A 72,089-nucleotide genomic window follows, 5' to 3' on the forward strand; every position below is an offset into this window, starting at 1 on the left:
TTCTCATTGCAGTGGCTTCTCTTGTTGCGGAGCATGGGCTCTAGGCACGCAGGCTTCCGTAGTTGTGGCACGTGGGCTTGGTAGATGTGGCACGGGCTCTAGAGTGCAGGCTCAGTAGTTTTGGTGCGCGGGCTTAGTTACTCCGTGGCACGTGGGATCTTCCCAGAACAGGGCTCGAACCCATGACCCCTGCATTCGCAGGCATATTCTTAACCACTGCTCCACAAGGGAAGCCCGATAATTCAGTTTTTTACGAAGAGAAGATTCCTAATATTATTCCAAAATTTTAAAAATATGTAGTTGGATAACACTATGAAAAATTAAGTGATATATTCTTTTATTATTTCTCTTTGCTCCCTGGATCTTTTTCCCCATCCAGTCAGCTAGGCACTCTGAGTTCACTGCATTAGGAAGGTAAAGACTCAGCAGAAATGAGGGAGAAAAACAGAAAAGTCTCAGCTTTGGAATGTTCACAATGGAGGCCACAGTAGAACAGGTGAGAATTCTGTGAACCAAAAATAAATGTCGTCTCAAATGCAAAAAAGTATTCTCTGCACTGGGAGGCAGGAGAGGGAGGGAGGGAAGGACTGAAGGAGAGAGATCAGTGTGGCCAGGGACATGGAGACTGTGCTTGAGGACGATATGCCCAGGAAGAGAATCAGAATCTGGAGAAGATTCAGCCTGCACGTGATCATTGCCTCCAGCCAGCACCCTCATCTCAGACGTTGGGAAATTCAGAGAGAGAGTGGGAGTACGTCAGGAGGGCCACGCGCATAGTCTGTGTGGCAGGGGTTGTGGCCGTTCCCTATTTGTGAGGAGTCCCCAGCAATTTGCAGGCCTCTTCTGGAAAATGCTGGCGGACGTCTCTAGTGCTTATGTGAAAGCTTGTTCACAAACCTTGAAAGATACAGATGTAGATGACAGATAGATGCATAGATAGAAAAATGTCCTTAAATAAAAGCTCCAGGAAAGGTTTGGAAAATGCCCTTTATTGCATAGGACGCTTCTATTGTCATATGATGTTAGACTGAGTGCCGGTCCCTTCATCCTCCTTCAGACCACGGCATTCTGTCTGCTACTCTCCCGAGGGTCCTTTCTTCTCCCTGGAAGGGATAAAACAAATGAGGTAGGACAGGAAGAGACAAGAAGCACTCCAAGCTCTGCTGGTCAGGGTTACCCTCCAGCATTGCCTTAATGCTCAGAGCCACACACACCACAGTGAGCTTGGCTCCAGATCAACTACCACGCAACGAAGGTTCTGGAACATTTCCATATCTCGGGGGACCTCATTTCCACGTGACTCTCTTTCATATTCCCCTTTGTCACAGAAGGCTCGGTCCAGTGGTCAGGGTGAGATCTCGGCTCAGGCCCAAGGCTCTCAGACCTCAAAGTTCTGGTCCTGCAAGGGCCCCTGTCCTCTCTTGAGACCACTCCTGGCTCTCTCTGCTGAGAAGGAGCTGCTGGCAGTACGTCCTCTAAGAGTTGAGGTCCATCGTGCAGACCCTGAGAAAACTCCTAGGAAAAGGCTCCACCTTCTTGTTTACGTCAACAGAGGTCAATGCCTTTGTTAGTGCTGGGTGTGTCCCATTTGATGCAACTGCAGAGCCATTAGGTAAACCAGCACATGTGTGCGGCCCCTTCCCTTAGACTCCTCTGGGCCCTCGTGACATAGGCTCAGAAGACTGCCAGCCTCAAGCCTTACCTCTTCCAAGGGACGGCCACACCGTCTTCCAGGATCTTCTGTCCCATGAATCTCAGTTGCTGTTTGGAACTCAAAGGAGAGAAAAGACCCTGCCTGCGAGGTCTCTTTGGGCTGGGGCCTTCCCCCGTGGGCTGCTCTCCCTCATTCTCCTTTTCTTCTTGCTTCTCTACCTCCTTCTCCTCCTCCTCCTCCTCCTCCTCCTCGTCCTCTTCCTCAGGGGTGCTCTCGGATTCCACATTGCCCATCCTCTGGGCCATGGTGAGATGAAAGGCACGGCAGCTGAAGCCCTGCAGGACGCCGCCCTTCACGTGCTGCTGGAGGATCCCCAAGGTGGGGAAGACACGGAAGCAGGCCATGCACCTGAAGCCGGTCTCCATGGTCAGCATCCAGTCCGCTGTCTTGGCGCTGGGTCTCTCCTCGACGGCAGGTGGCCCTGATGGGCTGCCTGGCTCTGCCCTTTCCTCATACTCTTTCTCCTCCCCAGTGGGCTCACTGTCAGACAGGAGGCTTTCGGTGGACACATCAGAAGAGGGGTCAGTGGCTACTGCGCACACATCCTCAGGAAGGGTCACTTCTTCTATCCTCAGCTGCTTTTCAGACAACTCCAAGGGTTTCTTTGTCTTCCAGGAGACAGTGACACCCTTGTTCACTTGTACCTGCATGTAGTATATTTTCATGCCCCTTTCCTCTTTGACTGGGTGCAGATAGTTCTTACAGGGTGAAGAGGGTGAGGAGGAGACACAGTGTGATGGGGAAGCGGTCTCTCCTTCTTCCTGATCCTGGGCTAGGGGTGGTCTAGGCTGGGCAGTGTCTCGATGAAATCTCCGGATTCCTGAAAAAGGAAATTAAAATCATAATAACATGCATGGGCCATGCCGGCAGCTGAGGGAGCAGGTGTGGTAGACGAGAGAGGGACATTGGCACGACATAGCAATGTCGTGAGCTTGGTGTCCGTTGGCCGTAGGACGGAGTGGTGTATGTGGTGTCATCTGTGGGCTTTTCATGTGCGTGGGGGGGTATACTGGAGCGGTGTCTGTATACAGGGGTGTGGAGTATGGTGGTGAGGGCTGTAGTATGTGAGGGATGCGGCTGGATGCGTGTACGATGAGGAGTGTGAGTTTGGGAATATCGGTGGTGCATTCCTTGTGGAATGGGGCTGTGGTGCAGAAGAGTACTGTGGAGCACGTGCTTGGGGTTGATGTGCACTGAGAAGGGCTGTGCCTGGAGGGCACGTGTATGTGTGAGCTGTGTGCACCTGAGCTGGATGGTCCTGCTCTCAGGCTGGAGGTGTATGATGCAGAACTCTGTCCTTCTCTGGAAGCAAAGGCAAAGACAAAGCCTACATTTTCCTCTGAAGATGCTTAATCTGGTCCCTCTTCCCTCCACCTCAAGCCCAGACCTTTCCGGCCCCTGCTCCTTGACTTCCCCACCATGGTAGTAGCAGTATTCACACACACACCCCCAGACTCAGCTGGCATCCACGCCCTCGGAACAGCTCAGCCATCCTGCCCAGGCTCCTCCACAGAGCCCTCATCACCTCTGATGACCCTGGATTTCCTCTCAGCCTCCCTGGGATCTGTGTGCCTCCTGCTTCACAGCCAAGCACCCCGTCACCTGAGGAGCCCCACGCCCTTACCAGCGTAGCTGAGCTTGCGCAGAGTAGAAGTACAGAAGAAGTATTTAGAGGCAGAGGAGACCTCCACTGCCCCTGGGCTGCAGCCTTGGGCCACCACAGTGGATCCAAGCCAAGGGGGATCCTCTTGTGACTTCGAGATTCCTGAGGGAGGAATGAAAGGCTCAGGGTGGGTTCATCAGTCCTCTGTCCACAAATATTTACTGAGTGTGTGACACGTGTCAGGTGCAGTGAATACACACAGTTGAGAGTGTGGTTCCCAGTGGATCCTCCAGGATTTAATTCCAATCAATACTTATTCTCTCACTGTCTAGTTGGTAATGTAGGCCTCGGTGGTGACTGTGAGTGTGTGGGAAGAGTGAGTGATGTGTATCAGTTAAGTCTGTGGTAAGTGTGGGGTTGGCATGGGGAGCACAGTGCAGACGTGTCTATCTGTGTCTGTGGCCTTTGTGTGCATGGTTTCTGTTCACAAGTCAGGAATTCTGGGACATGTAACGTTTCCTCATTACATGGTGTGGCTTGTATTTATGGTGTGTGTTCATTCATTCATTCACCAAGATTCAGTAAGCAGCTACTCCTGTGTATCCGGCACTCTTCCATTGTTGTAGTCTTTGGTAACGCTGCACATTCTAGTAGGGGAAGACACACACTAAACAAAACTACAATAAATATATAATACATCAGCTGGTGGTAAGTATATAAGGGTTGCCAGACTTAGCGAACAAGAATACAAGGCACCCAGTTAAATTTCAGTTTCAGATAAACCCAGAATAATCTTTTAGTGTAAGTATTCCCATGCAGTATTTGGCCTGACTTAGTTTTAGTGTAAGTATAGCCCATACAATATGTGGGACATACGGATACTGAAAAATTACTTGTTGTTTATCTGGAATTCAAATTGAACTGGATAGCCCATATTTTCTCTGGCAATCCTGACATGGGTTACTGAGACTGTGGTTTACTGTGGTTTGTACAAAGCGGGTCTGGCATTACGCAAGAATGTGTTATAAGTGTGGTGTGTATGACACGTGACTGGTTCTTATAGAGGTATTTAGAGATGGCTGAAGTTAGTTGTGTTTGTGCAAGAGTTGAGGAGATTCATGTATATAGTGTGTGTGTGTGTGTGTGTGTGTCCTATATATATAGTGTGTGTGTCTATATACATATCTCATCTCCAGCGTTTGGTGTTGGAGGAGAGGATTGTGATACAGGTGGGTTGTATGAGAATGTAGTACAGGAGGGATGCGTGTATATACCTCCATGTGCTCTGTGTGGTTTACTAAAGAAGTTATATGTAGGGTGTGTGATATTTTTGCTGTATCAGAGTGTACATGGGTGTATGAGTTACTGTCTCATAAAACACCCCTAACAAGAATTCTGTATACACTCTTACGTACACCGAGTGTCAGCCAGGTCCAGGCAGGGTGACAAGAACTTTACCACGCAGACTTTATATCTGGTAAGCACTCTACCCCCATTCATCTCGCTCTTCTCTGCACTACCACACACACACACACACACACACACACACACTCACACACACACGCTCACAGGAACATAGGGCAAAATATTCTGAATGGTCAGGGGCAGTCATTGCCTTCCCCAGCCTGTCCCAGCCACTGCCTGGAAATCTGCCTGCTGTCTAGAGCTCCATTCCCAGGGCCCATCCTACAGTCTCCAGGGCCCTGAGCCTGGTAGGAGCTACTGGGCTCTAATCTGGGGCAGAGGCCTCTAGCTGGAGCTCTGGGGTGACCACCCCTCTCCCAGGGCAAGCTACTCGCCTACATTTAATGAACGCAGGCACCACGTGGCCCGTGGCTCTCAGAGCTCCCCGCAGGACCCTGAGGCCATTTCTCACCCCCGCTCACGCGGTCTCAGTCTCTGGAAAACCCCTCCCTTCCCTTGATCTCCTTTGGGAAATTCTTCCTGTTGAAGGAATAAAATCTCCTTGCTTTCAATATGACACCATCCCTAGACAAACAATCTTCTTTCAAAGTGCATTCCACTTGTCAAGATATTTTTCAACAGGGCCTTCAACTCATGGGGCTTCTCTTTCCACTTTGGTAAAAGAGGCCAAGCAACTCATGGGTCTCTCTCAGCATCCTTGCATCCTTCACATCCCCCACCTCATGACCCCTAGGAAAGATCCAAGAGCATAAGAGAGAAATCGGGGACTGAGAAAAGCTGCACCTCTAGGTCTGTGCAAGCAGGATGCAGCCTGCTGTGAGTCCGACAAAGCTCCAGGCCCGGCTGCCCCAGGAGAGAGTCCTCAGACCAGCGGAGCTGACCTCCCATCTCCCAGGGGGCATTTGGCCGTTCTGTGCCGTCTCACACCACAGGGACCCTCCGGATAGATACGGCAGCATCAGTGAGACAAGGTCTCTCGCTCCCTGCTTCACAGGTGACACGTTCTCAGTCCCCCGCTTCCTAGAGAAGCTTCAGTTTGGCAGAAACCCATGTGCCCCAGACAAGTTGCCCCCCACATACCTCCTCCGTTCTCGGCAGTTTCCTGGGACTCTTCATTTTCCAGATGTTTCCTCTTTTGTCGCCGTTCCATCGTACCAACTAGAAGTCTCCCTTAGAAGATGCCTCAAGAGATGTCCAACTCCTCCTCTTCCCTACAGGTTGGCCCTTCTTGGCTCTTGGGCAATCCGTTGAAATGATTCAATACAAACAAAAATAGTCAAGTCTCCTAAATGGCTGAAAAACTTGTACCACTTGGTGAACCAGCAGTAGTGCCTAGTGCTCACCAGGGCTGTTATGTTTGCAAGGTTGCCAGGCTCACAGTGGAATTCTGTGACCTCAGTGATGACATCAGAGCATTCGGTGGACCTAGGTTGAGCACAGTGTCTGCAATAGCACAGGCCCCATTTTCAAGAACAATTCCTTTTTCCCAGCTGAAGCTTTCCCGTGAAAGGGAAAGGTTCCTACCATATCTATTATAAATTGTATCATACCATGTCTATTATAAAATTCACATTTTGATTGGAGATCTTTTAATGTCTTTTCTAGAGAGATTTAATATGAATATTTTAAATGGTCTCCAGTTTCCCTGTCGATTATTGACATTTTAAACTCTGCACTTCATTAGGTCCCATGTGTTTATTTTTGTCTTTATTTCCATTTCTCTAGGAGGTGGATCAAAAAGGATCTTGCTGTGATTTATGTCATAGAGTGTTCTGCCTATGTGTTCCTCTAAGAGTTTGATAGTGTCTGGCCTTACATTTAGGTCTTTAATCCATTTTGAGCTTATTTTTGTGTATGGTGTTAGGGAGTGATCTAATCTCATACTTTTACATGTCCCTATCCAGTTTTCCCAGCACCACTTATTGAAGAGACTGTCCTTTCTCCACTGTACATTCCTGCCTCCTTTATCAAAGATAAGGTGACCATATGTCCGTGGGTTTAACTCTGGGCTTTCTATCCTGTTCCATTGATCTATCTTTCTGTTTTTGTGCCAGTACCATACTGTCTTGATTACTGTAGCTTTGTAGTATTGTCTGAAGTCAGGGAGCCTGATTCCTCCAGCTCCATTTTTCGTTCTCAAGATTGCTTTGGCTATTCGGGGTCTTCTGTGTTTCCATACAAATTGTGAAATTTTTTGTTCTAGTTCTGTGAAAAATGCCAGTGGTAGTTTGATAGGGATTGCATTGAATCTGTAGATTGCTTTGGGTAGTAGAGTCATTTTCACAATGTTGATTCTTCCAATCCAAGAACATGGTACATCTCTCCATCTATTTGTATCATCTTTAATTTCTTTCATCAGTGTCTTATAATTTTCTGCATACAGGTCTTTTGTCTCCTTAGGTAGGTTTATTCCTAGATATTTTATTCTTTTTGTTGCAATGGTAAATGGGAGTGTTTCCTTGATTTCACTTTCAGATTTTTCATCATTAGTATATAGGAATGCCAGAGATTTCTGTGCATTAATTTTGTATCCTGCAACTTGACCAAATTCATTGATTAACTCTAGTAGTTTTCTGGTAGCATCTTTAGGATTCTCTATGTATAGTATCATGTCATCTGCAAACAGTGACAGCTTTACTTCTTCTTTTCCGATTTGGATTCCTTTTATTTCCTTTTCTTCTCTGATTGCTGTGGCTAAAACTTCCAAAACTAGGTTGAATAAGAGTGGTGAGAGTGGGCAGCCTTGTCTTGTTCCTGATCTTAGTGGAAATGGTTTCAGTTTTTCACCATTGAGGACGATGCTGGCTGTGGGTTTGTCATATATGGCCTTTATTATGTTGAGGAAAGTTCCCTCTATGCCTACTTTCTGCAGGGTTTTTATCATAAATGGGTGTTGAATTTTGTCGAAAGCTTTCTCTGCATCTATTGAGATGATCATATGGTTTTTCTCCTTCAATTTGTTAATATGGTGTATCACGTTGATTGATTTGCGTATATTGAAGAATCCTTGCATTCCTGGAATAAACCCCACTTAATCATGGTGTATGATCCTTTTAATGTGCTGTTGGATTCTGTTTGCTAGTATTTTGTTGAGGATTTTTGCATCTATGTTCATCAGTGATATTAGCCTGTAGTTTTCTTTCTTTGTGACATCCTTGTCTGGTTTTGGTATCAAGGTGATGGTGGCCTCGTAGAATGAGTTTGGGAGTGTTCCTCCCTCTGCTATATTTTGGAAGAGTTTCAGAAGGATAGGTGTTAGCTCTTCTCTAAATGCTTGACAGAATTCGCCTGTGAAGCCATCTGGTCCTGGGCTTTTGTTTGTTGGAAGATTTTTTATCACAGTTTCAATTTCAGTACTTGTGATTGGTCTGTTCATATTTTCTATTTCTTCCTGATTCGGATGGATCAGGAACACTTGAAAACCTTTATCCCGCCACATTAAAAAAAATTGCACTTCCAGTGTATTCAGAGTCTCAGTGTAGAAACACAAATGATAGAGAAATTGAATTACACTCAAGTTTTTCTTTCCTCCTTTCCTGATTTATTCTAATCCTCAATGCTAACATGATGAACTATTTGTTAGGTAAAGTTTCAGACATTTTCTACCCATGCACACTTTTCTTTTTTTCACATAAGAGTGTGAACTAGGTCACTTTCAACATGCTGTGATTCTGTGATTCACTGTCTCCCACCGAGTCATCCACTGATAAAGTCATCTGTTTCATGGAGAAAGATTTCCAATAGCTAATAGCCAATGTCTGTGGAGTGCTTACTCTGTGTCAGTTTCTTGTAACTACTTTTCAGATCTTTTGTACAACGTACCCATGGACCAGGTACAATTATAACCCCCAAGTGACAGATAAGTGTAGATAAGTACAAATAAATACAGTGGCCAAGTGACTTTCCCAAGACACTGGGAAGGGCTTCATGTGGAGCCTGAACCTCGACATGCATCGGAAGGTCCCCACAGGAGAGAAACCATATAAGTGTGGGGAGCGTGGTAAGCACTTCAGTCAGGCCTCAAGTCTTCAGCTTCATCAGAGCATCCACACTGGAGAGAAGCCGTACAGATGTGATGTGTGTGGTAAAGTCTTTAGTCGGTCTTCACAGCTTCAGTATCACAGGCGAGTTCATACAGGGGAGACACCTTACCAGTGTGAGACCTGTGGTAAAAGCTTCAGTTGGTGCTCCAATCTTATAAGTCATCACAAAATGCATACTGGGGACACATTTTATGAAAGCAGCGAGAGTGGTAAGAACATCAAGGAACTGTCAGAGGATAGAAGTTCTACAAAATGTTGTTTTCAAAAAACTCACGTGCAACGTGAATTCTTGCAAGCGTCAGGTCTCATAGGAGAGAAAGTATTTTAACTTAGTTGGTGTTGAAGCAGTAGCTAAACAGATCCTAGTGTTCAGCAGAGCACACAGCAGAGATCCCTTCTGAGTGGTGCAGTAAGGGCTGCATTCAGAACTTTGACATTTATCAGATGTCACTTAGGAGATAGCACTTAGAAAGGAAAAGAGTTTGGTCTGGGCTTTAACAAAAGTGTAAGGATGAGCTAGTCAAAATTGATGTCCATGAGAATGTGCGCTCCATGAGGGCAGGGACTTGGCTGCTGAATGTACACAACCTTATCATTGACTAGTGCTTTTAGGTGTGCTCAGTACTTGTGTTTTAAATAAACCAAAAGGGGGAAATGTATAATATATGAAAGTTGTATCCAGATGGGGAAACCTGCAAAATAAAATTAATTCAGGACATGAACTTTTGTTGAAATACTGAAAACCACTGCAGAAAACCAATCTGCAATATATATTTTTTTAATTTATTTTTGGCTGCCTTGGGTCTTTATTGCTGCACGCAGGCTTTCTCTAGTTGCAGTGAGTGGGGGCTACTTTTCATTGCAGTGTGTGGGCTTCTCATTGCAGTGGCTTCTCTTTGTGGAGCACGGGCTCTAGGTGTGCAGGCTTCAGTAGTTGTGGCACGCGGCTGAGCTGCTGTGCAGCATGTGGGATCTTCCTGGACCAGGGCTCAAACCCGTGTCCCCTGCATTGGCAGGCAGATTCTTAACCACTACGCCACCAGGGAAGGGAAGCCCCCAATCTTCAATATTAATATGCTATTAGCCTATCGCAACTGGCTCCTTGCCTCCCGCAGCCTCTGTTCTCAAGTTGGGTGGTTATTTGAGACCCCGTCTAGTTTTCCAAGGACTGTGTTCAGTAGAAATTGAACTACCTTGTGATTTTTTTTTTTCTGACGGTACAGAGTGAAAAAACATGATTAACTTTGCAACAACAGTAACTGCATAGTATACAATTGATTTTTTGTCTGTCAATATTAAGGCAGGGTTTACTGTAACACTTTGAAAGTGTCACAAAAATTGTTTGTCCCTAGAAAAAATATTTTTAGTTGACCTTGAACTTACTGATTTCTAATTCTCTGCATTTTCATCCAGACTTTGGAATGTTTGCCTTCTAATTATTGTAGCATTTCTTCTAAAGTTCTCAGGTAGGGGCTATGCCATATTCTTCCCCCACATCCATGAGGCAAATACCCAGAAAACTTGTAGGAATCTGATAAAATTATCCAGTGTATTATTGAGACAAGACTGACATTTATGTGCTTTTCCCTATTGGTTGCAGTAAAGCATGGTTTCAGGAAAGGAGTATATATATCAGAATATATTAGATCTCTTTGATTTAGAAATCATATAATTGGAAGTTATTGATTGTGAGATTAAAATACCAAAAAGATGAACACCACATCAATGATGTCACTAAATTTTTTAATGGAAATTAGTGTACAGCTGTAAGAATTTGAGTTTTGATAGATTCCTATATTAATCTGAAGCCGGTGAAATGATGACAGGGACTTCCCTGGTGGTACAGTGGCTAAGAATTCGCCTGCCAATGCAGGGGACACGGGTTCGAGCCCTGGTCCAGGAAGATCCCACATGCTGTGGAGCAACTAAGCCCGTGTGCCACAACTACTGAGGCTGTGTGCCACAACAACTGAAGCCTACGTGCTTAGAGCCTGTGCTCCGCAACAAGAGAAGCCACTGCAATGAGAAGCCCGCGCGCCGCAACGAAGAGTAGCCCACACTCACTGCAACTAGAGAAAGCCCGCACGCAGCAACGAAGACCCAATGCAGCCCAAAATAAATAAATTAAATAAAAAGTTTATTTTAAAAATTTATGACATATCATAATCGCAGGAGATACACAATATGGGCTTTGAGAGGTCACAGATTGTAGCCTTCATAGTATAATCAACCATAAATCTTTGTTAGTGTTTGTGTATGTGTGCATGTGCACACATGTATGTGTACATGCATAAGATCATGTGTAAAGGGATACTCTTCCAGAGTGGTTTTCCTAGGCAAGGAGCATTTTGTGATATTTTTCCATTTTATAACTTCATGTTATATTTTTTTCATTGAATAGTGGGTATTGCCAAAGCAGGAAATTATTTTAATAGAATTTGAAAAAGTATTAAATAATTATCCCTTGCAGTTAAGACCTCATATGATTGTTCTATATTGTCATAAGGCATATAAGATCAAAATTATGGTATGAACTCTGGAAGCCAATTTCAAAAACAAAACAGTTCTCAGATTATTTTGCATACACAGAAAAATTCATGAGTTTCAACAGTTGAAGCTTTATTATTTATGCTGTGCTTTAACTACAGATCCATAATAGGGAGAGGGAAAATCCTGGAGCTAGAAACAAAAGTGGATATACCTACATTGTGGAGGTTTAAAAAAAAAAGTTTCTCTTGTTGAAAAGATGCACATGAGGAGAGAACTGAGCATAATAGCAGAGGACCCTCTGGATGTGGCACCAGTAAGGACAAAGCAGGTTTGGATGGCATTCCATATGCAGACCAATGGTGGTATTTTCAATATAGTTGGTTAAAGGGCTTTATTTAGCAAGTTACAGTTGACCCTTGAACAATATGGGTTTGAACTGGGCAGGTCCACTTATATGCAGGGTTTTTTTTTTTTAATAGTAATTACTACAGTACTACATGATCTGTGGTTGGTTGAACCCATGGTTGCAGAATTGCAGATACAGAGGAACCACGGATATGGAAGTCTGACCATAAGTTATTTATACAGATCTGTCTACCCATCCATCCATCCGTCCACCCATCTGTAGAGAGAGAGAGGGAGTGAGTGCACGTGCTAGGTATTTACAGAAGTAGATATGGAAGTGCGAGGATATACAAACACACACGTGTATGTGATGTATATACCATGTATATCCACGTTTCTATTTCAGGGCTGGAGCAAGGAAAGTGTAGAATGATCCTGGAGAAAATTTACTGTGCCAGAAAGTAGGAAAGAGTGGTGGGACGTGTAAAAAGATCCAGCTTGAAGAGACTCACACTGGGTAAATCTGAGCAATTTGACCCTAAAATAAATAATTATCATACAGAATATGAATAAAAAAAGAGGAAGGGAGGGAAGGAAGGGCTCTCATAATAGAATGCCAAACCATAAACATATAGAAGGAATGACGTAATGTAAAAATCATTATTTACAACAATCATAGTAATGATAGGTTCTGGCAAGAGTAATCAATGAATTATAAAACTACTGGTTGAAAGTTTACAAGGAGCAGGATGCTACAAAACCCCAAATATCTCTCCACAAAGTATTGATCACAACAAGAAGTACAGTAGGTATAAATTTGGTGAACACTACCTTAGCCAAGAGGTGAACATTATCAATAACAGAACAAACGAACGTTTTAGATCTCTGGGGTATGATATACTGAGAAGGACGCAACGTTGCTTCAGGATTATTTCTGAGAGAAATAAACAACCAGATCTTATCACAAGGAAGCATCCACGTTGAGAGTCTCCTGTTTCACAGTTATGACCACAGGGAGCATAACTGGCCAAAGGTCCCAGCTGCTGCTCTTAAATCCATCACCACGTTTGCCTGGAGGCCGGCCTTGCCCCTGATTGCTCCTGGTCAGCACAGCAGGGATCCTAAGGCAGGCCATTTCTTGGAGACCAGGATTCCTCTGTCCAGTGACCTTTTTTCAAGGACTCTGACAGCCTTGAAGGATTTTACGTAGATGACAAGGCAGTCTCGGATGATTTACCAAATCTTTCTTCCAAATCTTCACTCAGGGTCAGACTTGCACTATGCGCTGATAGTTCTGCCAGCCTTCCAGAGCTCCCTGCCATTTTCTCTCCGATGTTTCCCCCAATGAAATATTTGTTCATTAAAGTCTTTCTCAGCACTTTGCCGTCTAGTTCTTGGAGGACCAGGACAAACCCCAAACCCTAGAAGCATCCCTTTTTGGCTCTTTCTAGTAACCTTCCTTTCCATATGGTAGCCACTAATTTGTAATGGTGTAGATTCACTTAGCCTATTTTGTACTTGATATAAATGGAGTCATGTAATAGGTGCTATTTTGTGTTGGCTTCATTTGCTCCACAGTATATCCATGACATTTATCCATATTGATGGGAGTGGATACCGTTGATTCATTTTCATTGGTGGATATTATTGCAGTGTGTAAACATATCAAAATCTATTTATTAATCCCATTATTGGTGGGTATTGGGTACTTCCCCATTCTTGGCTATCACAGTTAGTGGTGATGTGAGCAATCTAGAATGTGCCTTGTGCACCTGTTTGAGGGATATTTCTATGGGTGGAACCAAAGGGTTATAGGGTATATGTTCAACTTTGGTAGATACAGTTGACCCTTGAAGAATGCATGGGCATGAGGGATGCATCTGAGTCTTTTATTCCATAGATGTTTTTAAAATCTCTCTCACTTTTGGCCCAAGAGTGCTGCGTTTGGGTTTACGGTGTTTCTTAACTTTGAAATAGTCCAATTTTTCAATTTTTTCTTTCACAGTTGGTGATTTTTTTGGTCTTAAGAAATTCTTCCTACTCCAAGGCAAAAAGGCTGTTATCTTACGTTTCTTTCCTAAAGCATCATTGTTTACTTTTCAAATTTAAGTCTGCAGATCTTCTGGAATTTATATTTTTATATCCTATGCAGTAATGATTAATATTTTTCCCATATGGATATCCAGCTGACTGAGAACCAATAGTTGACCCTTGGACAACATGGGTTTAAACTACACAAGTGCACTTATACGAGGATTTTTTTGAATAGTAAATACTGCACTACTACACGATCCAAGGTTGGTTCAATCCTCAGATGCAGAATTGCCGATTATGGAGAAACCATGTACGTACAGAGGACTGGCTATAAGTTATACTTGGATTTTCAACTTAGCAGAGGGTTGGCACCCCTAACCCCCTTGAACCCTAGTTCAAGGATCAACTGTATTAACAAGAGTTCTTCCCCCTCTCTGCTGCAGTGTTTTCTTTTCTTTCTTTTTTCTTTTGGCCGTGCTGCGTGGCTTGCAGGATCTCAGTTCCCTGACCAGGGATTGAACCAGGGTCACCACAGTGAAAGCGCCAAATCCTTACCACTAGACCACCAGGGAGCTCCCTGCAGTGTTTTCTTTTTACACGTTGTTATAATGTCTGTTTCAACATGGATTTTGATGTCTATTATCTTGTCTATCCTTGAGCAAACACCAGACTATCTTATATTGTAGATTTATAGTAAGGTTTAATGTGACTAATATCTTTCTTTTCATTCTTCTTTCAGATTGTCCCAGCTCTTCTTTTATTTTTTATTTTTATGTTTTTTTAGATGTTGGGGGTAGGAGTTTATTTACTTATTTTTGCTGTGTTGGGTCTTCGTTTCTGTGCGAGGGCTTTCTTTAGTTGTGGCAAGCGGGGGCCACTCCTCATCATGGTGCGTGGGCCTCACTATCACGGCCTCTTGTTGGGGAGCACAGGCTCCAGACGCACAGGCTCAGTACGTGGCTCACGGGCCTAGTTGCTCCGTGGCATGTGGGATCTTCCCAGACCAGGGCTCAAACCCGTGTCCCCTGCATTAGCAGGCAGATTCTCAACCACTGCGCCACCAGGGAAGCCCCCAGCTCTTCTTGTAGCTCTTTGCTTTCCCACATAATATTTGTAAACATCTCATCAATTTCCAAGGGAAAAAATGCTGATGTTTTTATTGGGGTTTGATTGAGCCTATAGATCATTTTGAGGATTACTGATATCTTTGTAATATTGAATCTTCAAGCCATGAATATCACTATTTTTAAGAATTTCTCTTGGAGAAAAATAAAAGTGGATCCCATGTAATGAAATGTACATAAATAGACTCCAAAATATTTAAAGGACCTACATGTGAAAGATAAGTCTAGAAAGTTAATTTTTAAAAGGTAGAAATATATTTTTTCACCTGAGGAGTTTCAGAAGCACAGATATTAAGAAATTATTGGTTTATTATCTTATAATTAAAGATTTCTATTCCATGAAGAACACAATAGAAAAATTTTAGAAACACGTGCCCAATTAGGAAAGGATACTTGTAATTGGTAAAACTGAAAAGGTATTAATAATCAGAATATGTAATAGAAATGAGGAAGAAAAAGATAGCATCCACATTAGAAAATGGGGCAAAAGTTTTAAGTAGACACTTATAGATGAAGCTACCAAGCATTTGAAAAAAAGATCAAACTTATTAGAAATCAGAGAAATTTAACTAAAACAAGATACTACTATACATTTAATACACTAGCAAAACGGTGATGAGTCGTCCAAATGAAGGTAAGTGGTTGCACAAAAACCTGACGTGCAACTCTTTGGTAATCTGGACTGGTGTAGCCGTTCAGGAAGTCAATCTGGCTATATTATTAAAGTATACATATTTGCTATGAAATAATTTCACTCGGGTATGTATTCCAAAGAGATTCTCAGATACGTCTATAAACAAATGTAAGAAGATGTTTATTTTATTATCATTGGCATGGCAGTTGGAAGAGTACAGGTAAAATGTGGGTGCAGAAAATGGAACTCTATGAAACAAATTAGATAGAAGGGTGAATGTTTTTGTTTGTTTGTTTGTTTTTCTGCGGTACGTGGGCCTCTCGCTGCTGTGGCCTCTCCCGCTGCGGAGCACAGGCTCCGGACGTGCAGGCTCAGCAGCCATGGCTCACGGGCCCAGCCGCTCCACGGCATGTGGGATTTTCCCAGACTGGGGCATGAACCCGCGTCCCCTGCATCGGCAGGCAGACTCTCAACCACTGTGCCACCAGGGAAGCCTGGATGGGTGAATCTTAAAAATATACTCCTGAATGAAGGAAATAAACACCAGAATGAATTTTATGACACAATATTATTTATATGAATTGAAAATATACACAAGTGCACATTTTGCACAAGAACACACCCAAAAGAAAAGACATCAAACAAATTAGAATGGTAGCTTACGGGGTAGAGAAGGGAGTGGAGGGTGCCATAGGGAACAGGAGGTGAATAAATAAAACTTAATCATGTTACCGTATTTCATCATGCTATATCCAAGATTTCACTTTCCTTGTAGTGGAAAGAAATCCTGTGTGCTATGTTGGCTTAAGTCAGGAATAGTTCTTGGAGGATATTTTCCTGAAAGAATTTGGAACACATTTTTGAAAAAATCTTTGTTTATACTATGGATGATCTTTTTTTGTTTGTTTTGTTTGTTTCTTTAATTTCTGTTTTGTGGGTGTGTGTGGGATCTACTTTATTTTTGTATTTCATTCATCTGATCTTATATTTTTCCATCTGCCTTCTTCAGTTTTATTATTCATTTATTAATTTCCTGAAATGGATGTTTTCTGAATCAATTTTCAACTTCCTTTCTACTTTATTTGTTTTGTTTTGTTTTGTTTTTGTTTTCCTTGCTGTACGTGGGCCTCTCACTGTTGTGGCCTCTCCCGTTGCGGAGCACAGGCTCCGGACGCCCAGGCTCAGCGGCCATGGCTCACGGGCCCAGCCGCTCCGTGGTGTGTGGGATCTTCCCGGACCAGGGCACGAACCCATGTCCCCTGCATCGGCAGGCGGACTCTCAACCACTGCGCCACCAGGGAAGCCCCCCTTTCTACTTTAATATATGCTTTTAAGGCTCAACATTTCCCTCTATGTATGTGTTCCAATCTCCAGATCCAATTATGAATTTGAATGTTTCTCTTCATGGTTCTGTCAATGTTTGCTTTATAAAGTATCAGCTGAAGTTATTAGTTTCTGAGAATTTGAAACTTTTATATAAGACTGTGAAGTGTCCCTCCGTATGTCAAGTAATGCTTTTTCCTTCCCCTTAAAGTTCACTTGGTCAAATAGCAATGTCACAGATTTTATAATTACAGAAATAACTTGAGACCTAGGATGTTGATGTCTGTCTCTAGAAAGGATTTTCCCTTGCTTCTGCACGGGTTGTAAGATGCTAACAAAACACGTTCACCTTTACACAATTTCAGGGAATGAGGTGTTTTGGCGTTTGGCTTCAGTCCCTGCCAAAGAAAGCCCAGTTTCCTTCTCCCCTTATTCCAATGGTGAAACTCTTTGGGGTTTACCAGGAAGCCTTCGTGGCTGTTAATGCTTTTATGTCGCTTAGCCTCTTGAAGACGTCCAAAATTCGACTGAGTTTGTACGCCTTTCAATGAACAGAATCTACACTCTTCTGAGGCCTACACAGTAGAACGGCAAGACGGCCTGAGACCTTCTCAGGGATTCCGGAAAGTGAAAACCAGAGTGAAAACATGTAGTCCAGAGCTCGTGCCGGTAGACACCCCCGCACCCACCCTTGCATTCTGGGACATGTAGTCCAGAGCTCGTAAACTCGTGTAGCCCCATATACTGCAGCTACAGTAACGCCTCGCTGTAAAGGTTTACCCGCGGAATTCTGGGAAATATGGTCCAGGAGTTCCGGGTTAGTCGCAGGCACTTCCGCCCCAGGAGGACACGTAGCAGCCATGTTCTGCCTGGTGACGGTGTTTCAGGTCCGCTCTTCACGACCCATTCAAGCTTCCCCTTTGCAGACCTTTCATTTGGGGAGAAAGAGGAGGAGCGGCTAAAAGCGGAGGTTTGAGGGCCTGGAGTGGTGATGTACGTCCCGCGGGCGGAGCTTCTTTGCGTTTGGTAACGTAGCCGGGATGGGGTGGGCTCAGGTCGTGCCTCCTGGGGTTTGAGGGTCTCCCCGGTTTTCTTCACCCCTAACCTGACCCCGTCCCCCACCTATGAGCTAGCCCTACCGCTTCATACGGCGTCACACTGGGTGGGTTGCTTAACTCCTCTGTGCCTCCGTTGCTGTTCGGTAAAAGGGGGGAAAAAGGAATGCCTTGTTAATATAGTGTTGTGAGGAGAAACGAGATAGCACAAGTAAAAGGTCTACAACTGCCTGATACATTGTTGGTATTAATACTACGCTAATTCGGGAGGCACCCATTTCGCAGCGGGATTCTGTGAGCCCAGGAAGCTGAATTGTCCTGGACTCCTGGCCTGTTTTGGAAGGAGAGGACTTCTAGCTGGTACGGGGGCGGAAGGGGGTGCGGTATGAATTAGTGGGGATGGAAACACAGCCCTGGTATTTCACAGTCTCCTTTCCTTCCCCAGCCCTGGCTTCTCAAAAAGCACTGCACGGAGGAAGAGGCAGCAGAGCCCCACGTGAGTAGGACTTGGCATTCTTCTACTTAAGATATTCCTATAAATTGTAGAACGTATGAGACATGGGTAAGGATGATAACTGAGCCTTGGTCACTAATTTCCATTCTAAAAGCTTTATGCAAATGAACACATTTCCATCAGGCGGTGGCTCTGTGAATTGGTACTGCTGTTTTCTCTACTTTAAGGCAGGGAACACAACCCTGTTGGCCCATCCTCACCCAGATGGTAGGAGGCAGAGCTGGGGTTGGGACCCAGGCAGTTTGAGTCCAGCAGCTGAGTTTGCTAATCCCTTTGGTATATTCTCTTTGAGCATAGGGTACTGGCTAGAATCATATCATGAAAGGAGGTTGGGACTTAATTGTGGGGACCTTGAGAGCAAGGTTTAGGCTATTTTATGAGTTTTTAAGATAGTTTTCTCAAGTGGGTCATTTATTTTATTTCAAATAATATGTATATCATAGAAGTAGCATAATCATTATGGAAAAATGCAGATATATACATAAAGAAAAATTTTAATTATCTGTAACTTTAGGATGTAAAGATAACAGTTGTTAATGTTTCAGTGCCTTTTTGTCTGGTTACTCTTTGTGTATGTTTCTGTGTAGTGGAGGCTGTTTTTTTTGTGGGACTGATGTTACACTGCAGTGCTACTCAAATTGTGTTCCACAAACCAGCGGCATTGGCATCACTTGGATAGAAATGCCCAGCCTTGAGCCCCATTCGAGACCTTCTGATTTATAATTTCTGCGTAGGGGGTCCAGGAGGCTGCATTCCAACAAGATCCCGCAGTAATTCACATGCACGTGAAAATTCGAGAAGCTCAAGAGAGGGTCTTTTCTGGAAACTGAGGCCAAGGAAATTGACCCTGCTGGATGTCACAGATAAAACTGAGCTGGCTTCACCAAAGGCCTACTTAGTCCAATGATTTTATTCCCCCACTAATTATTGTCAACTGTCAGGGCCCCTTTCAGAATCCTGAATTGAGCAGAAGACAGCTAGCAAGTGTAGAGTCAAAATGGAGGTCGTTAGAAGTTGTGAAGATATCTCTCTCCCAAGCTTTGGGGAGTGGAATCATTGCCATCTTTTGTACTAGATCGAACCCGGGCCCCCTGCATTGGGAATGTGGCGTCTTATCCACTGCACCACCAGGGAAGTCTCCCATTTATTTCTTAAACGTTCCTATATTTATAATGATATAATTACAATTCAGATTCCTGTCTTTTTTTCATTTGAATTAGGTATGGACTGTCAAAGTATTTTTTATTGTTGTTGCAGAATCCTGGCTTTTATTAGTTCTCTTTACCTCTGTGCATAATTGTCAAAAGGGTACTTCCTGTTTAAAAAGAAACTTAACGTATTTTTATACCTTTTGTAAAAAGTTGTCCATGTCAATTTAAATATTATTGTTGCAGTCACAAAATCTTTAGGAAGACAAGCAGAGATTTTCAGAAGTCTATAAAGACTCTCACATAACAGGGCAACAACGTACGACCTCCACATGTCTGACAGTCTTCTGTTGGTAGAAATCACATCTCTAAGGATAATTTCTAACTAAAATATCATCTGCTTTACCGCAGTTGCTAAGAAATAAGAAACCCTGACAGTGGTGTTCTCAGAGCTTCCTACCTTATGACGATCTCACGAGGTGGATACCCGTGTTCTCCCCTACTGGCAGAAGACAGAACTGAGGCGAAGAGATGTGAATAATTTGCCCAGGGTGACACTGCTAGTGAATGGCGTAGCCTGATCAGAGCCCATGCATATTGACTCCAAAACCTACTCTGACTTACATGGTCTCTGTTTACCCCATACCCAGAATAAGAATGACCCCTGTGGAAGCCGCAGGCACACTGTGAGGGGGCCACTGTGTATGGCTGGGCAGGTCATTCCTCACACAGCCACTGAGGGGGTTCACGGGGGCATCTGGTATCTGCGTGGGGCTCTGCTCATCAAGCATAATCAGCTGTAGCCACCCCGAGGACTGGGAGCCTTGGTAATTCACAATGAGCACCACGTGGGTTAGTGACTTCTTTTTCTTTAAACCAGTTTCCAGTTTGACTTCTTCTTTCCCTGTCTGTCTTGCTAGGACTCTGCACTGCCCCAGAAGGAGAGAGAAAATGAGCACATTCCAGGTGAGTAGAGCTTGCCTTTCTTGCTGTTAAAAACGCCATTTTTGTACTCAGGTTGGACACAGGTTTTCCTCTTTTTTTTCTTTTTCTTTTTTTTTTTTTTGATTGGAGTATAGTTGATTTACAATGTATTAATTTCAGGTGTACAGCAAAGTGATTCAGTTATACATATATATACATATATTTTCAGATTCTTTTCCCTTATAGGTTATTACGAAATATTGGGTATAGTTCCATATGGGTTTTCTCTTTCAAGGAGAGTCTAAGCATATGAGGACCTGAGTGTGCCATGTGTGCTTTTTTTAAAATTCCTGTTAAATTTAATTGGTTTCGGTTTTAATTTTTGTTTTATTTCATCATTTTTTTTTTATTTTACAAGTAAAAGAAAAATTAAGGGTAATGAAGGACATCTTCCAGTCTACTGCTTACCTGCTTACAAATTAGCTGCTTTTATATTTCTGTAATCTCTTCATCATATGTATTCATGGATGTGTATTTGTATTTATAACATAGATACAGTTTTAAATTGTTTTTTTCATTTAATACTAGCTAACATTCACTTTTAATTGCTTTATCATGTTCCTGCAAACTTATGCACCTATTTTTTTTTTTTTTTCTGGTATGCGGGCCTCTCACTGTTGTGGCCTCTCCCGTTGCGGGGCACAGGCTCCGGACGCGCAGGCTCAGCGGCCATGGCTCACGGGCCCAGCTGCTCCGCGGCATGTGGGATCTTCCCGGACCGGGGCACGAACCCGTGTCCCCTGCATCGGCAGGCGGACTCTCAACCACTGCGCCACCAGGGGAGCCCTGCACCTATTCTTTAAACTATTCTTTATGCACAGACATTTAGTTTAAAGACTTCTCCTGTTTTAGGAGCACTACAGTGACAGTGTTCCTGATTTAACCTTTTTCTCAAAATATCTGTTCTGAAGAATATTGCCCCTTTTTGCCCTTAACATAGTAGGTTTAGGTATTCAGAATTTAAGAGGTATGTTTTACATGTGGTGCCTTGGATGTTTTTTGGTAGAATATCCAAATACGGCAGAGCACAGCAGGATCAAACTGCTGCTTCACGCAGAAAAAATCAGGTATTGTTAGAAGTTTTCTCACGACCAGAGTTAGATTCAGTCTTCCCCATGCTTGAGTCAGACCCTTTGTGTATTTTATTTACCGATTTGTTTCTTTTTCCATCTTATATTTTTTTCTAATCAGAGTAATGCATGACCTTAGTTTAAAAAGTCCAGTGGTACTTAAAGCACTTGTCACTGCATAGACAGCTCAGAACAATTGTATAAAGAGGTGCTTGGTTTCATCTTTGTTTTAAATATAAAGAATCGGGGTTGTGAAAAAAGGAGGAACCAACTCAGACTCACCCAGAAAACCAAGGGTCTGGAGTCAGAGTATTGCATTCAAGCGAAAGACAGAAACGGGGAAAGAGAGAGTTTTCATTCAGAGACCTGGCATGGCCTTTTGGTTAGTTTCCACATATAACACTCCTTCTCAGCTGGTTCCGACCTCAGTGAGAAAGCAGGTGCCATCAAATACTGCCAGGACTAAATTGGTAACTGTTTCTGGGGCACTTGGCAATAATAATTAAACAGTGAAAGCTTTTTAGTTCAGGATCCAGTGGTTAGAATTCTAGGGAGTTTACTTATGAGTTGTCTGAGAGCCCCAGGTAAACACACAAAGCTTTCTCTTTCATAGCTGCACGTCCAGTGAGGCTGAGGAAAGTCAGTGTGTGGCATTGGCAGGATGGAAGGAGGGGGTGCTGGGAAGTCTGCACACCTCACAGGAGCCGGAGCAACTTCCCATCCTCCTCGTCTCCTCGGGGCTGCCCCTCTTCCACTGGCCACTGGGTATAAGATTGAGGTGGTGTTGTTTGCCGTAGGAGGCGGTGACCTTCAAGGACGTGGCCGTGGCCTTCACAGAGGAGGAGCTGGGGCTGCTGGACTCGGCCCAGAGGAAGCTGTACCAGGATGTGATGGTGGAACACTTCGGGAACCTGGTCTCAGTGGGTGAGGACAGCCTTTCTCTGCGAGTGTCTTTGTGACCTTGGTGTTTCAAGGCTTTGGGCCTCTTGAGGTGGTTCCCTGAGTTTGGGGACCAGACTTTTGCAATTCCTGTGGGACACGAGAGGATGTCTCTGGTCTTTCCAAACAGTGTGTTTCAGGTCCTTTTCAATTATTTTGTAAAAGAAATGTAAATCGGCAGTATCTTGCTGTACCTTGTGTATTCTTCTTCAGATTTCCCTCCCTGCCATTAGTGGATCATAAAGCCAATTTATTGAGCCCTACGTGTGACTTTTTAATGAAATAAAATAGTATAGAAAATATCAGAGTTTCTTAGGAAGAGTACAACACATTGCAGCAGAAACTCTGGGCGATGGCATGAGTGGTGTGAGAGCCAGTGGGAACAGATTTCATGAAAAGAGACATTGGTTAGATATAGGTCATTCAAGCTTCGTTTTAGTAATGTATACTTTTCTACCTGTGTATCTAGGTTGTGAAATAAATGCTGTTTCTTCAGTGGGTCGTGATACAAAGTTTGAAAAACACAGCTTTCAATACCTTGAATATGCAGTTGGAACTCAAATTTCTAGTAAACTTTCGCTCTAGCCCGTTCATGTTAACTTGTGACTTTGCATGTTCTCATTCTTCAAACGAGATACAAAACATACAGAAAGAGAAGAGAGGCTTTGGTTGATGAATTCAGCAACCCAGATAGAAATTTAGGTGAGAACCAAGCAGCCGTGAGTTCCTGTGGTTAGCTCTCTATCTGTTTTGCTTCTCACCAGCCCTGTGCTGTCCATCACCTGGTCCCAGTTGGAAATCTCTTTCCAGGATTATTGCATAGTCTTTGTACTGGTCACCTGTTGCCACCCTTCTCCTCCCACAGTTTGTTCTTTAGGTGGCAAAGTGATCTTTTGTAACTTTAAGTCAGGTTATGTTCTTGTTTCAAAATTCTCTTGTGGCTTCTTTTACTTAGAATAAAAACCACTTAAAGTGGCTTCTAGAGCCTTCTGTGGGCTGCTGTTCGTTCTCCACCACCTCCCTGAATACACCACCTCTCCTCCCTCTTACCCTATCTTTTCCAGACCTGCAAAGGATGCTTCTGCCACAGAGCCTTTTCCTGGTCCTTCTCTCTGCCTGGAATACTCTTTCACCTGTAATCTTTTAGGCCTCTACTTCTTTCAGTCAGTCGCCTTAAAGATGAGGAGGTGGCTGTCCTCTGACCACCCTATGGAAAATACAGTCCTCTCTTTCTTACTCTCTCTGCCCTGCCTTGTTTTGTCTCTAAGCGTTTCACTCATGTACATTTTGTTCACCTGTTTCTCACCTCTCTTTCTTCCACTGGAGGGTAATCCAGGAGTGCAGGAGGAATTCGGTCTGTTATATGTTTATTGCTCACTAGCCTCAGTGCTTAGCATAGTCTTGGTACATGACAGGAACTCTTAAATATTTCTTGAATAAACGAATGAGTTAATGGATAGAGAAATTAGCCTTCCATGAAAATAGCTAGTAGGCGGTGAACAAATCCGAGTGAATAAGGGATATTGCTAAATGTTTTTTTGTCTTCAAATGAATTCCCAGCCTAATTCTAACTTCTCAGGTGCCCATGATGTGTGTATGTGTGTGTTTGCCTTTCTGTACAAGTTGGCCCTCATCAACTTGCACAAAAAAATATGTACAGAACCTGTAATTATAACCAAACTGAGTAAAATGCTTTCCCTGTGACTTTCCTTGAGCTCTCAGTAGCAGAGCAAATTCATTTGGGGAGGAAATACTGTTTTGAATGAGGATTCTTATGTCTACTTCTTAGGTAACCCTCCCATAGAAGGAAAGAAATTTCTATTTCCTTATCCCTTATACCAGGGGAGAACAGGTCTCAGAAAACAGCCAGCTGGTGAGTTAGCCTTTCCCTTAAAAGATTTGCCCCGCTGCGTCCCATTTGCCTCCTCCAAAGCCCACCTCACTAATAAGAAATCGATCTTTGTTAGCTGTACAAACATTTTGTGTGTGTGTGTGTGTGTGCATTTGTATGTATCTTGTAGAAGGCATTTTAGATAATGTCACCTTGAGTGCTTTGATCATTCTTTAATAGTTTCTAGTCTGTTTCTTCTCAATACTTATCACAGGCTATGGAATTTATTCCCAGCTCACTCATAAAGCCCATTCTTCACTTTGGAACTCATTCTTGTTAAAGACCAATGTATCTGTGTCCAAAAATTTTCCATGCTGTTTTTAAAGAGACAGCATTCTTCCCTAGCCTCTACATTTTGACTCCTGCTTGGCAGGGGGAGTGGAGGAACATATTAGGCAGCACAAATGCCTGAGAAGGATCCAGTGCATAGGTCTTCATGCTTTTTTTTAACCCCACTGATTCTTAGACCCTTTTTTTTTTTTTTTTCCCCGTACGCGGGCCTCTCACTGTTGTGGCCTCTCCCGTTGCGGAGCACAGGCTCCGGACGCGCAGGCTCAGCGGCCATGGCTCACGGGCCCAGCCGCTCCGCGGCATATGGGATCCTCCCAGACCGGGGCACGAACCCGCATCCCCTGCATCGGCAGGCGGACTCTCAACCACTGCGCCACCAGGGAGGCCGACCCTTTTTTAAAATTAATTAATTGTTGGTTGCATTGGGTCTTGGTTGCTGCATATGGGCTTTTCTCTCGTTGTGGTGAGTGGGAGCAGCTCTTCGTTGTGGTGCGCAGGCTTCTCAGTGCAGTGGCTTCTCTTGTTTCAGAGCACGGTCTCTAGGAACGCGGGCTTCAGTAGTTGTGGCACGTGGGCTCAGTAGTTGTGGCTCACGGGCTTAGTTGCTCTGCGGCATGTGGGATCTTCCCGGACCAGGGCTCGAACCTGTGTCCCCTGCACTGGCAGGCAGATTATTAACCACTGTGCCACCGGGGCAGTCCCGGTTTTTAGCCCCTTTCATATCCTCCTCAGCACTAACCCCCTTGGTGTGCTGCCGCCTCGGGTGCAGCCTTTCAACTTAAGCCAAACTGTACTTTCCAGTCCTTTTCCTGTATCTGATACCTGACTTGTAAAAGCTGTTTCGCTTCTCTGACTTGGTTCAAACTTAACCTGGGATTCAGAATTGTAGAGAATCCTAGAAATCAAACTGAGTTCACCTGTGCATGCATTTCTTGAGCCCTGACTAACTGCTAGGCACTGTTAAAGCTGTGAGCACAGCAAAATGCTTGTCTTTATTGATACTGTGTTATGGTAGGAATGACATGTAATTTTTGAAAGATGATTGAAATAGTATGTCCGAGTAGTCATTTGGTTTTAAATGGGTTTCATTAATGCTAAGTATTTGGGAGTTTAACAGACCATCTCTTGGTTTCTGTTAGTATATAAACCAGAGAACTTCATTTGTCGTGCGAAAGATAAGCTGAACCATCCTGAGGTTCATTAAAGTCCCATACTGTGTCTTAAGTGTAAAATCTTGAATCTTTGAACAAAGCTTTCACGTGTCCACATCTCTGAATTCTCTGTCCCTCTAGAAGAAAACAATCAAAGTGAGTTGAGGGCCGTTCAAGACAGAGGATCACGTGAAGAGCTTTCCTGCTGGCAAATCTGGCAACAAATTGCAAATGACTTAACCAGATGCCAAGACTCCATGATAAATAGTTGTCAGTTCCACAAACAAGGTGATTCCCCCTGCCAGATTGGGGCAGGACTCTATTCAAATTTCTGAAGATGAGAACCGTATATTAAATGATAAAGCAGGTGATCCCAGTAGTCCTGGAAATCCAAGGTTTGCAACTTTGAGAGCCCAGGATTCTTGGAGGAAAACTTCATTGGCTGAGTCACAGAATTATCAGAATAGACACCAGCAAATTTCCATGAAAAATAAACTGTGTCAGTGTAAAGAGGATGTTGACACCATCAGTTGGATTTCACATCACCTTGATGCTCATGGAGTACACAAGGGTCAAAAACCTTACGGCTACAGTGATTATAGAAAAGATAGCACGAGGGTTTCAACACTGGATCAGAATACTATGATTCACACGGGACAAAAACCTTACCAGTGTAATGAATGTAAAGAAACCTTCACCGATCTCTCCACCTTTGATCTTCACCAGCAATTACACTCAAAAGAGAAGTCTCATACGTGCAGTGAGTGTGGAAAAGGCTTCCGTTACAGCTCGGTTCTTCATATTCATCAGAGAGTTCACGTGGGAGGAGAACACAGTGAGTGTGATGAGTGTGGCAAGGAGTTCAGTCAGAGCTCCCAGCTGCAGACTCCTCAGAAAGTCCACACTGTAGAGAAACCATTCAAATGTGGGGAATGTGGGAAAGGCTTCAGTCGTAGGTCAGCACTTAACTATTCATTGTAAAGTCCACACGGGAGAGAAACCTTATAATTGTGAGGAGTGTGGGAGGGCCTTCAGTCAGGCCTCTCACCTTCAGGACCATCAGAGAGTCCACACTGGGGAGAAACCATTCAAATGTGACACATGTGATAAGAGCTTCAGTCGGAATTCACACCTTCAGTCCCATCAGAGAGTCCATACGGGAGAGAAACCGTACAAATGTGAGGAGTGTGGGAAGGGCTTCATTTGTAGCTCAAATCTATACATTCATCAGAGGGTCCACACAGGAGAAAAACCCTACAAATGTGAGGAATGTGGGAAAGGCTTTAGTCGGCCTTCAAGTCTTCAGGCCCATCAGGGAGTCCACACTGGAGAGAAATCATACATACGTAATGTGTGTGGTAAAGGCTTTACTCTGAGTTCAAACCTTCAGGCACATCAAAGAGTCCATACAGGAGAGAAACCATACAACTGTAAGGAGTGTGGGAAGAGCTTCAGGAGGAACTCCCATTATCAAGTTCATCTGGTTGTCCACACAGGGGAGAAGCCCTATAAATGTGAGGTATGTGGGAAGGGCTTCCGTCAGAGTTCATATCTTCAAATCCATCAGAAGGCCCACAGTGTAGAGAAACCTTACAAGTGTGAGGAGTGTGGGCAGGGCTTCAATCAGAGTTCACGACTTCAGATCCACCAGCTGATCCATACCGGTGAGAAACCATACAAATGTGAAGAGTGTGGGAAGGGATTCAGTCGTAGAGCAGATCTTAAAATTCATTGCAGAATCCACACCGGAGAGAAACCGTATAATTGTGAGGAGTGTGGGAAAGTCTTCAGGCAGGCCTCAAATCTTCTGGCCCATGAGAGAGTCCACAGCAGAGAAAAACCATTCAAATGTGAAGAGTGTGGGAAGAGCTTTGGTCGGAGTTCACACCTTCAAGCCCATCAAAAAGTCCACACTGGAGAAAAGCCATACAAATGTGAGGAGTGTGGGAAGGGCTTCAAGTGGAGCCTGAACCTCGACATGCATCAGAGGGTCCACACAGGAGAGAAACCATATAAGTGTGGGGAGTGTGGGAAGCACTTCATTCAGGCCTCAAGTCTTCAGCTTCATCAAAGCGTCCACACTGGAGAGAAGCCGTACAGATGTGACAGATGCAGTAAGGTCTTCAGTCGGCCTTCACAGCTACAGTCTCATCAAAGAGTGCACACAGGGGAGAAGCCTTACAAGTGTGAGACCTGTGGTAAGAGCTTCAGTTGGCGCTCCAATCTTATAAGTCATCACAAAATGCATACTGGGGACACATTTTATGAAAGCAGCGAGAGTGGTAAGAACATCAAGGAACTGTCAGAGGATAGAAGTTCTACAAAATGTTGTTTTCAAAAAACTCACGTGCAACGTGAATTCTTGCAAGCGTCAGGTCTCATAGGAGAGAAAGTATTTTAACTTAGTTGGTGTTGAAGCAGTAGCTAAACAGATCCTAGTGTTCAGCAGAGCACACAGCAGAGATCCCTTCTGAGTGGTGCAGTAAGGGCTGCATTCAGAACTTTGACATTTATCAGATGTCACTTAGGAGATAGCACTTAGAAAGGAAAAGAGTTTGGTCTGGGCTTTAACAAAAGTGTAAGGATGAGCTAGTCAAAATTGATGTCCATGAGAATGTGCGCTCCATGAGGGCAGGGACTTGGCTGCTGAATGTACACAACCTTATCATTGACTAGTGCTTTTAGGTGTGCTCAGTACTTGTGTTTTAAATAAACCAAAAGGGGGAAATGTATAATATATGAAAGTTGTATCCAGATGGGGAAACCTGCAAAATAAAATTAATTCAGGACATGAACTTTTGTTGAAATACTGAAAACCACTGCAGAAAACCAATCTGCAATATATATTTTTTTAATTTATTTTTGGCTGCCTTGGGTCTTTATTGCTGCACGCAGGCTTTCTCTAGTTGCAGTGAGTGGGGGCTACTTTTCATTGCAGTGTGTGGGCTTCTCATTGCAGTGGCTTCTCTTTGTGGAGCACGGGCTCTAGGTGTGCAGGCTTCAGTAGTTGTGGCACGCGGCTGAGCTGCTGTGCAGCATGTGGGATCTTCCTGGACCAGGGCTCAAACCCGTGTCCCCTGCATTGGCAGGCAGATTCTTAACCACTACGCCACCAGGGAAGGGAAGCCCCCCAATCTTCAATATTAATATGCTATTAGCCTATCGCAACTGGCTCCTTGCCTCCCGCAGCCTCTGTTCTCAAGTTGGGTGGTTATTTGAGACCCCGTCTAGTTTTCCAAGGACTGTGTTCAGTAGAAATTGAACTACCTTGTGATTTTTTTTTTCTGATGGTACAGAGTGAAAAAACATGATTAACTTTGCAACAACAGTAACTGCATAGTATACAATTGATTTTTTGTCTGTCAATATTAAGGCAGGGTTTACTGTAACACTTTGTAAGTGTCACAAAAATTGTTTGTCCCTAGAAAAAAAAATTTTTAGTTGACCTTGAACTTACTGATTTCTAATTCTCTGCATTTTCATCCAGACTTTGGAATGTTTGCCTTCTAATTATTGTAGCATTTCTTCTAAAGTTCTCAGGTAGGGGCTATGCCATATTCTTCCCCCACATCCATGAGGCAAATACCCAGAAAACTTGTAGGAATCTGATAAAATTATCCAGTGTATTATTGAGACAAGACTGACATTTATGTGCTTTTCCCTATTGGTTGCAGTAAAGCATGGTTTCAGGAAAGGAGTATATATATCAGAATATATTAGATCTCTTTGATTTAGAAATCATATAATTGGAAGTTATTGATTGTGAGATTAAAATACCAAAAAGATGAACACCACATCAATGATGTCACTAAATTTTTTAATGGAAATTAGTGTACAGCTGTAAGAATTTGAGTTTTGATAGATTCCTATATTAATCTGAAGCCGGTGAAATGATGACAGGGACTTCCCTGGTGGTGCAGTGGCTAAGAATTCGCCTGCCAATGCAGGGGACACGGGTTCGAGCCCTGGTCCAGGAAGATCCCACATGCTGTGGAGCAACTAAGCCCGTGTGCCACAACTACTGAGGCTGTGTGCCACAACAACTGAAGCCTACGTGCTTAGAGCCTGTGCTCCGCAACAAGAGAAGCCACTGCAATGAGAAGCCCGCGCGCCGCAACGAAGAGTAGCCCACACTCACTGCAACTAGAGAAAGCCCGCACGCAGCAACGAAGACCCAATGCAGCCCAAAATAAATAAATTAAATAAAAAGTTTATTTTAAAAATTTATGACATATCATAATCGCAGGAGATACACAATATGGGCTTTGAGAGGTCACAGATTGTAGCCTTCATAGTATAATCAACCATAAATCTTTGTTAGTGTTTGTGTATGTGTGCATGTGCACACATGTATGTGTACATGCATAAGATCATGTGTAAAGGGATACTCTTCCAGAGTGGTTTTCCTAGGCAAGGAGCACTTTGTGATATTTTTCCATTTTATAACTTCATGTTATATTTTTTTCATTGAATAGTGGGTATTGCCAAAGCAGGAAATTATTTTAATAGAATTTGAAAAAGTATTAAATAATTATCCCTTGCAGTTAAGACCTCATATGATTGTTCTATATTGTCATAAGGCATATAAGATCAAAATTATGGTATGAACTCTGGAAGCCAATTTCAAAAACAAAACAGTTCTCAGATTATTTTGCATACACAGAAAAATTCATGAGTTTCAACAGTTGAAGCTTTATTATTTATGCTGTGCTTTAACTACAGATCCATTATAGGGAGAGGGAAAATCCTGGAGCTAGAAACAAAAGTGGATATACCTACATTGTGGAGGTTTAAAAAAAAAAGTTTCTCTTGTTGAAAAGATGCACATGAGGAGAGAACTGAGCATAATAGCAGAGGACCCTCTGGATGTGGCACCAGTAAGGACAAAGCAGGTTTGGATGGCATTCCATACGCAGACCAATGGTGGTATTTTTAATATAGTTGGTTAAAGGGCTTTATTTAGCAAGTTACAGTTGACCCTTGAACAATATGGGTTTGAACTGGGCAGGTCCACTTATATGCAGGGTTTTTTTTTTTTAATAGTAATTACTACAGTACTACATGATCTGTGGTTGGTTGAACCCATGGTTGCAGAATTGCAGATACAGAGGAACCACGGATATGGAAGTCTGACCATAAGTTATTTATACAGATCTGTCTACCCATCCATCCATCCGTCCACCCATCTGTAGAGAGAGAGAGGGAGTGAGTGCACGTGCTAGGTATTTACAGAAGTAGATATGGAAGTGAGAGGATATACAAACACACACGTGTATGTGATGTATATAAGCATGTATATCCACGTTTCTATTTCAGGGCTGGAGCAAGGAAAGTGTAGAATGATCCTGGAGAAAATTTACTGTGCCAGAAAGTAGGAAAGAGTGGTGGGACGTGTAAAAAGATCCAGCTTGAAGAGACTCACACTGGGTAAATCTGAGCAATTTGACCCTAAAATAAATAATTATCATACAGAATATGAATAAAAAAAGAGGAAGGGAGGGAAGGAAGGGCTCTCATAATAGAATGCCAAACCATAAACATATAGAAGGAATGACGTAATGTAAAAATCATTATTTACAACCATCATAGTAATGATAGGTTCTGGCAAGAGTAATCAATGAATTATAAAACTACTGGTTGAAAGTTTACAAGGAGCAGGATGCTACAAAACCCCAAATATCTCTCCACAAAGTATTGATCACAACAAGAAATACAGTAGGTATAAATTTGGTGAACACTACCTTAGCCAAGAGGTGAACATTATCAATAACAGAACAAACGAACGTTTTAGATCTCTGGGGTATGATATACTGAGAAGGACGCAACGTTGCTTCAGGATTATTTCTGACAGAAATAAACAGCCAGATCTTATCACAAGGAAGCATCCACGTTGAGAGTCTCCTGTTTCACAGTTATGACCACAGGGAGCATAACTGGCCAAAGGTCCCAGCTGCTGCTCTTAAATCCATCACCACGTTTGCCTGGAGGCCGGCCTTGCCCCTGATTGCTCCTAGTCAGCACAGCAGGGATCCTAAGGCAGGCCATTTCTTGGAGACCAGGATTCCTCTGTCCAGTGACCTTTTTTCAAGGACTCTGACAGCCTTGAAGGATTTTACGTAGATGACAAGGCAGTCTCGGATGATTTACCAAATCTTTCTTCCAAATCTTCACTCAGGGTCAGACTTGCACTATGCGCTGATAGTTCTGCCAGCCTTCCAGAGCTCCCTGCCATTTTCTCTCCGATGTTTCCCCTAATGAAATATTTGTTCATTAAAGTCTTTCTCAGCACTTTGCCGTCTAGTTCTTGGAGGACCAGGACAAACCCCAAACCCTAGAAGCATCCCTTTTTGGCTCTTTCTAGTAACCTTCCTTTCCATATGGTAGCCACTAATTTGTAATGGTGTAGATTCACTTAGCCTATTTTGTACTTGATATAAATGGAGTCATGTAATAGGTGCTATTTTGTGTTGGCTTCATTTGCTCCACAGTATATCCATGACATTTATCCATATTGATGGGAGTGGATACCGTTGATTCATTTTCATTGGTGGATATTATTGCAGTGTGTAAACATATCAAAATCTATTTATTAATCCCATTATTGGTGGGTATTGGGTACTTCCCCATTCTTGGCTATCACAGTTAGTGGTGATGTGAGCAATCTAGAATGTGCCTTGTGCACTTGTTTGAGGGATATTTCTATGGGTGGAACCAAAGGGTTATAGGGTATATGTTCAACTTTGGTAGATACAGTTGACCCTTGAAGAATGCATGGGCATGAGGGATGCATCTGAGTCTTTTATTCCATAGATGTTTTTAAAATCTCTCTCACTTTTGGCCCAGGAGTGCTGCGTTTGGGTTTACGGTGTTTCTTAACTTTGAAATAGTCCAATTTTTCAATTTTTTCTTTCACAGTTGGTGATTTTTTTGGTCTTAAGAAATTCTTCCTACTCCAAGGCAAAAAGGCTGTTATCTTACGTTTCTTTCCTAAAGCATCATTGTTTACTTTTCAAATTTACGTCTGCAGATCTTCTGGAATTTATATTTTTATATCCTATGCAGTAATGATTAATATTTTTCCCATATGGATATCCAGCTGACTGAGAACCAATAGTTGACCCTTGGACAACATGGGTTTAAACTACACAAGTGCACTTATACGAGGATTTTTTTGAATAGTAAATACTGCACTACTACACGATCCAAGGTTGGTTCAATCCTCAGATGCAGAATTGCCGATTATGGAGAAACCATGTACGTACAGAGGACTGGCTATAAGTTATACTTGGATTTTCAACTTAGCAGAGGGTTGGCACCCCTAACCCCCTTGAACCCTAGTTCAAGGATCAACTGTATTAACAAGAGTTCTTCCCCCTCTCTGCTGCAGTGTTTTCTTTTCTTTCTTTTTTCTTTTGGCCGTGCTGCGTGGCTTGCAGGATCTCAGTTCCCTGACCAGGGATTGAACCAGGGTCACCACAGTGAAAGCGCCAAATCCTTACCACTAGACCACCAGGGAACTCCCTGCAGTGTTTTCTTTTTACACGTTGTTATAATGTCTGTTTCAACATGGATTTTGATGTCTATTATCTTGTCTATCCTTGAGCAAACACCAGACTATCTTATATTGTAGATTTATAGTAAGGTTTAATGTGACTAATATCTTTCTTTTCATTCTTCTTTCAGATTGTCCCAGCTCTTCTTTTATTTTTTATTTTTATGTTTTTTTAGATGTTGGGGGTAGGAGTTTATTTACTTATTTTTGCTGTGTTGGGTCTTCGTTTCTGTGCGAGGGCTTTCTTTAGTTGTGGCAAGCGGGGGCCACTCCTCATCGTGGTGCGTGGGCCTCACTATCACGGCCTCTTGTTGGGGAGCACAGGCTCCAGACGCGCAGGCTCAGTACGTGGCTCACGGGCCTAGTTGCTCCGTGGCATGTGGGATCTTCCCAGACCAGGGCTCAAACCCGTGTCCCCTGCATTAGCAGGCAGATTCTCAACCACTGCGCCACCAGGGAAGCCCCCAGCTCTTCTTGTAGCTCTTTGCTTTCCCACATAATATTTGTAAACATCTCATCAATTTCCAAGGGAAAAAATGCTGATGTTTTTATTGGGGTTTGATTGAGCCTATAGATCATTTTGAGGATTACTGATATCTTTGTAATATTGAATCTTCAAGCCATGAATATCACTATTTTTAAGAACTTCTCTTGGAGAAAAATAAAAGTGGATCCCCTGTAATAAAATGTACATAAATAGACTCCAAAATATTTAAAGGACCTACATGTGAAAGATAAGTCTAGAAAGTTAATTTTTAAAAGGTAGAAATATATTTTTTCACCTGAGGAGTTTCAGAAGCACAGATATTAAGAAATTATTGGTTTATTATCTTATAATTAAAGATTTCTATTCCATGAAGAACACAATAGAAAAATTTTAGAAACACGTGCCCAATTAGGAAAGGATACTTGTAATTGGTAAAACTGAAAAGGTATTAATAATCAGAATATGTAATAGAAATGAGGAAGAAAAAGATAGCATCCACATTAGAAAATGGGGCAAAAGTTGTAAGTAGACACTTATAGATGAAGCTACCAAGCATTTGAAAAAAAGATCAAACTTATTAGAAATCAGAGAAATTTAACTAAAACAAGATACTACTATACATTTAATACACTAGCAAAACGGTGATGAGTCGTCCAAATGAAGGTAAGTGGTTGCATAAAAACCTGACGTGCAACTCTTTGGTAATCTGGACTGGTGTAGCCGTTCAGGAAGTCAATCTGGCTATATTATTAAAGTATACATATTTGCTATGAAATAATTTCACTCGGGTATGTGTTCCAAAGAAATTCTCAGATACGTCTATAAACAAATGTAAGAAGATGTTTATTTTATTATCATTGGCATGGCAGTTGGAAGAGTACAGGTAAAATATGGGTGCAGAAAATGGAACTCTAAGAAACAAATTAGATAGAGGGGTGAATGTTTTTTTTTGTTTGTTTGTTTTTCTGCGGTACGTGGGCCTCTCGCTGTTGTGGCCTCTCCCGCTGCGGAGCACAGGCTCCGGACGTGCAGGCTCAGCAGCCATGGCTCACGGGCCCAGCCGCTCCACGGCATGTGGGATTTTCCCAGACTGGGGCATGAACCCGCGTCCCCTGCATCGGCAGGCAGACTCTCAACCACTGTGCCACCAGGGAAGCCTGGATGGGTGAATCTTAAAAATATACTCCTGAATGAAGGAAATAAACACCAGAATGAATTTTATGACACAATATTATTTATATGAATTGAAAATATACACAAGTGCACATTTTGCACAAGAACACACCCAAAAGAAAACACATCAAACAAATTAGAATGGTAGCTTACGGGGTAGAGAAGGGAGTGGAGGGTGCCATAGGGAACAGGAGGTGAATAAATAAAACTTAATCATGTTACCGTATTTCATCATGCTATATCCAAGATTTCACTTTCCTTGTAGTGGAAAGAAATCCTGTGTGCTATGTTGGCTTAAGTCAGGAATAGTTCTTGGAGGATATTTTCCTGAAAGAATTTGGAACACATTTTTGAAAAAATCTTTGTTTATACTATGGATGATCTTTTTTTGCTTGTTTTGTTTGTTTCTTTAATTTCTGTTTTGTGGGTGTGTGTGGGATCTACTTTATTTTTGTATTTCATTCATCTGATCTTATATTTTTCCATCTGCCTTCTTCAGTTTTATTATTCATTTATTAATTTCCTGAAATGGATGTTTTCTGAATCAATTTTCAACTTCCTTTCTACTTTATTTGTTTTGTTTTGTTTTGTTTTTGTTTTCCTTGCTGTACGCGGGCCTCTCACTGTTGTGGCCTCTCCCGTTGCGGAGCACAGGCTCCGGACGCCCAGGCTCAGCGGCCATGGCTCACGGGCCCAGCCGCTCCGTGGTATGTGGGATCTTCCCGGACCAGGGCACGAACCCATGTCCCCTGCATCGGCAGGCGGACTCTCAACCACTGCGCCACCAGGGAAGCCCCCCTTTCTACTTTAATATATGCTTTTAAGGCTCAACATTTCCCTCTATGTATGTGTTCCAATCTCCAGATCCAATTATGAATTTGAATGTTTCTCTTCATGGTTCTGTCAATGTTTGCTTTATAAAGTATCAGCTGAAGTTATTAGTTTCTGAGAATTTGAAACCTTTATGACTGTGAAGTGTCCCTCCGTATGTCAAGTAATGCTTTTTCCTTCCCCTTAAAGTTCACTTGGTCAAATAGCAATGTCACAGATTTTATAATTACAGAAATAACTTGAGACCTAGGATGTTGATGTCTGTCTCTAGAAAGGATTTTCCCTTGCTTCTGCACGGGTTGTAAGATGCTAACAAAACACGTTCACCTTTACACAATTTCAGGGAATGAGGTGTTTTGGCGTTTGGCTTCAGTCCCTGCCAAAGAAAGCCCAGTTTCCTTCTCCCCTTATTCCAATGGTGAAACTCTTTGGGGTTTACCAGGAAGCCTTCGTGGCTGTTAATGCTTTTACGTCGCTTAGCCTCTTGAAGACGTCCAAAATTCGACTGAGTTTGTACGCCTTTCAATGAACAGAATCTACACTCTTCTGAGGCCTACACAGTAGAACGGCAAGACGGCCTGAGACCTTCTCAGGGATTCCGGAAAGTGAAAACCAGAGTGAAAACATGTAGTCCAGAGCTCGTGCCGGTAGACACCCCCGCACCCACCCTTGCATTCTGGGACATGTAGTCCAGAGCTCGTAAACTCGTGTAGCCCCATATACTGCAGCTACAGTAACGCCTCGCTGTAAAGGTTTACCCGCGGAATTCTGGGAAATATGGTCCAGGAGTTCCGGGTTAGTCGCAGGCACTTCCGCCCCAGGAGGACACGTAGCAGCCATGTTCTGCCTGGTGACGGTGTTTCAGGTCCGCTCTTCACGACCCATTCAAGCTTCCCCTTTGCAGACCTTTCATTTGGGGAGAAAGAGGAGGAGCGGCTAAAAGCGGAGGTTTGAGGGCCTGGAGTGGTGATGTACGTCCCGCGGGCGGAGCTTCTTTGCGTTTGGTAACGTAGCCGGGATGGGGTGGGCTCAGGTCGTGCCTCCTGGGGTTTGAGGGTCTCCCCGGTTTTCTTCACCCCTAACCTGACCCCGTCCCCCACCTATGAGCTAGCCCTACCGCTTCATACGGCGTCACACTGGGTGAGTTGCTTAACTCCTCTGTGCCTCCGTTGCTGTTCGGTAAAAGGGGGGAAAAAGGAATGCCTTGTTAATATAGTGTTGTGAGGAGAAACGAGATAGCACAAGTAAAAGGTCTACAACTGCCTGATACATTGTTGGTATTAATACTACGCTAATTCGGGAGGCACCCATTTCGCAGCGGGATTCTGTGAGCCCAGGAAGCTGAATTGTCCTGGACTCCTGGCCTGTTTTGGAAGGAGAGGACTTCTAGCTGGTACGGGGGCGGAAGGGGGTGCGGTATGAATTAGTGGGGATGGAAACACAGCCCTGGTATTTCACAGTCTCCTTTCCTTCCCCAGCCCTGGCTTCTCAAAAAGCACTGCACGGAGGAAGAGGCAGCAGAGCCCCACGTGAGTAGGACTTGGCATTCTTCTACTTAAGATATTCCTATAAATTGTAGAACGTATGAGACATGGGTAAGGATGATAACTGAGCCTTGGTCACTAATTTCCATTCTAAAAGCTTTATGCAAATGAACACATTTCCATCAGGCGGTGGCTCTGTGAATTGGTACTGCTGTTTTCTCTACTTTAAGGCAGGGAACACAACCCTGTTGGCCCATCCTCACCCAGATGGTAGGAGGCAGAGCTGGGGTTGGGACCCAGGCAGTTTGAGTCCAGCAGCTGAGTTTGCTAATCCCTTTGGTATATTCTCTTTGAGCATAGGGTACTGGCTAGGATCATATCATGAAAGGAGGTTGGGACTTAATTGTGGGGACCTTGAGAGCAAGGTTTAGGCTATTTTATGAGTGTTTAAGATAGTTTTCTCAAGTGGGTCATTTATTTTATTTCAAATAATATGTATATCATAGAAGTAGCATAATCATTATGGAAAAATGCAGATATATACATAAAGAACAATTTTAATTATCTGTAACTTTAGGATGTAAAGACAACAGTTGTTAATGTTTTAGTGCCTTTTTGTCTGGTTACTCTTTGTGTATGTTTCTGTGTAGTGGAGGCTGTTTTTTGTGGGACTGATGTTACACTGCAGTGCTACTCAAATTGTGTTCCACAAGCCAGCGGCATTGGCATCACTTGGATAGAAATGCCCAGCCTTGAGCCCCATTCGAGACCTTCTGATTTATAATTTCTGCGTAGGGGGTCCAGGAGGCTGCATTCCAACAAGATCCCGCAGTAATTCACATGCACGTGAAAATTCGAGAAGCTCAAGAGAGGGTCTTTTCTGGAAACTGAGGCCGAGGAAATTGACCCTGCTGGATGTCACAGATAAAACTGAGCTGGATTCACCAAAGGCCTACTTAGTCCAATGATTTTATTCCCCCACTAATTATTGTCAACTGTCAGGGCCCCTTTCAGAATCCTGAATTGAGCAGAAGACAGCTAGCAAGTGTAGAGTCAAAATGGAGGTCGTTAGAAGTTGTGAAGATATCTCTCTCCCAAGCTTTGGGGAGTGGAATCATTGCCATCTTTTGTACTAGATCGAACCCGGGCCCCCTGCATTGGGAATGTGGCGTCTTATCCACTGCACCACCAGGGAAGTCTCCCATTTATTTCTTAAACTTTCCTATATTTATAATGATATAATTACAATTCAGATTCCTGTCTTTTTTTCATTTGAATTAGGTATGGGCTGTCAAACTATTTTTTATTGTTGTTGCAGAATCCTGGCTTTTATTAGTTCTCTTTACCTCTGTGCATAATTGTCAAAAGGGTACTTCCTGTTTAAGAAGAAACTTAACGTATTTTTATACCTTTTGTAAAAAGTTGTCCATGTCAATTTAAATATTATTGTTGCAGTCACAAAATCTTTAGGAAGACAAGCAGAGATTTTCAGAAGTCTATAAAGACTCTCACATAACAGGGCAACAACGTACGACCTCCACATGTCTGACAGTCTTCTGTTGGTAGAAATCACATCTCTAAGGATAATTTCTAACTAAAATATCATCTGCTTTACCGCAGTTGCTAAGAAATAAGAAACCCTGACAGTGGTGTTCTCAGAGCTTCCTACCTTATGACGATCTCACGAGGTGGATGCCCGTGTTCTCCCCTACTGGCAGAAGACAGAACTGAGGCGAAGAGATGTGAATAATTTGCCCAGGGTGACACTGCTAGTGAGTGGCGTAGCCTGATCAGAGCCCATGCATATTGACTCCAAAACCTACTCTGACTTACATGGTCTCTGTTTACCCCATACCCAGAATAAGAATGACCCCTGTGGAAGCCGCAGGCACACTGTGAGGGGGCCACTGTGTATGGCTGGGCAGGTCATTCCTCACACAGCCACTGAGGGGGTTCACGGGGGCATCTGGTATCTGCGTGGGGCTCTGCTCATCCAGCATAATCAGCTGTAGCCACCCCGAGGACTGGGAGCCTTGGTAATTCACAATGAGCACCACGTGGGTTAGTGACTTCTTTTTCTTTAAACCAGTTTCCAGTTTGACGACTTCTTTCCCTGTCTGTCTTGCTAGGACTCTGCACTGCCCCAGAAGGAGAGAGAAAATGAGCACATTCCAGGTGAGTAGAGCTTGCCTTTCTTGCTGTTAAAAACGCCATTTTTGTACTCAGGTTGGACACAGGTTTTCCTCTTTTTTTCTTTTTCTTTTTTTTTTTTTGATTGGAGTATAGTTGATTTACAATGTATTAATTTCAGGTGTACAGCAAAGTGATTCAGTTATACATATATATACATATATTTTCAGATTCTTTTCCCTTATAGGTTATTACAAAATATTGGGTATAGTTCCATATGGGTTTTCTCTTTCAAGGAGAGTCTAAGCATATGAGGACCTGAGTGTGCCATGTGTGCTTTTTTTAAAATTCCTGTTAAATTTAATTGGTTTCGGTTTTAATTTTTGTTTTATTTCATCATTTTTTTTATTTTACAAGTAAAAGAAAAATTAAGGGAAATGAAGGACATCTTCCAGTCTACTGCTTACCTGCTTACAAATTAGCTGCTTTTATATTTCTGTAATCTCTTCATCATATGTATTCATGGATGTGTATTCGTATTTATAACATAGATACAGTTTTAAATTGTTTTTTTCATTTAATACTAGCTAACATTCACTTTTAATTGCTTTATCATGTTCCTGCAAACTTATGCACCTATTTTTTTTTTTTTTCTGGTATGCGGGCCTCTCACTGTTGTGGCCTCTCCCGTTGCGGGGCACAGGCTCCGGACGCGCAGGCTCAGCGGCCATGGCTCACGGGCCCAGCTGCTCCGCGGCATGTGGGATCTTCCCGGACCGGGGCACGAACCCGTGTCCCCTGCATCGGCAGGCGGACTCTCAACCACTGCGCCACCAGGGGAGCCCTGCACCTATTCTTTAAACTATTCTTTATGCACAGACATTTAGTTTAAAGACTTCTCCTGTTTTAGGAGCACTACAGTGACAGTGTTCCTGATTTAACCTTTTTCTCAAAATATCTGTTCTGAAGAATATTGCCCCTTTTTGCCCTTAACATAGTAGGTTTAGGTATTCAGAATTTAAGAGGTATGTTTTACATGTGGTGCCTTGGATGTTTTTTGGTAGAATATCCAAATACGGCAGAGCACAGCAGGATCAAACTGCTGCTTCACGCAGAAAAAATCAGGTATTGTTAGAAGTTTTCTCACGACCAGAGTTAGATTCAGTCTTCCCCATGCTTGAGTCAGACCCTTTGTGTATTTTATTTACCGATTTGTTTCTTTTTCCATCTTATATTTTTTTCTAATCAGAGTAATGCATGACCTTAGTTTAAAAAGTCCAGTGGTACTTAAAGCACTTGTCACTGCATAGACAGCTCAGAACAATTGTATAAAGAGGTGCTTGGTTTCATCTTTGTTTTAAATATAAAGAATCGGGGTTGTGAAAAAAGGAGGAACCAACTCAGACTCACCCAGAAAACCAAGGGTCTGGAGTCAGAGTATTGCATTCAAGCGAAAGACAGAAACGGGGAAAGAGAGAGTTTTCATTCAGAGACCTGGCATGGCCTTTTGGTTAGTTTCCACATATAACACTCCTTCTCAGCTGGTTCCGACCTCAGTGAGAAAGCAGGTGCCATCAAATACTGCCAGGACTAAATTGGTAACTGTTTCTGGGGCACTTGGCAATAATAATTAAACAGTGAAAGCTTTTTAGTTCAGGATCCAGTGGTTAGAATTCTAGGGAGTTTACTTATGAGTTGTCTGAGAGCCCCAGGTAAACACACAAAGCTTTCTCTTTCATAGCTGCACGTCCAGTGAGGCTGAGGAAAGTCAGTGTGTGGCATTGGCAGGATGGAAGGAGGGGGTGCTGGGAAGTCTGCACACCTCACAGGAGCCGGAGCAACTTCCCATCCTCCTCGTCTCCTCGGGGCTGCCCCTCTTCCACTGGCCACTGGGTATAAGATTGAGGTGGTGTTGTTTGCCGTAGGAGGCGGTGACCTTCAAGGACGTGGCCGTGGCCTTCACAGAGGAGGAGCTGGGGCTGCTGGACTCGGCCCAGAGGAAGCTGTACCAGGATGTGATGGTGGAACACTTCGGGAACCTGGTCTCAGTGGGTGAGGACAGCCTTTCTCTGCGAGTGTCTTTGTGACCTTGGTGTTTCAAGGCTTTGGGCCTCTTGAGGTGGTTCCCTGAGTTTGGGGACCAGACTTTTGCAATTCCTGTGGGACACGAGAGGATGTCTCTGGTCTTTCCAAACAGTGTGTTTCAGGTCCTTTTCAATTATTTTGTAAAAGAACTGTAAATCGGCAGTATCTTGCTGTACCTTGTGTATTCTTCTTCAGATTTCCCTCCCTGCCATTAGTGGATCATAAAGCCAATTTATTGAGCCCTACGTGTGACTTTTTAATGAAATAAAATAGTATAGAAAATATCAGAGTTTCTTAGGAAGAGTACAACACATTGCAGCAGAAACTCTGGGCGATGGCATGAGTGGTGTGAGAGCCAGTGGGAACAGATTTCATGAAAAGAGACATTGGTTAGATATAGGTCATTCAAGCTTCGTTTTAGTAATGTATACTTTTCTACCTGTGTATCTAGGTTGTGAAATAAATGCTGTTTCTTCAGTGGGTCGTGATACAAAGTTTGAAAAACACAGCTTTCAATACCTTGACTATGCAGTTGGAACTCAAATTTCTAGTAAACTTTCGCTCTAGCCCGTTCATGTTAACTTGTGACTTTGCATGTTCTCATTCTTCAAACGAGATACAAAACATACAGAAAGAGAAGAGAGGCTTTGGTTGATGAATTCAGCAACCCAGATAGAAATTTAGGTGAGAACCAAGCAGCCGTGAGTTCCTGTGGTTAGCTCTCTATCTGTTTTGCTTCTCACCAGCCCTGTGCTGTCCATCACCTGGTCCCAGTTGGAAATCTCTTTCCAGGATTATTGCATAGTCTTTGTACTGGTCACCTGTTGCCACCCTTCTCCTCCCACAGTTTGTTCTTTAGGTGGCAAAGTGATCTTTTGTAACTTTAAGTCAGGTTATGTTCTTGTTTCAGAATTCTCTTGTGGCTTCTTTTACTTAGAATAAAAACCACTTAAAGTGGCTTCTAGAGCCTTCTGTGGGCTGCTGTTCGTTCTCCACCACCTCCCTGAATACACCACCTCTCCTCCCTCTTACCCTATCTTTTCCAGACCTGCAAAGGATGCTTCTGCCACAGAGCCTTTTCCTGGTCCTTCTCTCTGCCTGGAATACTCTTTCACCTGTAATCTTTTAGGCCTCTACTTCTTTCAGTCAGTCGCCTTAAAGATGAGGATGTGGCTGTCCTCTGACCACCCTATGGAAAATACAGTCCTCTCTTTCTTACTCTCTCTGCCCTGCCTTGTTTTGTCTCTAAGCGTTTCACTCATGTACATTTTGTTCACCTGTTTCTCACCTCTCTTTCTTCCACTGGAGGGTAATCCAGGAGTGCAGGAGGAATTCGGTCTGTTATATGTTTATTGCTCACTAGCCTCAGTGCTTAGCATAGTCTTGGTACATGACAGGAACTCTTAAATATTTCTTGAATAAACGAATGAGTTAATGGATAGAGAAATTAGCCTTCCATGAAAATAGCTAGTAGGCGGTGAACAAATCCGAGTGAATAAGGGATATTGCTAAATGTTTTTTTGTCTTCAAATGAATTCCCAGCCTAATTCTAACTTCTCAGGTGCCCATGATGTGTGTATGTGTGTGTTTGCCTTTCTGTACAAGTTGGCCCTCATCAACTTGCACAAAAAAATATGTACAGAACCTGTAATTATAACCAAACTGAGTAAAATGCTTTCCCTGTGACTTTCCTTGAGCTCTCAGTAGCAGAGCAAATTCATTTGGGGAGGAAATACTGTTTTGAATGAGGATTCTTATGTCTACTTCTTAGGTAACCCTCCCATAGAAGGAAAGAAATTTCTATTTCCTTATCCCTTATACCAGGGGAGAACAGGTCTCAGAAAACAGCCAGCTGGTGAGTTAGCCTTTCCCTTAAAAGATTTGCCCCGCTGCGTCCCATTTGCCTCCTCCAAAGCCCACCTCACTAATAAGAAATCGATCTTTGTTAGCTGTACAAACATTTTGTGTGTGTGTGTGTGTGTGCATTTGTATGTATCTTGTAGAAGGCATTTTAGATAATGTCACCTTGAGTGCTTTGATCATTCTTTAATAGTTTCTAGTCTGTTTCTTCTCAATACTTATCACAGGCTATGGAATTTATTCCCAGCTCACTCATAAAGCCCATTCTTCACTTTGGAACTCATTCTTGTTAAAGACCAATGTATCTGTGTCCAAAAATTTTCCATGCTGTTTTTAAAGAGACAGCATTCTTCCCTAGCCTCTACATTTTGACTCCTGCTTGGCAGGGGGAGTGGAGGAACATATTAGGCAGCACAAATGCCTGAGAAGGATCCAGTGCATAGGTCTTCATGCTTTTTTTTAACCCCACTGATTCTTAGACCCTTTTTTTTTTTTTTTTCCCCGTACGCGGGCCTCTCACTGTTGTGGCCTCTCCCGTTGCGGAGCACAGGCTCCGGACGCGCAGGCTCAGCGGCCATGGCTCACGGGCCCAGCCGCTCCGCGGCATATGGGATCCTCCCAGACCGGGGCACGAACCCGCATCCCCTGCATCGGCAGGCGGACTCTCAACCACTGCGCCACCAGGGAGGCCGACCCTTTTTTAAAATTAATTAATTGTTGGTTGCATTGGGTCTTGGTTGCTGCATATGGGCTTTTCTCTCGTTGTGGTGAGTGGGAGCAGCTCTTCGTTGTGGTGCGCAGGCTTCTCAGTGCAGTGGCTTCTCTTGTTTCAGAGCACGGTCTCTAGGAACGCGGGCTTCAGTAGTTGTGGCACGTGGGCTCAGTAGTTGTGGCTCACGGGCTTAGTTGCTCTGCGGCATGTGGGATCTTCCCGGACCAGGGCTCGAACCTGTGTCCCCTGCACTGGCAGGCAGATTATTAACCACTGTGCCACCGGGGCAGTCCCGGTTTTTAGCCCCTTTCATATCCTCCTCAGCACTAACCCCCTTGGTGTGCTGCCGCCTCGGGTGCAGCCTTTCAACTTAAGCCAAACTGTACTTTCCAGTCCTTTTCCTGTATCTGATACCTGACTTGTAAAAGCTGTTTCGCTTCTCTGACTTGGTTCAAACTTAACCTGGGATTCAGAATTGTAGAGAATCCTAGAAATCAAACTGAGTTCACCTGTGCATGCATTTCTTGAGCCCTGACTAACTGCTAGGCACTGTTAAAGCTGTGAGCACAGCAAAATGCTTGTCTTTATTGATACTGTGTTATGGTAGGAATGACATGTAATTTTTGAAAGATGATTGAAATAGTATGTCCGAGTAGTCATTTGGTTTTAAATGGGTTTCATTAATGCTAAGTATTTGGGAGTTTAACAGACCATCTCTTGGTTTCTGTTAGTATATAAACCAGAGAACTTCATTTGTCGTGCGAAAGATAAGCTGAACCATCCTGAGGTTCATTAAAGTCCCATACTGTGTCTTAAGTGTAAAATCTTGAATCTTTGAACAAAGCTTTCACGTGTCCACATCTCTGAATTCTCTGTCCCTCTAGAAGAAAACAATCAAAGTGAGTTGAGGGCCGTTCAAGACAGAGGATCACGTGAAGAGCTTTCCTGCTGGCAAATCTGGCAACAAATTGCAAATGACTTAACCAGATGCCAAGACTCCATGATAAATAGTTGTCAGTTCCACAAACAAGGTGATTCCCCCTGCCAGATTGGGGCAGGACTCTATTCAAATTTCTGAAGATGAGAACCGTATATTAAATGATAAAGCAGGTGATCCCAGTAGTCCTGGAAATCCAAGGTTTGCAACTTTGAGAGCCCAGGATTCTTGGAGGAAAACTTCATTGGCTGAGTCACAGAATTATCAGAATAGACACCAGCAAATTTCCATGAAAAATAAACTGTGTCAGTGTAAAGAGGATGTTGACACCATCAGTTGGATTTCACATCACCTTGATGCTCATGGAGTACACAAGGGTCAAAAACCTTACGGCTACAGTGATTATAGAAAAGATAGCACGAGGGTTTCAACACTGGATCAGAATACTATGATTCACACGGGACAAAAACCTTACCAGTGTAATGAATGTAAAGAAACCTTCACCGATCTCTCCACCTTTGATCTTCACCAGCAATTACACTCAAAAGAGAAGTCTCATACGTGCAGTGAGTGTGGAAAAGGCTTCCGTTACAGCTCGGTTCTTCATATTCATCAGAGAGTTCACGTGGGAGGAGAACACAGTGAGTGTGATGAGTGTGGCAAGGAGTTCAGTCAGAGCTCCCAGCTGCAGACTCCTCAGAAAGTCCACACTGTAGAGAAACCATTCAAATGTGGGGAATGTGGGAAAGGCTTCAGTCGTAGGTCAGCACTTAACTATTCATTGTAAAGTCCACACGGGAGAGAAACCTTATAATTGTGAGGAGTGTGGGAGGGCCTTCAGTCAGGCCTCTCACCTTCAGGACCATCAGAGAGTCCACACTGGGGAGAAACCATTCAAATGTGACACATGTGATAAGAGCTTCAGTCGGAATTCACACCTTCAGTCCCATCAGAGAGTCCATACGGGAGAGAAACCGTACAAATGTGAGGAGTGTGGGAAGGGCTTCATTTGTAGCTCAAATCTATACATTCATCAGAGGGTCCACACAGGAGAAAAACCCTACAAATGTGAGGAATGTGGGAAAGGCTTTAGTCGGCCTTCAAGTCTTCAGGCCCATCAGGGAGTCCACACTGGAGAGAAATCATACATACGTAATGTGTGTGGTAAAGGCTTTACTCTGAGTTCAAACCTTCAGGCACATCAAAGAGTCCATACAGGAGAGAAACCATACAACTGTAAGGAGTGTGGGAAGAGCTTCAGGAGGAACTCCCATTATCAAGTTCATCTGGTTGTCCACACAGGGGAGAAGCCCTATAAATGTGAGGTATGTGGGAAGGGCTTCCGTCAGAGTTCATATCTTCAAATCCATCAGAAGGCCCACAGTGTAGAGAAACCTTACAAGTGTGAGGAGTGTGGGCAGGGCTTCAATCAGAGTTCACGACTTCAGATCCACCAGCTGATCCATACCGGTGAGAAACCATACAAATGTGAAGAGTGTGGGAAGGGATTCAGTCGTAGAGCAGATCTTAAAATTCATTGCAGAATCCACACCGGAGAGAAACCGTATAATTGTGAGGAGTGTGGGAAAGTCTTCAGGCAGGCCTCAAATCTTCTGGCCCATGAGAGAGTCCACAGCAGAGAAAAACCATTCAAATGTGAAGAGTGTGGGAAGAGCTTTGGTCGGAGTTCACACCTTCAAGCCCATCAAAAAGTCCACACTGGAGAAAAGCCATACAAATGTGAGGAGTGTGGGAAGGGCTTCAAGTGGAGCCTGAACCTCGACATGCATCAGAGGGTCCACACAGGAGAGAAACCATATAAGTGTGGGGAGTGTGGGAAGCACTTCATTCAGGCCTCAAGTCTTCAGCTTCATCAAAGCGTCCACACTGGAGAGAAGCCGTACAGATGTGACAGATGCAGTAAGGTCTTCAGTCGGCCTTCACAGCTACAGTCTCATCAAAGAGTGCACACAGGGGAGAAGCCTTACAAGTGTGAGACCTGTGGTAAGAGCTTCAGTTGGCGCTCCAATCTTATAAGTCATCACAAAATGCATACTGGGGACACATTTTATGAAAGCAGCGAGAGTGGTAAGAACATCAAGGAACTGTCAGAGGATAGAAGTTCTACAAAATGTTGTTTTCAAAAAACTCACGTGCAACGTGAATTCTTGCAAGCGTCAGGTCTCATAGGAGAGAAAGTATTTTAACTTAGTTGGTGTTGAAGCAGTAGCTAAACAGATCCTAGTGTTCAGCAGAGCACACAGCAGAGATCCCTTCTGAGTGGTGCAGTAAGGGCTGCATTCAGAACTTTGACATTTATCAGATGTCACTTAGGAGATAGCACTTAGAAAGGAAAAGAGTTTGGTCTGGGCTTTAACAAAAGTGTAAGGATGAGCTAGTCAAAATTGATGTCCATGAGAATGTGCGCTTCATGAGGGCAGGGACTTGGCTGCTGAATGTACACAACCTTATCATTGACTAGTGCTTTTAGGTGTGCTCAGTACTTGTGTTTTAAATAAACCAAAAGGGGGAAATGTATAATATATGAAAGTTGTATCCAGATGGGGAAACCTGCAAAATAAAATTAATTCAGGACATGAACTTTTGTTGAAATACTGAAAACCACTGCAGAAAACCAATCTGCAATATATATTTTTTTAATTTATTTTTGGCTGCCTTGGGTCTTTATTGCTGCACGCAGGCTTTCTCTAGTTGCAGTGAGTGGGGGCTACTTTTCATTGCAGTGTGTGGGCTTCTCATTGCAGTGGCTTCTCTTTGTGGAGCACGGGCTCTAGGTGTGCAGGCTTCAGTAGTTGTGGCACGCGGCTGAGCTGCTGTGCAGCATGTGGGATCTTCCTGGACCAGGGCTCAAACCCGTGTCCCCTGCATTGGCAGGCAGATTCTTAACCACTACGCCACCAGGGAAGGGAAGCCCCCCAATCTTCAATATTAATATGCTATTAGCCTATCGCAACTGGCTCCTTGCCTCCCGCAGCCTCTGTTCTCAAGTTGGGTGGTTATTTGAGACCCCGTCTAGTTTTCCAAGGACTGTGTTCAGTAGAAATTGAACTACCTTGTGATTTTTTTTTTCTGATGGTACAGAGTGAAAAAACATGATTAACTTTGCAACAACAGTAACTGCATAGTATACAATTGATTTTTTGTCTGTCAATATTAAGGCAGGGTTTACTGTAACACTTTGTAAGTGTCACAAAAATTGTTTGTCCCTAGAAAAAAAAATTTTTAGTTGACCTTGAACTTACTGATTTCTAATTCTCTGCATTTTCATCCAGACTTTGGAATGTTTGCCTTCTAATTATTGTAGCATTTCTTCTAAAGTTCTCAGGTAGGGGCTATGCCATATTCTTCCCCCACATCCATGAGGCAAATACCCAGAAAACTTGTAGGAATCTGATAAAATTATCCAGTGTATTATTGAGACAAGACTGACATTTATGTGCTTTTCCCTATTGGTTGCAGTAAAGCATGGTTTCAGGAAAGGAGTATATATATCAGAATATATTAGATCTCTTTGATTTAGAAATCATATAATTGGAAGTTATTGATTGTGAGATTAAAATACCAAAAAGATGAACACCACATCAATGATGTCACTAAATTTTTTAATGGAAATTAGTGTACAGCTGTAAGAATTTGAGTTTTGATAGATTCCTATATTAATCTGAAGCCGGTGAAATGATGACAGGGACTTCCCTGGTGGTGCAGTGGCTAAGAATTCGCCTGCCAATGCAGGGGACACGGGTTCGAGCCCTGGTCCAGGAAGATCCCACATGCTGTGGAGCAACTAAGCCCGTGTGCCACAACTACTGAGGCTGTGTGCCACAACAACTGAAGCCTACGTGCTTAGAGCCTGTGCTCCGCAACAAGAGAAGCCACTGCAATGAGAAGCCCGCGCGCCGCAACGAAGAGTAGCCCACACTCACTGCAACTAGAGAAAGCCCGCACGCAGCAACGAAGACCCAATGCAGCCCAAAATAAATAAATTAAATAAAAAGTTTATTTTAAAAATTTATGACATATCATAATCGCAGGAGATACACAATATGGGCTTTGAGAGGTCACAGATTGTAGCCTTCATAGTATAATCAACCATAAATCTTTGTTAGTGTTTGTGTATGTGTGCATGTGCACACATGTATGTGTACATGCATAAGATCATGTGTAAAGGGATACTCTTCCAGAGTGGTTTTCCTAGGCAAGGAGCACTTTGTGATATTTTTCCATTTTATAACTTCATGTTATATTTTTTTCATTGAATAGTGGGTATTGCCAAAGCAGGAAATTATTTTAATAGAATTTGAAAAAGTATTAAATAATTATCCCTTGCAGTTAAGACCTCATATGATTGTTCTATATTGTCATAAGGCATATAAGATCAAAATTATGGTATGAACTCTGGAAGCCAATTTCAAAAACAAAACAGTTCTCAGATTATTTTGCATACACAGAAAAATTCATGAGTTTCAACAGTTGAAGCTTTATTATTTATGCTGTGCTTTAACTACAGATCCATTATAGGGAGAGGGAAAATCCTGGAGCTAGAAACAAAAGTGGATATACCTACATTGTGGAGGTTTAAAAAAAAAAGTTTCTCTTGTTGAAAAGATGCACATGAGGAGAGAACTGAGCATAATAGCAGAGGACCCTCTGGATGTGGCACCAGTAAGGACAAAGCAGGTTTGGATGGCATTCCATACGCAGACCAATGGTGGTATTTTTAATATAGTTGGTTAAAGGGCTTTATTTAGCAAGTTACAGTTGACCCTTGAACAATATGGGTTTGAACTGGGCAGGTCCACTTATATGCAGGGTTTTTTTTTTTTAATAGTAATTACTACAGTACTACATGATCTGTGGTTGGTTGAACCCATGGTTGCAGAATTGCAGATACAGAGGAACCACGGATATGGAAGTCTGACCATAAGTTATTTATACAGATCTGTCTACCCATCCATCCATCCGTCCACCCATCTGTAGAGAGAGAGAGGGAGTGAGTGCACGTGCTAGGTATTTACAGAAGTAGATATGGAAGTGAGAGGATATACAAACACACACGTGTATGTGATGTATATAAGCATGTATATCCACGTTTCTATTTCAGGGCTGGAGCAAGGAAAGTGTAGAATGATCCTGGAGAAAATTTACTGTGCCAGAAAGTAGGAAAGAGTGGTGGGACGTGTAAAAAGATCCAGCTTGAAGAGACTCACACTGGGTAAATCTGAGCAATTTGACCCTAAAATAAATAATTATCATACAGAATATGAATAAAAAAAGAGGAAGGGAGGGAAGGAAGGGCTCTCATAATAGAATGCCAAACCATAAACATATAGAAGGAATGACGTAATGTAAAAATCATTATTTACAACCATCATAGTAATGATAGGTTCTGGCAAGAGTAATCAATGAATTATAAAACTACTGGTTGAAAGTTTACAAGGAGCAGGATGCTACAAAACCCCAAATATCTCTCCACAAAGTATTGATCACAACAAGAAATACAGTAGGTATAAATTTGGTGAACACTACCTTAGCCAAGAGGTGAACATTATCAATAACAGAACAAACGAACGTTTTAGATCTCTGGGGTATGATATACTGAGAAGGACGCAACGTTGCTTCAGGATTATTTCTGACAGAAATAAACAGCCAGATCTTATCACAAGGAAGCATCCACGTTGAGAGTCTCCTGTTTCACAGTTATGACCACAGGGAGCATAACTGGCCAAAGGTCCCAGCTGCTGCTCTTAAATCCATCACCACGTTTGCCTGGAGGCCGGCCTTGCCCCTGATTGCTCCTAGTCAGCACAGCAGGGATCCTAAGGCAGGCCATTTCTTGGAGACCAGGATTCCTCTGTCCAGTGACCTTTTTTCAAGGACTCTGACAGCCTTGAAGGATTTTACGTAGATGACAAGGCAGTCTCGGATGATTTACCAAATCTTTCTTCCAAATCTTCACTCAGGGTCAGACTTGCACTATGCGCTGATAGTTCTGCCAGCCTTCCAGAGCTCCCTGCCATTTTCTCTCCGATGTTTCCCCTAATGAAATATTTGTTCATTAAAGTCTTTCTCAGCACTTTGCCGTCTAGTTCTTGGAGGACCAGGACAAACCCCAAACCCTAGAAGCATCCCTTTTTGGCTCTTTCTAGTAACCTTCCTTTCCATATGGTAGCCACTAATTTGTAATGGTGTAGATTCACTTAGCCTATTTTGTACTTGATATAAATGGAGTCATGTAATAGGTGCTATTTTGTGTTGGCTTCATTTGCTCCACAGTATATCCATGACATTTATCCATATTGATGGGAGTGGATACCGTTGATTCATTTTCATTGGTGGATATTATTGCAGTGTGTAAACATATCAAAATCTATTTATTAATCCCATTATTGGTGGGTATTGGGTACTTCCCCATTCTTGGCTATCACAGTTAGTGGTGATGTGAGCAATCTAGAATGTGCCTTGTGCACTTGTTTGAGGGATATTTCTATGGGTGGAACCAAAGGGTTATAGGGTATATGTTCAACTTTGGTAGATACAGTTGACCCTTGAAGAATGCATGGGCATGAGGGATGCATCTGAGTCTTTTATTCCATAGATGTTTTTAAAATCTCTCTCACTTTTGGCCCAGGAGTGCTGCGTTTGGGTTTACGGTGTTTCTTAACTTTGAAATAGTCCAATTTTTCAATTTTTTCTTTCACAGTTGGTGATTTTTTTGGTCTTAAGAAATTCTTCCTACTCCAAGGCAAAAAGGCTGTTATCTTACGTTTCTTTCCTAAAGCATCATTGTTTACTTTTCAAATTTACGTCTGCAGATCTTCTGGAATTTATATTTTTATATCCTATGCAGTAATGATTAATATTTTTCCCATATGGATATCCAGCTGACTGAGAACCAATAGTTGACCCTTGGACAACATGGGTTTAAACTACACAAGTGCACTTATACGAGGATTTTTTTGAATAGTAAATACTGCACTACTACACGATCCAAGGTTGGTTCAATCCTCAGATGCAGAATTGCCGATTATGGAGAAACCATGTACGTACAGAGGACTGGCTATAAGTTATACTTGGATTTTCAACTTAGCAGAGGGTTGGCACCCCTAACCCCCTTGAACCCTAGTTCAAGGATCAACTGTATTAACAAGAGTTCTTCCCCCTCTCTGCTGCAGTGTTTTCTTTTCTTTCTTTTTTCTTTTGGCCGTGCTGCGTGGCTTGCAGGATCTCAGTTCCCTGACCAGGGATTGAACCAGGGTCACCACAGTGAAAGCGCCAAATCCTTACCACTAGACCACCAGGGAACTCCCTGCAGTGTTTTCTTTTTACACGTTGTTATAATGTCTGTTTCAACATGGATTTTGATGTCTATTATCTTGTCTATCCTTGAGCAAACACCAGACTATCTTATATTGTAGATTTATAGTAAGGTTTAATGTGACTAATATCTTTCTTTTCATTCTTCTTTCAGATTGTCCCAGCTCTTCTTTTATTTTTTATTTTTATGTTTTTTTAGATGTTGGGGGTAGGAGTTTATTTACTTATTTTTGCTGTGTTGGGTCTTCGTTTCTGTGCGAGGGCTTTCTTTAGTTGTGGCAAGCGGGGGCCACTCCTCATCGTGGTGCGTGGGCCTCACTATCACGGCCTCTTGTTGGGGAGCACAGGCTCCAGACGCGCAGGCTCAGTACGTGGCTCACGGGCCTAGTTGCTCCGTGGCATGTGGGATCTTCCCAGACCAGGGCTCAAACCCGTGTCCCCTGCATTAGCAGGCAGATTCTCAACCACTGCGCCACCAGGGAAGCCCCCAGCTCTTCTTGTAGCTCTTTGCTTTCCCACATAATATTTGTAAACATCTCATCAATTTCCAAGGGAAAAAATGCTGATGTTTTTATTGGGGTTTGATTGAGCCTATAGATCATTTTGAGGATTACTGATATCTTTGTAATATTGAATCTTCAAGCCATGAATATCACTATTTTTAAGAACTTCTCTTGGAGAAAAATAAAAGTGGATCCCCTGTAATAAAATGTACATAAATAGACTCCAAAATATTTAAAGGACCTACATGTGAAAGATAAGTCTAGAAAGTTAATTTTTAAAAGGTAGAAATATATTTTTTCACCTGAGGAGTTTCAGAAGCACAGATATTAAGAAATTATTGGTTTATTATCTTATAATTAAAGATTTCTATTCCATGAAGAACACAATAGAAAAATTTTAGAAACACGTGCCCAATTAGGAAAGGATACTTGTAATTGGTAAAACTGAAAAGGTATTAATAATCAGAATATGTAATAGAAATGAGGAAGAAAAAGATAGCATCCACATTAGAAAATGGGGCAAAAGTTGTAAGTAGACACTTATAGATGAAGCTACCAAGCATTTGAAAAAAAGATCAAACTTATTAGAAATCAGAGAAATTTAACTAAAACAAGATACTACTATACATTTAATACACTAGCAAAACGGTGATGAGTCGTCCAAATGAAGGTAAGTGGTTGCATAAAAACCTGACGTGCAACTCTTTGGTAATCTGGACTGGTGTAGCCGTTCAGGAAGTCAATCTGGCTATATTATTAAAGTATACATATTTGCTATGAAATAATTTCACTCGGGTATGTGTTCCAAAGAAATTCTCAGATACGTCTATAAACAAATGTAAGAAGATGTTTATTTTATTATCATTGGCATGGCAGTTGGAAGAGTACAGGTAAAATATGGGTGCAGAAAATGGAACTCTAAGAAACAAATTAGATAGAGGGGTGAATGTTTTTTTTTGTTTGTTTGTTTTTCTGCGGTACGTGGGCCTCTCGCTGTTGTGGCCTCTCCCGCTGCGGAGCACAGGCTCCGGACGTGCAGGCTCAGCAGCCATGGCTCACGGGCCCAGCCGCTCCACGGCATGTGGGATTTTCCCAGACTGGGGCATGAACCCGCGTCCCCTGCATCGGCAGGCAGACTCTCAACCACTGTGCCACCAGGGAAGCCTGGATGGGTGAATCTTAAAAATATACTCCTGAATGAAGGAAATAAACACCAGAATGAATTTTATGACACAATATTATTTATATGAATTGAAAATATACACAAGTGCACATTTTGCACAAGAACACACCCAAAAGAAAACACATCAAACAAATTAGAATGGTAGCTTACGGGGTAGAGAAGGGAGTGGAGGGTGCCATAGGGAACAGGAGGTGAATAAATAAAACTTAATCATGTTACCGTATTTCATCATGCTATATCCAAGATTTCACTTTCCTTGTAGTGGAAAGAAATCCTGTGTGCTATGTTGGCTTAAGTCAGGAATAGTTCTTGGAGGATATTTTCCTGAAAGAATTTGGAACACATTTTTGAAAAAATCTTTGTTTATACTATGGATGATCTTTTTTTGCTTGTTTTGTTTGTTTCTTTAATTTCTGTTTTGTGGGTGTGTGTGGGATCTACTTTATTTTTGTATTTCATTCATCTGATCTTATATTTTTCCATCTGCCTTCTTCAGTTTTATTATTCATTTATTAATTTCCTGAAATGGATGTTTTCTGAATCAATTTTCAACTTCCTTTCTACTTTATTTGTTTTGTTTTGTTTTGTTTTTGTTTTCCTTGCTGTACGCGGGCCTCTCACTGTTGTGGCCTCTCCCGTTGCGGAGCACAGGCTCCGGACGCCCAGGCTCAGCGGCCATGGCTCACGGGCCCAGCCGCTCCGTGGTATGTGGGATCTTCCCGGACCAGGGCACGAACCCATGTCCCCTGCATCGGCAGGCGGACTCTCAACCACTGCGCCACCAGGGAAGCCCCCCTTTCTACTTTAATATATGCTTTTAAGGCTCAACATTTCCCTCTATGTATGTGTTCCAATCTCCAGATCCAATTATGAATTTGAATGTTTCTCTTCATGGTTCTGTCAATGTTTGCTTTATAAAGTATCAGCTGAAGTTATTAGTTTCTGAGAATTTGAAACCTTTATGACTGTGAAGTGTCCCTCCGTATGTCAAGTAATGCTTTTTCCTTCCCCTTAAAGTTCACTTGGTCAAATAGCAATGTCACAGATTTTATAATTACAGAAATAACTTGAGACCTAGGATGTTGATGTCTGTCTCTAGAAAGGATTTTCCCTTGCTTCTGCACGGGTTGTAAGATGCTAACAAAACACGTTCACCTTTACACAATTTCAGGGAATGAGGTGTTTTGGCGTTTGGCTTCAGTCCCTGCCAAAGAAAGCCCAGTTTCCTTCTCCCCTTATTCCAATGGTGAAACTCTTTGGGGTTTACCAGGAAGCCTTCGTGGCTGTTAATGCTTTTACGTCGCTTAGCCTCTTGAAGACGTCCAAAATTCGACTGAGTTTGTACGCCTTTCAATGAACAGAATCTACACTCTTCTGAGGCCTACACAGTAGAACGGCAAGACGGCCTGAGACCTTCTCAGGGATTCCGGAAAGTGAAAACCAGAGTGAAAACATGTAGTCCAGAGCTCGTGCCGGTAGACACCCCCGCACCCACCCTTGCATTCTGGGACATGTAGTCCAGAGCTCGTAAACTCGTGTAGCCCCATATACTGCAGCTACAGTAACGCCTCGCTGTAAAGGTTTACCCGCGGAATTCTGGGAAATATGGTCCAGGAGTTCCGGGTTAGTCGCAGGCACTTCCGCCCCAGGAGGACACGTAGCAGCCATGTTCTGCCTGGTGACGGTGTTTCAGGTCCGCTCTTCACGACCCATTCAAGCTTCCCCTTTGCAGACCTTTCATTTGGGGAGAAAGAGGAGGAGCGGCTAAAAGCGGAGGTTTGAGGGCCTGGAGTGGTGATGTACGTCCCGCGGGCGGAGCTTCTTTGCGTTTGGTAACGTAGCCGGGATGGGGTGGGCTCAGGTCGTGCCTCCTGGGGTTTGAGGGTCTCCCCGGTTTTCTTCACCCCTAACCTGACCCCGTCCCCCACCTATGAGCTAGCCCTACCGCTTCATACGGCGTCACACTGGGTGAGTTGCTTAACTCCTCTGTGCCTCCGTTGCTGTTCGGTAAAAGGGGGGAAAAAGGAATGCCTTGTTAATATAGTGTTGTGAGGAGAAACGAGATAGCACAAGTAAAAGGTCTACAACTGCCTGATACATTGTTGGTATTAATACTACGCTAATTCGGGAGGCACCCATTTCGCAGCGGGATTCTGTGAGCCCAGGAAGCTGAATTGTCCTGGACTCCTGGCCTGTTTTGGAAGGAGAGGACTTCTAGCTGGTACGGGGGCGGAAGGGGGTGCGGTATGAATTAGTGGGGATGGAAACACAGCCCTGGTATTTCACAGTCTCCTTTCCTTCCCCAGCCCTGGCTTCTCAAAAAGCACTGCACGGAGGAAGAGGCAGCAGAGCCCCACGTGAGTAGGACTTGGCATTCTTCTACTTAAGATATTCCTATAAATTGTAGAACGTATGAGACATGGGTAAGGATGATAACTGAGCCTTGGTCACTAATTTCCATTCTAAAAGCTTTATGCAAATGAACACATTTCCATCAGGCGGTGGCTCTGTGAATTGGTACTGCTGTTTTCTCTACTTTAAGGCAGGGAACACAACCCTGTTGGCCCATCCTCACCCAGATGGTAGGAGGCAGAGCTGGGGTTGGGACCCAGGCAGTTTGAGTCCAGCAGCTGAGTTTGCTAATCCCTTTGGTATATTCTCTTTGAGCATAGGGTACTGGCTAGGATCATATCATGAAAGGAGGTTGGGACTTAATTGTGGGGACCTTGAGAGCAAGGTTTAGGCTATTTTATGAGTGTTTAAGATAGTTTTCTCAAGTGGGTCATTTATTTTATTTCAAATAATATGTATATCATAGAAGTAGCATAATCATTATGGAAAAATGCAGATATATACATAAAGAACAATTTTAATTATCTGTAACTTTAGGATGTAAAGACAACAGTTGTTAATGTTTTAGTGCCTTTTTGTCTGGTTACTCTTTGTGTATGTTTCTGTGTAGTGGAGGCTGTTTTTTGTGGGACTGATGTTACACTGCAGTGCTACTCAAATTGTGTTCCACAAGCCAGCGGCATTGGCATCACTTGGATAGAAATGCCCAGCCTTGAGCCCCATTCGAGACCTTCTGATTTATAATTTCTGCGTAGGGGGTCCAGGAGGCTGCATTCCAACAAGATCCCGCAGTAATTCACATGCACGTGAAAATTCGAGAAGCTCAAGAGAGGGTCTTTTCTGGAAACTGAGGCCGAGGAAATTGACCCTGCTGGATGTCACAGATAAAACTGAGCTGGATTCACCAAAGGCCTACTTAGTCCAATGATTTTATTCCCCCACTAATTATTGTCAACTGTCAGGGCCCCTTTCAGAATCCTGAATTGAGCAGAAGACAGCTAGCAAGTGTAGAGTCAAAATGGAGGTCGTTAGAAGTTGTGAAGATATCTCTCTCCCAAGCTTTGGGGAGTGGAATCATTGCCATCTTTTGTACTAGATCGAACCCGGGCCCCCTGCATTGGGAATGTGGCGTCTTATCCACTGCACCACCAGGGAAGTCTCCCATTTATTTCTTAAACTTTCCTATATTTATAATGATATAATTACAATTCAGATTCCTGTCTTTTTTTCATTTGAATTAGGTATGGGCTGTCAAACTATTTTTTATTGTTGTTGCAGAATCCTGGCTTTTATTAGTTCTCTTTACCTCTGTGCATAATTGTCAAAAGGGTACTTCCTGTTTAAGAAGAAACTTAACGTATTTTTATACCTTTTGTAAAAAGTTGTCCATGTCAATTTAAATATTATTGTTGCAGTCACAAAATCTTTAGGAAGACAAGCAGAGATTTTCAGAAGTCTATAAAGACTCTCACATAACAGGGCAACAACGTACGACCTCCACATGTCTGACAGTCTTCTGTTGGTAGAAATCACATCTCTAAGGATAATTTCTAACTAAAATATCATCTGCTTTACCGCAGTTGCTAAGAAATAAGAAACCCTGACAGTGGTGTTCTCAGAGCTTCCTACCTTATGACGATCTCACGAGGTGGATGCCCGTGTTCTCCCCTACTGGCAGAAGACAGAACTGAGGCGAAGAGATGTGAATAATTTGCCCAGGGTGACACTGCTAGTGAGTGGCGTAGCCTGATCAGAGCCCATGCATATTGACTCCAAAACCTACTCTGACTTACATGGTCTCTGTTTACCCCATACCCAGAATAAGAATGACCCCTGTGGAAGCCGCAGGCACACTGTGAGGGGGCCACTGTGTATGGCTGGGCAGGTCATTCCTCACACAGCCACTGAGGGGGTTCACGGGGGCATCTGGTATCTGCGTGGGGCTCTGCTCATCCAGCATAATCAGCTGTAGCCACCCCGAGGACTGGGAGCCTTGGTAATTCACAATGAGCACCACGTGGGTTAGTGACTTCTTTTTCTTTAAACCAGTTTCCAGTTTGACGACTTCTTTCCCTGTCTGTCTTGCTAGGACTCTGCACTGCCCCAGAAGGAGAGAGAAAATGAGCACATTCCAGGTGAGTAGAGCTTGCCTTTCTTGCTGTTAAAAACGCCATTTTTGTACTCAGGTTGGACACAGGTTTTCCTCTTTTTTTCTTTTTCTTTTTTTTTTTTTGATTGGAGTATAGTTGATTTACAATGTATTAATTTCAGGTGTACAGCAAAGTGATTCAGTTATACATATATATACATATATTTTCAGATTCTTTTCCCTTATAGGTTATTACAAAATATTGGGTATAGTTCCATATGGGTTTTCTCTTTCAAGGAGAGTCTAAGCATATGAGGACCTGAGTGTGCCATGTGTGCTTTTTTTAAAATTCCTGTTAAATTTAATTGGTTTCGGTTTTAATTTTTGTTTTATTTCATCATTTTTTTTATTTTACAAGTAAAAGAAAAATTAAGGGAAATGAAGGACATCTTCCAGTCTACTGCTTACCTGCTTACAAATTAGCTGCTTTTATATTTCTGTAATCTCTTCATCATATGTATTCATGGATGTGTATTCGTATTTATAACATAGATACAGTTTTAAATTGTTTTTTTCATTTAATACTAGCTAACATTCACTTTTAATTGCTTTATCATGTTCCTGCAAACTTATGCACCTATTTTTTTTTTTTTTCTGGTATGCGGGCCTCTCACTGTTGTGGCCTCTCCCGTTGCGGGGCACAGGCTCCGGACGCGCAGGCTCAGCGGCCATGGCTCACGGGCCCAGCTGCTCCGCGGCATGTGGGATCTTCCCGGACCGGGGCACGAACCCGTGTCCCCTGCATCGGCAGGCGGACTCTCAACCACTGCGCCACCAGGGGAGCCCTGCACCTATTCTTTAAACTATTCTTTATGCACAGACATTTAGTTTAAAGACTTCTCCTGTTTTAGGAGCACTACAGTGACAGTGTTCCTGATTTAACCTTTTTCTCAAAATATCTGTTCTGAAGAATATTGCCCCTTTTTGCCCTTAACATAGTAGGTTTAGGTATTCAGAATTTAAGAGGTATGTTTTACATGTGGTGCCTTGGATGTTTTTTGGTAGAATATCCAAATACGGCAGAGCACAGCAGGATCAAACTGCTGCTTCACGCAGAAAAAATCAGGTATTGTTAGAAGTTTTCTCACGACCAGAGTTAGATTCAGTCTTCCCCATGCTTGAGTCAGACCCTTTGTGTATTTTATTTACCGATTTGTTTCTTTTTCCATCTTATATTTTTTTCTAATCAGAGTAATGCATGACCTTAGTTTAAAAAGTCCAGTGGTACTTAAAGCACTTGTCACTGCATAGACAGCTCAGAACAATTGTATAAAGAGGTGCTTGGTTTCATCTTTGTTTTAAATATAAAGAATCGGGGTTGTGAAAAAAGGAGGAACCAACTCAGACTCACCCAGAAAACCAAGGGTCTGGAGTCAGAGTATTGCATTCAAGCGAAAGACAGAAACGGGGAAAGAGAGAGTTTTCATTCAGAGACCTGGCATGGCCTTTTGGTTAGTTTCCACATATAACACTCCTTCTCAGCTGGTTCCGACCTCAGTGAGAAAGCAGGTGCCATCAAATACTGCCAGGACTAAATTGGTAACTGTTTCTGGGGCACTTGGCAATAATAATTAAACAGTGAAAGCTTTTTAGTTCAGGATCCAGTGGTTAGAATTCTAGGGAGTTTACTTATGAGTTGTCTGAGAGCCCCAGGTAAACACACAAAGCTTTCTCTTTCATAGCTGCACGTCCAGTGAGGCTGAGGAAAGTCAGTGTGTGGCATTGGCAGGATGGAAGGAGGGGGTGCTGGGAAGTCTGCACACCTCACAGGAGCCGGAGCAACTTCCCATCCTCCTCGTCTCCTCGGGGCTGCCCCTCTTCCACTGGCCACTGGGTATAAGATTGAGGTGGTGTTGTTTGCCGTAGGAGGCGGTGACCTTCAAGGACGTGGCCGTGGCCTTCACAGAGGAGGAGCTGGGGCTGCTGGACTCGGCCCAGAGGAAGCTGTACCAGGATGTGATGGTGGAACACTTCGGGAACCTGGTCTCAGTGGGTGAGGACAGCCTTTCTCTGCGAGTGTCTTTGTGACCTTGGTGTTTCAAGGCTTTGGGCCTCTTGAGGTGGTTCCCTGAGTTTGGGGACCAGACTTTTGCAATTCCTGTGGGACACGAGAGGATGTCTCTGGTCTTTCCAAACAGTGTGTTTCAGGTCCTTTTCAATTATTTTGTAAAAGAACTGTAAATCGGCAGTATCTTGCTGTACCTTGTGTATTCTTCTTCAGATTTCCCTCCCTGCCATTAGTGGATCATAAAGCCAATTTATTGAGCCCTACGTGTGACTTTTTAATGAAATAAAATAGTATAGAAAATATCAGAGTTTCTTAGGAAGAGTACAACACATTGCAGCAGAAACTCTGGGCGATGGCATGAGTGGTGTGAGAGCCAGTGGGAACAGATTTCATGAAAAGAGACATTGGTTAGATATAGGTCATTCAAGCTTCGTTTTAGTAATGTATACTTTTCTACCTGTGTATCTAGGTTGTGAAATAAATGCTGTTTCTTCAGTGGGTCGTGATACAAAGTTTGAAAAACACAGCTTTCAATACCTTGACTATGCAGTTGGAACTCAAATTTCTAGTAAACTTTCGCTCTAGCCCGTTCATGTTAACTTGTGACTTTGCATGTTCTCATTCTTCAAACGAGATACAAAACATACAGAAAGAGAAGAGAGGCTTTGGTTGATGAATTCAGCAACCCAGATAGAAATTTAGGTGAGAACCAAGCAGCCGTGAGTTCCTGTGGTTAGCTCTCTATCTGTTTTGCTTCTCACCAGCCCTGTGCTGTCCATCACCTGGTCCCAGTTGGAAATCTCTTTCCAGGATTATTGCATAGTCTTTGTACTGGTCACCTGTTGCCACCCTTCTCCTCCCACAGTTTGTTCTTTAGGTGGCAAAGTGATCTTTTGTAACTTTAAGTCAGGTTATGTTCTTGTTTCAGAATTCTCTTGTGGCTTCTTTTACTTAGAATAAAAACCACTTAAAGTGGCTTCTAGAGCCTTCTGTGGGCTGCTGTTCGTTCTCCACCACCTCCCTGAATACACCACCTCTCCTCCCTCTTACCCTATCTTTTCCAGACCTGCAAAGGATGCTTCTGCCACAGAGCCTTTTCCTGGTCCTTCTCTCTGCCTGGAATACTCTTTCACCTGTAATCTTTTAGGCCTCTACTTCTTTCAGTCAGTCGCCTTAAAGATGAGGATGTGGCTGTCCTCTGACCACCCTATGGAAAATACAGTCCTCTCTTTCTTACTCTCTCTGCCCTGCCTTGTTTTGTCTCTAAGCGTTTCACTCATGTACATTTTGTTCACCTGTTTCTCACCTCTCTTTCTTCCACTGGAGGGTAATCCAGGAGTGCAGGAGGAATTCGGTCTGTTATATGTTTATTGCTCACTAGCCTCAGTGCTTAGCATAGTCTTGGTACATGACAGGAACTCTTAAATATTTCTTGAAGAAACGAATGAGTTAATGGATAGAGAAATTAGCCTTCCATGAAAATAGCTAGTAGGCGGTGAACAAATCCGAGTGAATAAGGGATATTGCTAAATGTTTTTTTGTCTTCAAATGAATTCCTAGCCTAATTCTAACTTCTCAGGTGCCCATGATGTGTGTATGTGTGTGTTTGCCTTTCTGTACAAGTTGGCCCTCATCAACTTGCACAAAAAATATGTACAGAACCTGTAATTATAACCAAACTGAGTAAAATGCTTTCCCTGTGACTTTCCTTGAGCTCTCAGTAGCAGAGCAAATTCATTTGGGGAGGAAATACTGTTTTGAATGAGGATTCTTATGTCTACTTCTTAGGTAACCCTCCCATAGAAGGAAAGAAATTTCTACTTCCTTATCCCTTATACCAGGGGAGAACAGGTCTCAGAAAACAGCCAGCTGGTGAGTTAGCCTTTCCCTTAAAAGATTTGCCCCGCTGCGTCCCATTTGCCTCCTCCAAAGCCCACCTCACTAATAAGAAATCGATCTTTGTTAGCTGTACAAACATTTTGTGTGTGTGTGTGTGTGCATTTGTATGTATCTTGTAGAAGGCATTTTAGATAATGTCACCTTGAGTGCTTTGATCATTCTTTAATAGTTTCTAGTCTGTTTCTTCTCAATACTTATCACAGGCTATGGAATTTATTCCCAGCTCACTCATAAAGCCCATTCTTCACTTTGGAACTCATTCTTGTTAAAGACCAATGTATCTGTGTCCAAAAATTTTCCATGCTGTTTTTAAAGAGACAGCATTCTTCCCTAGCCTCTACATTTTGACTCCTGCTTGGCAGGGGGAGTGGAGGAACATATTAGGCAGCACAAATGCCTGAGAAGGATCCAGTGCATAGGTCTTCATGCTTTTTTTTAACCCCACTGATTCTTAGACCCTTTTTTTTTTTTTTTTTCCCCGTACGCGGGCCTCTCACTGTTGTGGCCTCTCCCGTTGCGGAGCACAGGCTCCGGACGCGCAGGCTCAGCGGCCATGGCTCACGGGCCCAGCCGCTCCGCGGCATATGGGATCCTCCCAGACCGGGGCACGAACCCGCATCCCCTGCATCGGCAGGCGGACTCTCAACCACTGCGCCACCAGGGAGGCCGACCCTTTTTTAAAATTAATTAATTGTTGGTTGCTTTGTGTCTTGGTTGCTGCATATGGGCTTTTCTCTCGTTGTGGTGAGTGGGAGCAGCTGTTCGTTGTGGTGCGCAGGCTTCTCATTGCAGTGGCTTCTTTTGTTTCAGAGCACGGTCTCTAGGAACGCGGGCTTCAGTAGTTGTGGCACGTGGGCTCAGTAGTTGTGGCTCACGGGCTTAGTTGCTCTGCGGCATGTGGGATCTTCCCGGACCAGGGCTCGAACCTGTGTCCCCTGCACTGGCAGGCAGATTATTAACCACTGTGCCACCGGGGCAGTCCCGGTTTTTAGCCCCTTTCATATCCTCCTCAGCACTAACCCCCTTGGTGTGCTGCCGCCTCGGGTGCAGCCTTTCAACTTAAGCCAAACTGTACTTTCCAGTCCTTTTCCTGTATCTGATACCTGACTTGTAAAAGCTGTTTCGCTTCTCTGACTTGGTTCAAACTTAACCTGGGATTCCGAATTGTAGAGAATCCTAGAAATCAAACTGAGTTCACCTGTGCATGCATTTCTTGAGCCCTGACTAACTGCTAGGCACTGTTAAAGCTGTGAGCACAGCAAAATGCTTGTCTTTATTGATACTGTGTTATGGTAGGAATGACATGTAATTTTTGAAAGATGATTGAAATAGTATGTCAGAGTAGTCATTTGGTTTTAAATGGGTTTCATTAATGCTAAGTATTTGGGAGTTTAACAGACCATCTCTTGGTTTCTGTTAGTATATAAACCAGAGAACTTCATTTGTCGTGCGAAAGATAAGCTGAACCATCCTGAGGTTCATTAAAGTCCCATACTGTGTCTTAAGTGTAAAATCTTGAATCTTTGAACAAAGCTTTCACGTGTCCACATCTCTGAATTCTCTGTCCCTCTAGAAGAAAACAATCAAAGTGAGTTGAGGGCCGTTCAAGACAGAGGATCACGTGAAGAGCTTTCCTGCTGGCAAATCTGGCAACAAATTGCAAATGACTTAACCAGATGCCAAGACTCCATGATAAATAGTTGTCAGTTCCACAAACAAGGTGATTCCCCCTGCCAGATTGGGGCAGGACTCTATTCAAATTTCTGAAGATGAGAACCGTATATTAAATGATAAAGCAGGTGATCCCAGTAGTCCTGGAAATCCAAGGTTTGCAACTTTGAGAGCCCAGGATTCTTGGAGGAAAACTTCATTGGCTGAGTCACAGAATTATCAGAATAGACACCAGCAAATTTCCATGAAAAATAAACTGTGTCAGTGTAAAGAGGATGTTGACACCATCAGTTGGATTTCACATCACCTTGATGCTCATGGAGTACACAAGGGTCAAAAACCTTACGGCTACAGTGATTATAGAAAAGATAGCACGAGGGTTTCAACACTGGATCAGAATACTATGATTCACACGGGACAAAAACCTTACCAGTGTAATGAATGTAAAGAAACCTTCACCGATCTCTCCACCTTTGATCTTCACCAGCAATTACACTCAAAAGAGAAGTCTCATACGTGCAGTGAGTGTGGAAAAGGCTTCCGTTACAGCTCGGTTCTTCATATTCATCAGAGAGTTCACGTGGGAGGAGAACACAGTGAGTGTGATGAGTGTGGCAAGGAGTTCAGTCAGAGCTCCCAGCTGCAGACTCCTCAGAAAGTCCACACTGTAGAGAAACCATTCAAATGTGGGGAATGTGGGAAAGGCTTCAGTCGTAGGTCAGCACTTAACTATTCATTGTAAAGTCCACACGGGAGAGAAACCTTATAATTGTGAGGAGTGTGGGAGGGCCTTCAGCCAGGCCTCTCACCTTCAGGACCATCAGAGAGTCCACACTGGGGAGAAAGCATTCAAATGTGACACATGTGATAAGAGCTTCAGTCGGAATTCACACCTTCAGTCCCATCAGAGAGTCCATACGGGAGAGAAACCGTACAAATGTGAGGAGTGTGGGAAGGGCTTCATTTGTAGCTCAAATCTATACATTCATCAGAGGGTCCACACAGGAGAAAAACCCTACAAATGTGAGGAATGTGGGAAAGGCTTTAGTCGGCCTTCAAGTCTTCAGGCCCATCAGGGAGTCCACACTGGAGAGAAATCATACATACGTAATGTGTGTGGTAAAGGCTTTACTCTGAGTTCAAACCTTCAGGCACATCAAAGAGTCCATACAGGAGAGAAACCATACAACTGTAAGGAGTGTGGGAAGAGCTTCAGGAGGAACTCCCATTATCAAGTTCATCTGGTTGTCCACACAGGGGAGAAGCCCTATAAATGTGAGGTATGTGGGAAGGGCTTCCGTCAGAGTTCATATCTTCAAATCCATCAGAAGGCCCACAGTGTAGAGAAACCTTACAAGTGTGAGGAGTGTGGGCAGGGCTTCAATCAGAGTTCACGACTTCAGATCCACCAGCTGATCCATACCGGTGAGAAACCATACAAATGTGAAGAGTGTGGGAAGGGATTCAGTCGTAGAGCAGATCTTAAAATTCATTGCAGAATCCACACCGGAGAGAAACCGTATAATTGTGAGGAGTGTGGGAAAGTCTTCAGGCAGGCCTCAAATCTTCTGGCCCATGAGAGAGTCCACAGCAGAGAAAAACCATTCAAATGTGAAGAGTGTGGGAAGAGCTTTGGTCGGAGTTCACACCTTCAAGCCCATCAAAAAGTCCACACTGGAGAAAAGCCATACAAATGTGAGGAGTGTGGGAAGGGCTTCAAGTGGAGCCTGAAACTCGACATGCATCAGAGGGTCCACACAGGAGAGAAACCATATAAGTGTGGGGAGTGTGGGAAGCACTTCATTCAGGCCTCAAGTCTTCAGCTTCATCAAAGCGTCCACACTGGAGAGAAGCCGTACAGATGTGACAGATGCAGTAAGGTCTTCAGTCGGCCTTCACAGCTACAGTCTCATCAAAGAGTGCACACAGGGGAGAAGCCTTACAAGTGTGAGACCTGTGGTAAGAGCTTCAGTTGGCGCTCCAATCTTATAAGTCATCACAAAATGCATACTGGGGACACATTTTATGAAAGCAGCGAGAGTGGTAAGAACATCAAGGAACTGTCAGAGGATAGAAGTTCTACAAAATGTTGTTTTCAAAAAACTCACGTGCAACGTGAATTCTTGCAAGCGTCAGGTCTCATAGGAGAGAAAGTATTTTAACTTAGTTGGTGTTGAAGCAGTAGCTAAACAGATCCTAGTGTTCAGCAGAGCACACAGCAGAGATCCCTTCTGAGTGGTGCAGTAAGGGCTGCATTCAGAACTTTGACATTTATCAGATGTCACTTAGGAGATAGCACTTAGAAAGGAAAAGAGTTTGGTCTGGGCTTTAACAAAAGTGTAAGGATGAGCTAGTCAAAATTGATGTCCATGAGAATGTGCGCTCCATGAGGGCAGGGACTTGGCTGCTGAATGTACACAACCTTATCATTGACTAGTGCTTTTAGGTGTGCTCAGTACTTGTGTTTTAAATAAACCAAAAGGGGGAAATGTATAATATATGAAAGTTGTATCCAGATGGGGAAACCTGCAAAATAAAATTAATTCAGGACATGAACTTTTGTTGAAATACTGAAAACCACTGCAGAAAACCAATCTGCAATATATATTTTTTTAATTTATTTTTGGCTGCCTTGGGTCTTTATTGCTGCACGCAGGCTTTCTCTAGTTGCAGTGAGTGGGGGCTACTTTTCATTGCAGTGTGTGGGCTTCTCATTGCAGTGGCTTCTCTTTGTGGAGCACGGGCTCTAGGTGTGCAGGCTTCAGTAGTTGTGGCACGCGGCTGAGCTGCTGTGCAGCATGTGGGATCTTCCTGGACCAGGGCTCAAACCCGTGTCCCCTGCATTGGCAGGCAGATTCTTAACCACTACGCCACCAGGGAAGGGAAGCCCCCCAATCTTCAATATTAATATGCTATTAGCCTATCGCAACTGGCTCCTTGCCTCCCGCAGCCTCTGTTCTCAAGTTGGGTGGTTATTTGAGACCCCGTCTAGTTTTCCAAGGACTGTGTTCAGTAGAAATTGAACTACCTTGTGATTTTTTTTTTCTGATGGTACAGAGTGAAAAAACATGATTAACTTTGCAACAACAGTAACTGCATAGTATACAATTGATTTTTTGTCTGTCAATATTAAGGCAGGGTTTACTGTAACACTTTGTAAGTGTCACAAAAATTGTTTGTCCCTAGAAAAAAAAATTTTTAGTTGACCTTGAACTTACTGATTTCTAATTCTCTGCATTTTCATCCAGACTTTGGAATGTTTGCCTTCTAATTATTGTAGCATTTCTTCTAAAGTTCTCAGGTAGGGGCTATGCCATATTCTTCCCCCACATCCATGAGGCAAATACCCAGAAAACTTGTAGGAATCTGATAAAATTATCCAGTGTATTATTGAGACAAGACTGACATTTATGTGCTTTTCCCTATTGGTTGCAGTAAAGCATGGTTTCAGGAAAGGAGTATATATATCAGAATATATTAGATCTCTTTGATTTAGAAATCATATAATTGGAAGTTATTGATTGTGAGATTAAAATACCAAAAAGATGAACACCACATCAATGATGTCACTAAATTTTTTAATGGAAATTAGTGTACAGCTGTAAGAATTTGAGTTTTGATAGATTCCTATATTAATCTGAAGCCGGTGAAATGATGACAGGGACTTCCCTGGTGGTGCAGTGGCTAAGAATTCGCCTGCCAATGCAGGGGACACGGGTTCGAGCCCTGGTCCAGGAAGATCCCACATGCTGTGGAGCAACTAAGCCCGTGTGCCACAACTACTGAGGCTGTGTGCCACAACAACTGAAGCCTACGTGCTTAGAGCCTGTGCTCCGCAACAAGAGAAGCCACTGCAATGAGAAGCCCGCGCGCCGCAACGAAGAGTAGCCCACACTCACTGCAACTAGAGAAAGCCCGCACGCAGCAACGAAGACCCAATGCAGCCCAAAATAAATAAATTAAATAAAAAGTTTATTTTAAAAATTTATGACATATCATAATCGCAGGAGATACACAATATGGGCTTTGAGAGGTCACAGATTGTAGCCTTCATAGTATAATCAACCATAAATCTTTGTTAGTGTTTGTGTATGTGTGCATGTGCACACATGTATGTGTACATGCATAAGATCATGTGTAAAGGGATACTCTTCCAGAGTGGTTTTCCTAGGCAAGGAGCACTTTGTGATATTTTTCCATTTTATAACTTCATGTTATATTTTTTTCATTGAATAGTGGGTATTGCCAAAGCAGGAAATTATTTTAATAGAATTTGAAAAAGTATTAAATAATTATCCCTTGCAGTTAAGACCTCATATGATTGTTCTATATTGTCATAAGGCATATAAGATCAAAATTATGGTATGAACTCTGGAAGCCAATTTCAAAAACAAAACAGTTCTCAGATTATTTTGCATACACAGAAAAATTCATGAGTTTCAACAGTTGAAGCTTTATTATTTATGCTGTGCTTTAACTACAGATCCATTATAGGGAGAGGGAAAATCCTGGAGCTAGAAACAAAAGTGGATATACCTACATTGTGGAGGTTTAAAAAAAAAAGTTTCTCTTGTTGAAAAGATGCACATGAGGAGAGAACTGAGCATAATAGCAGAGGACCCTCTGGATGTGGCACCAGTAAGGACAAAGCAGGTTTGGATGGCATGCCATACGCAGACCAATGGTGGTATTTTTAATATAGTTGGTTAAAGGGCTTTATTTAGCAAGTTACAGTTGACCCTTGAACAATATGGGTTTGAACTGGGCAGGTCCACTTATATGCAGGGTTTTTTTTTTTTTTAATAGTAATTACTACAGTACTACATGATCTGTGGTTGGTTGAACCCATGGTTGCAGAATTGCAGATACAGAGGAACCACGGATATGGAAGTCTGACCATAAGTTATTTATACAGATCTGTCTACCCATCCATCCATCCGTCCACCCATCTGTAGAGAGAGAGAGGGAGTGAGTGCACGTGCTAGGTATTTACAGAAGTAGATATGGAAGTGAGAGGATATACAAACACACACGTTTATGTGATGTATATAAGCATGTATATCCACGTTTCTATTTCAGGGCTGGAGCAAGGAAAGTGTAGAATGATCTTGGAGAAAATTTACTGTGCCAGAAAGTAGGAAAGAGTGGTGGGACGTGTAAAAAGATCCAGCTTGAAGAGACTCACACTGGGTAAATCTGAGCAATTTGACCCTAAAATAAATAATTATCATACAGAATATGAATAAAAAAAGAGGAAGGGAGGGAAGGAAGGGCTCTCATAATAGAATGCCAAACCATAAACATATAGAAGGAATGACGTAATGTAAAAATCATTATTTACAACCATCATAGTAATGATAGGTTCTGGCAAGAGTAATCAATGAATTATAAAACTACTGGTTGAAAGTTTACAAGGAGCAGGATGCTACAAAACCCCAAATATCTCTCCACAAAGTATTGATCACAACAAGAAATACAGTAGGTATAAATTTGGTGAACACTACCTTAGCCAAGAGGTGAACATTATCAATAACAGAACAAACGAACGTTTTAGATCTCTGGGGTATGATATACTGAGAAGGACGCAACGTTGCTTCAGGATTATTTCTGACAGAAATAAACAACCAGATCTTATCACAAGGAAGCATCCACGTTGAGAGTCTCCTGTTTCACAGTTATGACCACAGGGAGCATAACTGGCCAAAGGTCCCAGCTGCTGCTCTTAAATCCATCACCACGTTTGCCTGGAGGCCGGCCTTGCCCCTGATTGCTCCTAGTCAGCACAGCAGGGATCCTAAGGCAGGCCATTTCTTGGAGACCAGGATTCCTCTGTCCAGTGACCTTTTTTCAAGGACTCTGACAGCCTTGAAGGATTTTACGTAGATGACAAGGCAGTCTCGGATGATTTACCAAATCTTTCTTCCAAATCTTCACTCAGGGTCAGACTTGCACTATGCGCTGATAGTTCTGCCAGCCTTCCAGAGCTCCCTGCCATTTTCTCTCCGATGTTTCCCCCAATGAAATATTTGTTCATTAAAGTCTTTCTCAGCACTTTGCCGTCTAGTTCTTGGAGGACCAGGACAAACCCCAAACCCTAGAAGCATCCCTTTTTGGCTCTTTCTAGTAACCTTCCTTTCCATATGGTAGCCACTAATTTGTAATGGTGTAGATTCACTTAGCCTATTTTGTACTTGATATAAATGGAGTCATGTAATAGGTGCTATTTTGTGTTGGCTTCATTTGCTCCACAGTATATCCATGACATTTATCCATATTGATGGGAGTGGATACCGTTGATTCATTTTCATTGGTGGATATTATTGCAGTGTGTAAACATATCAAAATCTATTTATTAATCCCATTATTGGTGGGTATTGGGTACTTCCCCATTCTTGGCTATCACAGTTAGTGGTGATGTGAGCAATCTAGAATGTGCCTTGTGCACTTGTTTGAGGGATATTTCTATGGGTGGAACCAAAGGGTTATAGGGTATATGTTCAACTTTGGTAGATACAGTTGACCCTTGAAGAATGCATGGGCATGAGGGATGCATCTGAGTCTTTTATTCCATAGATGTTTTTAAAATCTCTCTCACTTTTGGCCCAAGAGTGCTGCGTTTGGGTTTACGGTGTTTCTTAACTTTGAAATAGTCCAATTTTTCAATTTTTTCTTTCACAGTTGGTGATTTTTTTGGTCTTAAGAAATTCTTCCTACTCCAAGGCAAAAAGGCTGTTATCTTACGTTTCTTTCCTAAAGCATCATTGTTTACTTTTCAAATTTAAGTCTGCAGATCTTCTGGAATTTATATTTTTATATCCTATGCAGTAATGATTAATATTTTTCCCATATGGATATCCAGCTGACTGAGAACCAATAGTTGACCCTTGGACAACATGGGTTTAAACTACACAAGTGCACTTATACGAGGATTTTTTTGAATAGTAAATACTGCACTACTACACGATCCAAGGTTGGTTCAATCCTCAGATGCAGAATTGCCGATTATGGAGAAACCATGTACGTACAGAGGACTGGCTATAAGTTATACTTGGATTTTCAACTTAGCAGAGGGTTGGCACCCCTAACCCCCTTGAACCCTAGTTCAAGGATCAACTGTATTAACAAGAGTTCTTCCCCCTCTCTGCTGCAGTGTTTTCTTTTCTTTCTTTTTTCTTTTGGCCGTGCTGCGTGGCTTGCAGGATCTCAGTTCCCTGACCAGGGATTGAACCAGGGTCACCACAGTGAAAGCGCCAAATCCTTACCACTAGACCACCAGGGAACTCCCTGCAGTGTTTTCTTTTTACACGTTGTTATAATGTCTGTTTCAACATGGATTTTGATGTCTATTATCTTGTCTATCCTTGAGCAAACACCAGACTATCTTATATTGTAGATTTATAGTAAGGTTTAATGTGACTAATATCTTTCTTTTCATTCCTCTTTCAGATTGTCCCAGCTCTTCTTTTATTTTTTATTTTTATGTTTTTTTAGATGTTGGGGGTAGGAGTTTATTTACTTATTTTTGCTGTGTTGGGTCTTCGTTTCTGTGCGAGGGCTTTCTTTAGTTGTGGCAAGCGGGGGCCACTCCTCATCGTGGTGCGTGGGCCTCACTATCACGGCCTCTTGTTGGGGAGCACAGGCTCCAGACGCGCAGGCTCAGTACGTGGCTCACGGGCCTAGTTGCTCCGTGGCATGTGGGATCTTCCCAGACCAGGGCTCAAACCCGTGTCCCCTGCATTAGCAGGCAGATTCTCAACCACTGCGCCACCAGGGAAGCCCCCAGCTCTTCTTGTAGCTCTTTGCTTTCCCACATAATATTTGTAAACATCTCATCAATTTCCAAGGGAAAAAATGCTGATGTTTTTATTGGGGTTTGATTGAGCCTATAGATCATTTTGAGGATTACTGATATCTTTGTAATATTGAATCTTCAGGCCATGAATATCACTATTTTTAAGAA

The sequence above is a fragment of the Mesoplodon mirus genome (genome assembly GCF_964341445.2).
Source record: "Mesoplodon mirus genome assembly, contig: SUPER_14_unloc_5, whole genome shotgun sequence".
Taxonomy (NCBI): Eukaryota; Metazoa; Chordata; class Mammalia; order Artiodactyla; family Ziphiidae; genus Mesoplodon; species Mesoplodon mirus.